Genomic DNA, 72,089 nt, shown 5'->3' with positions numbered 1-72,089 from the left:
AATACTTTGAAGCAAAAATATTTTTTTTTTTTGAAAAAATCATTATTATATTTGTATTTGATTAAAACTGTTTGTATCAATTTGGTTAAACAGCATTACACAATGAATCCAGAACATTTTAACAAAACACATAATTTGTATCAGACTTTGTGCAGTTCATTTACTGGTCATTTTCGGTGTAATTTCATCAAAAATCTGATGCTTTTTATTTGTTGATTATAGTATCGATTAAGTATCAATACCTAGGTACCAGGGCTGGTATCGTACCGAAGCCTAAATTTTGGTATTGGAGCAGCCCTATTGTGGAGTGATCATTTACAATAACACATTTTAGTGGTTGAGGAAGGATTAGAATCCAGCAAGGGCATTCAATTAAAGTTCCAAGAGGTCCGGTCTCTAAATTTCCTTCATAGCAACGGTCCGGACAATAACATACATGGTGTGAGTAGTCAGTATAGCTATGAAAGTAAGGAGTGCTAATTTTTTTAAATAATAGGCCTTTTTGTAAATTTCCAAGTTGGCAGTAATAGTACTTTGTAAATGATAGGGCTGTCCCCTGATAGTTGACCAAAGGTTAGTCAATGAGAAAAGTCTTGGTCGACTAAGTTTTGATTGGTCGGTTGGTCACAAAAAAAAATTCTCTGTGGAAATAAAGTGAACTGAATGATACTTTTAACATTCTTTATCCAATATCATAAACATGTGACTAGTTGACCTAATTGGCTTAAACTAATGCCTTCTTGGGGCAGCCCTAGTAAAAGATGAAAAAAAAACCCATCAAAGTCAAAAGAGTCACTTTAAAACTGGGCAAGGATTAACACATCGGGGATCCAGAGACAAAGCCAAAATATTGGGGTTTAGAGGTTCAGGGGTATCCCCTGAGAATTTTTATTTTTTATTTTTAAGTCTAAATGGACCATTTTTATATTTTCCTTTAAATTAAAATCTACCAACACAAACCATGCACAGCACAATAGTGAAGCTTAAAAATACTGTTAGCTAAGTTAAGTAGGCATATAAAAGGTCATAGTATCAAATAATGAAAATGCTCTCATGAGAACTCCACTATGCTACTAGTAAAATCACATTTTGGTTGTTTTTCCTTGCCATTTATGAGAGCGATTATCTTTGATTTTCACACAAATAATCTGTTTGGGAAAGGCTCGAATCATGCCGATAATTTTAGAAGGGAAAATAAATGCTACAGTTTAAAGGTACGAAAATTTATACGTGAAGCATGTTCTGTAAAAGAGAGAAGTATTTGAGTTTACAGCGCTAAAAGACCTGTGCTATCTTCGCCGAGCGCTTGCGTTGCACACAGCTCCGATGTTTTGTGGTGCTGATCACTTGAAGTATAGAAACAGTGAGATGTGGCAGCAAATGTCTCACGGTTCGGATGGAAACAAGCCGAGGTCTGGATGTGGATCGCAGTCTGCTATTTGGTTACCACTGGTATACAGTATGCTTAAAAACTCTCTCTAACTTACTAGTCTCTGAATGGAGTCAATCAGGTTCTGTAGATCAATGTCTTCCCTGTAAGCCTTCACATTGGCTAAGAAGAAATCATTTATCCATCCCCTAACTTGCCCCTGGAACACAAATGCCAGCACTGCAGCAGTCAGCTCGAGGAAGAAGATTAACCCTATGACTCCAGAGAACTGCAAGACAAACAAGGAGATAGATAAAATAACTGCATTTGACATTGTTAACATAAATTGTTAATTTTGTAAGTAGATCTGGGTACTAATTTCACAATCACTTTTTCATTGTGGAGAAGGCAGGGACAGATAAAGCTTGTCCTAAATTAGAGTCTGTTTAAGTGACATTATTGTAATTCAAAATCTGCTACAAATGTTTGAAAACACTGTCCACCATTTAGCGATGTGACAGTTTCTTGGCAAGTTGGTTTCTTGGCGAGTTAGTCGTGTTGTTCAGATTATGCCATATTGTTCTCATCCCAAAATCTTGTGGCACTCTAGCCGATTTTTCCAGTGATTTAAGGTGTGAGCTACATTAACATAATTGCCGGCCAGGTGTAGGGAGATGAAGCGTGCATTAGCATCTGTCAGAGTGAGGTCGTTAATCCCTTGAACACCAGGACTTGCTGATGACTAAATGGCTTCAAAAACTGAAAACACACATCCGGTTTGCTTGAAAAGATCATTCAATTGCCAAGGCAGGTTCTTCTCTTCAAGAGACCAATGAGCTTCTTTTACTGAAGAACTGACAAGACAAAAAAAAATAAAAAAATTCTGCACAACAGAGCTTCAAAATATTAATGAAAAAAAAATTCTGATTACCTATGGCACAAGGCTGTTATGGTTGAATCACAACATGCTGATAAAACAATTGCATTTGTGATATTGCTTACAGATAATAAAAATAATATTAAAACATATTATATCATTGTTAATAGGAGTATTATTGCTACTTTTTGAATATAAAATTTTTATACAGTAGTTATATTTTTCTGTCTTCAATTTCAATTATCCAGTTGAAGAGCTTTCATGTTAGTGGGACTTTTATTTTGACAGACCTTTGAGTTCTTCCTGTTTTTGACAGGCAAGTTATATCAAGCTTACCATTAATGCTGGGATAATCCTGTTATGACTCTCGAGCTGAAATCTCTGAGCTGCACCGGAGGAGTTCATTTAAGTGTTAACAGCCATTTATACTCTAAACATACTGCATGAAAATTAAGCACCAGTAGTTTGTGTTGCATTTGTGTGAGTGTGTGAGCATGAAGACGACAGAGCAGAGTGGAACCTCTTGTACATTCTGTAGCGTTCAGCGTATGTGACAGTATAATATTTAATTCAATTACATCCTTCTGCTGTTAAAAACACACCTGTTTTTTTTATTTTGTTTACAAATTGTCATTGATTTCATCTCAAAATTGTCACATCTCATATTATTCTGCTAAAGACAACGTACTGTAAGACGGTACTGAAATTAGCAACAAGATGATAACGTACCGTTTAAATTGTTTGCTATCGCGATACTTGGTTAGTAACGGTAAACCACAGAACCCTAGTGTGTGCAAGTATGCTGGCGAGAGGGAGAGTGAGCTCCGTGACCATGAAAACGTACTTTTCAATGCAGAAATAATTGCGAAAGCAACTAATGACACAACGGAAATGTAACAGTTTTGGTTCATTTTAAAATATAACCTTGTGAAAGCCAACCGAACCATGAAGAAAATGCAAGTTTGTAACTATTTTAGCTCCAGTTTCAGAAACTTGGACAAAAAGCATGTCATCAAAGCACAGCGACCATAATCTGAATAAACTTCCACATACTGTTGCAATGAGGAATAACGGTGTTTTGTATAACTTAGTATAAAAGAAAACAATAAGATGGCCTCTCAGTATCACAGAGGAAGGATGGGTACTCACAAACTTCAGCAGGCAGATGTTTTCCCTGAGTGCTCCAACACATCCTGCAAAGCCTAAAATAAATGTGACAGTGCCCACCACAAGCACGCCCCAAACAGGGTCAAAACCATGTAGACGTGTTACTTGTGTCAGATCTGATAGTACACCCTGTGGAAAAATCAAAGCACCCATTAGCACTAGTTGTTATTCTCAAAGCCCCTCAAACACCTTTGCACTCACCAATATAAAATCACAAAGGTTTTTAGAAAGCCTGCTTGGTATGTGAATAGTGCCTACTAAAAATAACTAGGTAGAAAATGTGTATATGAGAGATGATTATAGGAACATTTGCAAGGTAAAAAAATACAAATAATATTTCTACTAATACAGGTCTAGTCCGCTCTCTCTTTCCCATGTGTTTTAGTAAATGCCTTTACACAGATTTCTACTCACCTTTTCACTCCAGGCCCAGAAGCCAATTGCGATGAATGCTGTTCCGGCCAGCTGAGGTGCACAAAAGGTTAATGAGGCATATTACTGAAAGTAATGTTGCATCATATTATTCATGTTTAGAACAAAACTTCAACTAGTGAGTGGGCTGTTATAACAGAGCATTATATATGACTACATAAGTCTAAGATGTGACTAAATCTATGACACACAGAGGTGTTTCTTATTTCAAACATGTTCAAAAAAAAAGATTGACATAGAGCATTTCTTATTGGCTAAAAAAAAAGTGTAGGACCCTGACTCTTTTTGCCCTATACAGAGCCTAATAGAGCTGTCAGAGACAGGTATGATTTGTCAGGACGCCCGTTTCAGCAGTAGGATTTTGTGTGCGGCATTACAAAAAAACATGCTCACAGGCCTCATAAAAAAATGGAACAGTTCCCCATTCAATTCATATCTAAACCATGACATTAAATATTAAGAACCACACACTATACAGTATTAGAAACATCCATTTCTCATGTTAAAATATTGAAAACAGGAAAACAGGGGTTAAGAGCAGTCAACTCAGAACCCTCAAACTCCTCCCATGTTTCCCCACTGAGGTCACGCTATGCAGACATATTCCTTATTACACAAATACTGGCATATTTCCTGTTGACGTAAATCTGGAAACCTGACATCCCTAGTGGTCTGACTTTATCTTGATGAAGGTTAATCTGTGGGTGCTAACTCACTGTGCAACTAAGTTTGAAACAGATAAACATGAAAGTAATCATGAATGTGGGACAGGCCTGAAAATGATGTTATCGGAGCAGGAGTGACAGAAAACCTAGAAGGGTGGTCAGTTAATCATGATTAACAGAAGACAAAAGAGGCCAGTTTGTGAGCACTTATGTGTGCCGATGAGCAAAATATCAACTTACCCAGAAGATAATGTTGTAGCTGAACATGAGGTATTTGTAGCAACAGCTGACCTCTGCATTTTCATATCTGTAATAGTGCATCTTCGACTGTGACATTGGGAGGAGAAAATGCTTAGCTCATAACTAAAAAAAAACCTGGAGATATCAGTTATATTGTTTTTGTTTAAAAAATAATAATGCTAAAATCAACATAATTGCAACACATTCTAAACAATGGACAATTACACAATTCATTGCACAATTTACTTATCTTAATGAAAGGGGATGTTTCAGTTCATATATGGACAACAACACATGTGGCTGCAACTTGGGAATTTACAGTAAGAACTCAGTGTTCATTCTATGTAACAGTGATTACACAGACAAGATGGCTCACACGCGTTTTCACTACCAATTCTTACTTTAACGAGTTAGCTAAGTGGCTAGTGGTTAGCAAGTTGCCAGCTCACTTCTTAAAAGCAGTTGCTAATGCAACAAATCAAACTATAGTCACGAATGTGAACATTAAAATGTTAATGCAGGGAATATCTGCGAATTTTCCAGACAACTGCATATAATATATTATCAAATATTTCTATGAGGTAAACGCAACAGCAAAGCTAGCAGCTAGATAACTCGGTATACCTTCCTAGCCAACTATTTATTTTTCGCTTCACGACTTGTTTAAACATAATCTCTATTTATAAAACCTTCAAAAAATCATTTTTATTAAATGTTTCCACTCCGCAATGAACTAGTTGAAAATAAACCCGCTGTTTAAGTTATTTACGTGCTGAGAGGAGAGTGCGCGAGCGCACGGAATCTGTTCGCGTTCGGAACGCGACGAAAACACTTACAAGTGCGTTCCATTAACGATTCTGTCAACCTTCGGTTTTGTCCGTCTTATGAAATGTGAATCGTTACGCAGTAATACACTATATAAACAATTCAATGCTCACCTCTTTCTTTATGTCACACAACTCCTGCTGCTTTTAGTTTGAGAAACCTCCACTCTTCCGCCCAGCACACACACATGAATGAATGCAGGACATTGTGTGAGACTGTGAGTGATAAAGACACGCCCGGAACTCTCTCCATTCATCATATGCAAGAAATGAATACTTACTAAACATGAAATCTGCTTTTGGAAAGTTCACTTTAAAGTGAACGGTTCTGATTTCTGGTTAACTTATTAGACATTTAAATATTTCATTTGGAACTAAAGCCAGGCAGAAATAGATAACGAAATAATTTGATATGTCAAAATACATATTTAGGCAGTTTTTTTCTGCAGGCTACCTCCACCCCTCATTATATGATGGGTTGTTGAATCTTTTATGTGATACAAACGAGTAGTCTCAGAGAGTGATTCGTTCCTTTTTAGTTGGCCGAGCATGCACATTGCGCAACTTCGGTGCGTTTGTTACGTGAAAACCGCACAGCGCGTACAGGAAACAGAAATTGTTAGTTCACATTTGAACTATATAGGTCGTTCGTTCTTATGTTCATGTGACAGCTGTACGCATGCATTGCTCACACAGGAAACATAAATTATTAGTTCACCTCTCGAGTCATCAGGAGCCACGGAAGTTAAAACTTAGCCTAGCTGTGGCGTAAATGTGCACTATGTCACAATTACACACTATTAAATATTTGAGAATTGCAACGTTAAACTTTCATAGAACGTTGCCCTACGTATAAACTAAATATTTACGGAAGCCTCCGATCAGTCGTAACGGATGGGATAAAAAAGCAGATTGACGTTATCATTGAGCTCATGTTGTGCGTGACAGGCATCACTCATTTCAACATACATTATGATGTTGACATTTACGTATGATTTGACATTACCGTCTCTTCAGCATGAAACCGATCTAACGGTTGCAGTTTTCAGGATGCGTCGCCTGGTGTCAAGTGTCAACACATAAAAAAATATATATAGGTTATTAAAATGAATATGTCTATTTTTCCTGCCTGTTGTATTAGTATTTATTTATCACCCCTCATTTATTTTAGATACAGTTCCTATATATTGTTATCTACACAGGACAAATGTAGGCTACTATTTATCAAATCTACTTTTATTTCGTATCGTGTTTTAATGGTAATCTAATTTATTACAGCTGACATTTACATGACCAAACAAGATTTTTACATAAACTGTTACAAGATCAAATTGAAGTTCAAAGCTTTTTAACAATTCTGTGTGTATATAAATATGAAGACTGCTTATTGGATAATAGGGTTCAACAGTGTTGCTATGAATGCACTTAGCATAACATAAGTATATATAAATACATACAAATTTCCAAAACTCTTTTGAATGTCTATGTAGCCTACAAAAATAAAATATTGGATGCCATGAGTGTACCTTCATTTACTATTACTTTGAATGATCATGGAAAATTAAGCAATGTAACAATTTTACATGGTCGCAAGAAGTAGTCAGTTAATTTACCTGATGAACTTTCACCTTTTGCTGACCCTTTATGCTTTGCAGAGCTAATGTGTGCTTCTAAATCACTTGCACCTTTATTAGCAACTGACACATAAGTGCCAGCATTACATGTCAAACATTCTGCTTCCCACGGATCTCCACCTGAACGAAAGCATGGGAATTTTTTGTGCAAATCTTCTGTAAATTTTCTGCAACTCTTTCCATGATGTTCAACTCTCTCTCTATCTCTCTCTCTCTCTCTCTCTCTCTCTCTCTCTCTCTCTCTCTCTCTCTCTCTCTCTCAATCTCAATTCAATTCAATTCAATGGGCTTTATTGACATGAAAGTTTCAAAAACAATGTTGCCAAAGCATCATATAGAATAAATAAAATAGAATAAAAGCAAAATACATTTTGTCCAATAACTTGGACAGTATATAATTATTAGTAATATATAAATAACAGCAATATATAAATTATTATTATTATTTATTTGACCACATCACATTGTGTGATTGTCTAGATCTTTCACTGTCCCTCAGGTTGTGGCATGCTGATACATATTGGGCAGCAAGATGCGCCCTGTCTCCTTCTCCTAGGAGTATTTGTAATTTTGAGAGGTCATTTAGGTCTTTAAATTCTGAAGTTTCAGAGTTAAACTTGTTTAGGTAAACATTCCTTATTTCTCTGAATGTTTCACATTTTAGGAGGAAGTGCATTTCTGTCTCGACCTCACCTGTCCAACAGTGACCACATATTCTGTTTTCTTTTGGTTGCCATGATTTTTTGTGTCTCCCTGTTTCAATTTCTAATGTGTGGTCACTGAGCCTGTACTTGGTTAGGGTCTGTCTCTGTTTTCTATCTCTGACAGTTAAGAGATATTTAGCCAACTCATACTCTCTGTTTAGGGCCAGATAACATTCTAATCTACTTTGGCTTTTAGTTTCTTCTTTCCAATGTTCCAAATAGGTTTCTTTGCATTGCGATATAATTTGGTTTACTCTGATTGGTGTTTGGAAAACAGTGTTGATGTGAGACTGGTCAAAATGTGTTTGAGGGGGGACGATTAGTCTCAGCACCAACTGATGTAGAGGACTCTTTTCTGGGCTCAGCTCTTGGATTTGGAGGGCTTTGGATTGAAGGGTGTCTCAGGGGCTGGATTTAAGGTGAATGAAGAATGTAAGTGCTCTCTTTTGAATACTAATTATCAGTGGGTATCTGCCTAATTCTGCTCTACATGCATTTGTTAGTGTATTTCTGTGTACATGTAAGATGTATCTGCAGAATTCTGCATGTAAAGATTCTGTTGTGTGTTTGTCCCAGCATGTATAGCCGTGATGACTGAGTGGACCCCACACTTCACTACCATACAGCGCAATAGGCTGGATGACACTATCAAATATTTTCAGCCAGATTTCAATTGGAATTTGGAGATTATAAAATGTTCTCTTAATTGCGTTTAGGGCTCTTCTAGCTTTTTCTTTGAGTGCATTCACTGCCATGTTGAAACTCCCTGATGCTGTTATTGTAATACCAAGGTAGGTATAACTGATGCTGTGTTCAATTAGATGATTATTTATAGTAAACTGGTATTTGTTTTCTTGACACTTGGGCCGTTTCTGAAAAATCATGACATAAGTTTTCTTCATGTTTACTGCTAGGGCCCATTCTTGACAGTATTTGTCTACTATGTCCAGCTGCAGCTGTAGTCCTTGTTCAGTAGGAGACAGTAAAACAAGGTCATCAGCATAAAGCAGATACTTCACCTCTTCATCTAGGAGGGGGAGAGGATGAGAAGCACATTGATCCAACTGAACAGCAAGTTCGTTTATATATGCATTAAATAAAGTTGGACTTAAATTGCAACCCTGACAGACACCTCTTCTCTGGGTGAAGAATTCAGTTTGTTTGTCTCCAATTTTAACAGCACACCTGTATTTTGAATATATTGATTTAATCAGATCATATATTTTGCCACCTATACCACAATGCAGAAGTCTAAAGGTCTCTCTCTCTCTCTCTCTCTCTCTCTCTCTCTCTCTCTCTCTCTCTCTCTCTCTCTCTCTCTCCAGTCTTTATCTCTTTCTATACAGCTCTTAACTAAAATAACAGTCTGTACTTGGCAACAGACCTTTTCCTCCTTGTTGTTGGTTGTTTTGAATGTATACAATGTTGTCTGAATTCATATGTTCAGGAAAAGCCAGACATCCTCAAAATCACACATCCTGAAAAGTAGTAAAAAAAGAGACCCCAGAACACTCAATGACCATCGAATATCATTTGAATTGTTTCAAACGGCACTTTAGGATTTTGTGTATGCCATATGCAGTGAACGATACATCTATGCTGCCTTCACAAATTGTCCAGGTGGAGGTATCTCAGTAGAGGGGCATCACACAAACATTGGAGTCAGATTCAAGCCTTGTTGCTTTACTGCCTGAGAAGTATGGGACTACATTGCATTTATGATATTAATGTTTATATGTTGAATATTAATGTCTTAAGCTATTAAAATTACATTTTAGAATGCAAGACGTTTGTCTATGATTCTGCTGATGTGTGTGTGTCTTGGCAAGTCACAAAGGAACTTGAAAAATAATTTCTCAAAAATGGTTATACGTGTGAGTAGGATCACACGATTAGCAAAAATTATTCAGAACATTCGACAAAGAAAGTAATAAAATCCCATGAAATCAATTACTTCTCTAATCAATTTGTATTTCTCTAAATGTTTGCAATTACTCACTAGTCTCACAGATGTATAGAGGCTCTATCACAACCAATTTCTTGCTCCCTCAGGGCCTCCTTCAAAATTATTGCATCTTTAAGAAAACCTCTTCCACTCCTACATCCCCTTCTTGCATTGATTGTTCACAGAGAACAAAACACAAACTTTGCTCCCATTTAAGCAGAGCTTTAAATCTCATAGCCTCTACAGCTTTGGGACAGCAAAGTGAACTCTCTGTTAAATCTCCTGATAACACAGTATTCTGGGGACTTAACACCTTCCAAATCTATATATTACATTCACATGCCACAGTTGTCAATTTTGCTTTACAGGTAAATGCTACATTTATCACATTGCTGGTACAAAAAATGATGGGTTTTGCTTCAGATCTCACATGCAGGATGTCACATACTGTAATGATCACACCCTATAAAAAATTAATAGTCTTTCTCACTCCGCTTCCTTGCATACTGCTGTTAACTTCTGAACAATCTTGTGATTCTTGTTCAGTGTTACCGCCTCATTTAATACCCTCATAAATAGCATACAATTTCCCTCATCACAGTCTCCTTGCTAAAGCACATTTGTCATCTTCTCATACCGTGGTCTTGTATTTTCTCTTCTTACTCTTCTCTGTCTTCCCTGATCTTCCCCTTCTTGTACATGTAATTTCTTTGCATAACATTCAAACATCAACATTATTTCAATCACATATATAACAGAGATCACACAAATACATATGACTGGAACCTTGAAAACTTTCCTTCTCAACAGACTTTCCAGGGTCCAGGTATTCCCAGCCATGGGTGATCATTCCCATGTTTTGATTTCCAAAACTTTCCTTCTCCACAGCCTTTCCAGGGTCCAGATATTCCCAGCCATTTTTGATCGTTCCCATGTGTTGATTTCCATTGCCCTTTATTTCTTTGCTGGGTGGTCTATTTACGAGCTATTACAGCAACAACGCAGGTAAACCAGGAAGCGTTACACTTCACTGAAGTTAACACTTCACTTGGAACACTCAATCATGTTGGTTATTCCTTGTCACCTTTTTGCAATGTGACTTTGTATCCACGTTTCTCTCTCTGCCACTTGTACTGCAGTTGAATTAGTAACACTTGCCACTGTCCCATCCAAACTGGTTAGAGCCAAGCCTTTCTCCTCAGGTCCTTGACAGGGATCCAATTGCCTGTGTTCAGCTCGTGGATCATTCCCTTTCCTGGTTCCAGGAGGGCAGCTTTCACCTGTAAATGCAGATTTCTCAAAAGATTTTTCACCTTTTTGTCAACCATCACTTCATCTAGGGCTCCACATTCAGACAGCAGTTGTCTCTTCCCTGTAACTGCAAAGATATTTATTGGTATTCTTGTGAACACCTCATGTAGACTGAGACTTGTCAGTCTGTTCACCTTATGTACATCAATACCAGAAGTAAAGCTTGCACACATGCAAGTTCTATTTCACTTTCATCAATTTTGTTTAATTGTCTGATTAGCTCTCTCCACTGCACCACCACTGTGTGAATGACAAGCAAGGTGTGTTTTTAGGTTACATTCAGGCATTCAGAGATACATTTAATTAAATTTTTTTTACAAAAATATTGTCCAATTGTCACTTGAAAACCCATTTAGTATATGAAATGAAATTTACCATTAGATGATTCAATTGGCTGGGTTTGAGCTGACATTTAGGTGTTTTCTAAAGTGTGTGTTTGGTAGATTTTGTTTTTCGGGACTTCTCCACTCAAGCCTCTTGCACTTGTGTATGAGAACTTTACCAGGTACCGGAAAAAAAAAACGTTTTTCTCTTGGGAAAAGATACAAAGACTTTCTTTATTGGATCATTTTCTCGACAGAAGCCACCATTTTTCACATTTTGTGAACAACCAGAGATCTATATGGAGAGAGACATGTTGTTGGCAGGCAGGCATACTAGTAAATGTAAAAAGTCTGTGCAGTGTGGAGACATCACCAACAGATGGAGGAGACATATTTCACTTACCATAAGGGAACCATTAAAGCATATCAAAAATGTAGTTGTGTAACCAAAACCAGTATGTACCTTATTCCCTTACAATACATTTATTGGGTCCCTGTGGCTGTCGTCGTTTATAATTCCAGAGTTTGTATATTAATATATTAAAATAAATATGTTTTAATCTTGCAAACCTTTTTACCACATGGCCAAAGCTCATTAGTGATGGTTTCACCCTCTTTAAATCAAATTGCTTCTGGTGGTTGATCAAAGAGCTGCAAGCACTAAAAAGACAAAGACCTTCTGGTATTTTTATGCAAATCACTTACTGTATACATCAAACTTTCTAGAAGTAAACAAAAGACAGTTTATCCCCTGAAAACAAAAAGTAAACAGTTCACAATGCAAAAGCAGCTGGTGCAGGTAGATAACACCAAAACTCAGTTCTGACAAGAGCTGAATATTTAGGCCTACAGTAGTTTATTATGTACAACTTTTCGATTTTTTTCAATACTTTGCATTCTTCATGCGGTATAAGTAAAAGAGTAACTTTTAGCTATTCTAAGGCTCAATTAGGGCCTCTCTGTGTGGAGTTTGCATGTTCTCCCCGTGTTTGAGTGGGTGTCTTCCAGGTGCTCCAGTTTCCGGAGTTCCGGTTTCCATGTTAAGTGAATTGGAGACTCTAAATTGCCCGTGTGAGTGAGAGCCACTGGTGGTTGCGTCAGGAAGGGCATCTGGCATAAAACTTGTGCCAAATCAAATATATATATATATATATATATATATATATATATATGCAGACTATCACAAAGTGAACACTGCATGTATACGTTCAAGAATAAACTATCTTTTGAGGCATATAAATGATTATGGTCACATTCATACAAATTAAACAATACAGTATTTCAAATTGTAAGCTTAGTAATAGTGTTGGTTAAATAGAGATTTTTTGTTGTTGTTGTTAACTGCTTTCTCTAAAAGCCAGTCAGAGTGACTATTTCTGTTTTGTTTTGCTTTTGGACAGTTATGTATCAAATCTTTGGTTGTTGTATCGCCTCAAAACTAAAACCAATTCATCATAACATCAGAGTGGAGAAACGTTTTTGTGTTATTTATTATTTTTTGGCAGCCCCAATACACTTTCTGATTCATGACAGAAAATTTTATATTTCACAAATTTCATGGATGACAGTCCTATCACACCACCCATTAATCACACACACCCACTTGATAATGGCAGTCATTCTGTTGTTGTTTAAATCCCATCAAGTTTTTATGTCAATTATTGATTAAATTAAAAAAATGTTTTACTTTTCATTAACTTGCATTGTTTTGTATGCAATTACTTGGCAACAGCACTTTATGTGTTTGCAACTGAATCCATTATATCCAACTTTCCGCCAAGAATTCCCTTAAGTACAATTCTCTCCAGCATATCCTCATTCTGGATGGCACATTTACATATATGCATGATTATTTTTCTCTGCTCAGATGTAGAGCCTGCAGTCAAGCTGTTCTATAATTGGTTGTGTAGTTTTTTCTGTGATATAACAAGCTCCATGTACAATCATACAAATAAAAGTTCTTAATTCATCCACTAAGGGTTGCTGTTGTACTACCTTTATTTTTAACTGGAAGGTATATTTTTGAACAAGAGTGTACATTTCAGGATAAATCATCACAGAAACATGAATGGCTGTTATTCTAATTGTGACTAGAGATCAGATCACCTGTGTGCATACACATTTAAAAATAAAAAAGTGATAGAATTCCCCACAAACAAATATTTCACCACATGAATGACAGGAATTGTGCAATTACCCAAAAAGCTTTTTCATGATTATCAAGGTTTTGTGGCTTTGAGGTTAAACATTAAAGTAAAAATAGAATAAATAAACATAAGCAGAACAACTGTATAGATCCGGCATTTGAGAGAAAATGAGAAGAAGCATCTTTGTTACAATGCAAGTGCAGCAATTCAATAAAGTCAATAAAGATATTTGTAAATAATCTACACAAAGCCGAGTGATTACATTTTACACACCATTGAATAAATATCAAAAATGAAAATAAATATGATTCTTTGGCTTAACAACTGAACCACTTGAATAAGTCAGAAAGTCAGAAAACATTTGAAATCTCATTTTTTGATAAGCCAATGAATATATTATATAGGCAAGTCTTCTGTAAATAAACACATTGAATAAATAGTTTTAAATACAGTATATGGTACATGGCAGAATTTAGCTCAGCAATAGACATGGGGATCATCAAATTTAGTGGCTGTTTAGTCCTTCTCCTTGCCACCAGTCTCCTTGCAATTCTCCCAGGATCTCCTGCAGAGACAAGGCCGGCAGCTCAGGCAAAGGAGCATGGTGAATGCCCCTTTCCTCTTGACCCTCTATCCCATGCATTTCTGGGTTCTCCAAACAAAAAGAGCTGGAGGCTAGGGGATTGCCCTCCAAACCACCCTCCCAGCAGCCTGGGTCTGGGGTAACAGGGTTTAGGGGCTGGAGGCTGTTAGACATGTGATGTTTCTCAGATGGAGTGTAGTAAAAGCCCTGACTGGAGCTCTTATTGCAGCCATAAGCATCGAAATGAAAAGAGGGCATCATGGAGCTCCTCTCATACCTTGCAGCCCAGTTAGGGGGTATCTGATGCTCTGGGCTTAGAAAAGAAGGACTGCCAGTATTCATAGGTCTGCCCTTATGATGTCCATATGACGGGGTGCAATAACCTGAATCATCGCCAACAGACACGGAGGACGGAATGTCACACCCATAAAGTCCATCCCTCTTTATCTCCTGTTTAATATGATTGGGGTATGCTGGTGGTGGAGTGCATGAGGGCACAGTGACCATACCAGACTCACTGCCCTCCCCACCAGTACAGCGTAGCTGTATCTGTGAATTCTGCATGGCACTGTAAGCTGGCAAAGGGGCATCGGATTGCCAGATTGGATTATTGCCATCCTTGCATTTCAATGTGCGAGCCCTCCTATTCTGGAACCATACCTATTGTGAGCAGAGACATCAAGATAAAGTGGGGTCAGCTTCATAAGAATACAGTTGAGAGATTAGAGCCAACCATCCAGCGCACACAGATAAGAGGTTCCCTGTGAAAAGATTCAGGTTAATCATTGTTAAATGACATCTGCCATGGTGGAATATAGTCAGAATGGTTATCTATGCTTGGTATGTCCTTTGTTTACAGGCTGTACAGTCTCCTAAACTTAATGTCAGATAAACACAGAGAGATGCTTACGTCATCTCAGTTTTGAAGCGGATAACAATGTTGATACTGGTATCAACAACAGCAAACATTAGATTTTCACATAAGGCCTTATTAACATAACACCTGACCAGCTTTTTTGTGTGTGTGATTTTGTACATGTTTAATAAAGACAAAGCAAGAGATAATTTCCCAGCTGAAAAGACCAGCTTAGACCAGTATGAATTTCAATTGTGGTCATTTTCTAGTTAGTGCTGGTTTGGTTATCTTTTAGCTGGTGGACTAGCTGTTATGCTGGTGAGGCTAGTTCTGGTTCCAAGGAAGTCTTGCTGGTGAATCTGTTTAAAAAGTATACAGCACTCCAAGGACCAGCATCCAAAACATTTGCTGGTCTTTTCAGCATGGATAGTGAATGCAGTGTGTGAGTGCGCATATTCAATAATATGTCATAAAGGGCCATCATGACCCACCTGTATGCGAGACTCTGGCAGTCCTGTAGTTTGGGAGAGACTCTCTCTGAGGCTGATTCCTGGGTAAGGGTCTGTCTCAAATGTGGCACGCAGGAGCTCTACATGTTCCTTTGAGAAACTTGTCCTTTTCCTGCGACTGGCACTCCTTGATACAGCGCCACTTCCAGATGTCTTTGCAGATACATCTAAAGAATAAAATCAAAATCAGTGTCATGCCAAACATGGTGTTATCAATTGTCAAGACTGTCATTTTTAATTTAGTTCCAACTAAACTGCAGACATAATATATATATATATATATATATATATACAGTATATACAGTAAATATATAAAATGTCAATGTACCATGGAATACTTGTGCAAAAGTGTAATGAACAGATACTTCTCTACAATAATGTATGCAACATAAAATCAATATAGAAGCTAGTGAAAATGTTAACAGGATGTGAAGAGCTTAAATGTGAAAATCCCATTTGATGTTATGCTTACCAGTAATGTTGTCTTTCCACATGTTCTGTCTTCACTGGTTGTATTCCAGTGAGATTACAGGATTCTCAAGACTGAGAGTGAAGGTCTGTCTTGTCTGATGCTCCTTGGGTATTTGATTTCTGACCCCTACAGTAGTTTTTTTTATACCTGTGTCCTCCTGTACCTATCCCATGACCCCCATTCACCCCTCCTCCCACATTAGAAGAGCTTATTATGTATAAAATAGGAAAGAAATGGGGGACACTCTTTAAAGACGAGGGTGAGAGAATAATTCTTCTCTTTGCAGTGTCCATTAACAGCTTTTCTATTTAGATGGATGTTAGATGTTACTCAATATGAATATTATCTTTAAAGAGGACTATATAGCATTAAAAGCTGTATTTTAAAATGATTTTCAAAAACTGCAAAAAATAAAGTTAAGTGAAGGATCAGTGAAGTCATGACATTAGTAGCTTTTCTAAGATTTTAAGATTTTATATGTTAGTCAGGACTTGTTTGGTTTTTCTGCATGTAGTTTACACTATTTTGTGTAATCAATGATTTATTTCCAATCTGATGTTTACTGAGTAATGGTAGAATTGTTCACTGTTTCATCACCAGGAAAAACCGGTATGGAGGTTAGCAGATTTGCAGTAATAGTCTCATACTGACAATTAAAAAACTCTATTATGAACTTGTTCACCTAAAACAGTTAATATACTTAAACACAGATTATTATTTTTTTTAGATAAATACTGTGTGTACTGTAGAGTTACTAGAGGGAGAGTTACTTTTGAAATGTATTTCTCTGCTGATTACAGAATACATGCTGTAAAATGTAATTTGTAACTTATTCCATTAGATTACTAAAGGTCAGTAACATATTCTAATTACTTTGGATTACTTCTTCGCCACTGGTAGATTTTTTCACGTTTTGATTATAAAAACTCTGCCAGTACAGTAAGACAAAATTATCAAGAATTATCTTGTGCAGTGTTGTTTCTAAAACAAAAAGTGTCATGATAAAAATAAAAATTTAGATTTTTAGATATTTTTAAAGGAAAACAATACAACATTTATTATCAAGAATAAGATTTTTGCAAAGGTCTAGTATAAAAGGTCTTACTAGAAATTGTTTTATTATGATCCAACGTGAATTTTCTTGATAAAAAATATGATCATGTCTGCTAACACGTGCATGTAAAATGTCTAGAAATTGCATTTTAGCTTAGTGTAAAGCTGACAATTTACACAAGGTTTATTTCAATTTCTTCTATTCTAAACTTACTTCAAACGTACTTCTCTGTCTGCTTGTATGAATGTAACACATCATAAGAAAGTGTTTCACCGCTGTTCAAATGCACTTTGGATCTCATCATTTATATGTATAAATGTTTTCCATCTGAAAGGACTGAATATTAAATTATACAAAAGACAGTAAAATGCAAAGTAATCTCTTCAGTAATCAAAATACTTTTTGAATGTAACTGTATTCTAATTACCAATTATTTAAATTGTAACTTTAGTGGAATACAGTTACTTATATTTTGTATTTTAAATGCGTAATTCGGTTACATGTATTTAGTAACTCCCCAGCCACGTAAATATATACATACATACATACATACAGTGGTGTAAAGTAAATGAGTAAAAATACTTATGTATTATAATTAAGTATTATTTTTGGGGATTTGTACTTTACTTGAGTGCAATTTAATTTACTTAAAAAAAATAGTACTTTTTACTTCATTTTATTTAAACTTGAATGTACTCATTACATTTTTGCAATCATTTTCTGCATCTAACAAATGACAAAAGACAGACCAGAGATCAGTCATTTCAAGTGGCGCACGGCTGCTGTGTGAGTTCTGACCATCTGCAGAGGTGGAATTTAGATTTTTGATCTGATTTGAGCTTCGGATACGTTGAAATATTTGTACCAGAGATGGGTACTCAAGTCACATTTTTATGGATTTCAGACTCTACCTCAAAAGAATTCAGGCTTGCCTCGAGGAAAATGACTCGTAAACATGACGAGTCTTTCATATACAGACAATATTCAGATCATAAAAGAATATTTCTTTTTAACTTGGAACACAACGATTAAAACGGTTGATGCATTTATTCAATCAGATGATTATGATGACGATTTTATTCTGTTTGCAGAGCTGATTATACTGTAAATGAATGGGTCCATGCAGCTCTCGCTCTCTCTCTCTCTCTCTCTCTCTCTCACACACACACACACACACACACACACACACACACACACACACACACACACACCCCATCGGAGTTAAGAAGTGATGGTGAAAGACCCTCTTTAAAGATGATATATTTTTAAATCAAACCGAGACACAACGGTTGACAAAAGTAAAGAGATGTGCATTCTAGGGGGCCTGGGTGGCTCAGCGAGTATTGACACTGTCTACCACCCCTGGAGTCGTGAGTTCGAATCCAGGCTGTGCTGAGTGACTGCGGCCAGGTCTCCTAAGCAATCAAATTGACCCAGTTGCTAGGGAGGGTAGAGTCACACGGGGTATTCTCCTCGTGGTTGCGATTAGTGGTTCTCCCTCTCAGTGGGGTGCGTGGTAAGTTGTGCCTGGATCGCGGAAGTTAGCATTGCGTTCAGTAGTCGCATTTCTAGTGCGATTTTGGTGCTGATCAGGTGCGAGTCGAGAACAGCCAAGAATCATCAATCACTGATTGTAATGACAACGAGCTGTGAGGCCCAGGATTTTTTGGTTAAATAAATAAATACCATTTTAAAAGATCTAGGCTAATGAAAGATGTCATTTTTGGTGACTCGAGAATCGACTCTGACTTCAGATGAAAGACTCATGAACATCTCTGAATTGTGCGACTAGACTGGATGTGACCACTCGACTGAATGTGATGTATTCATTCAGAACTATGAGCACAAAGTGAGAAACACAATTTTTTTTATCTTAAACTTTATTCTGTGCAAACTTTTAACACCTGCTACTTCTGCAGATTGGACAGTTATGAAGTCAAACATGATTATTCACGTTGCAAATATATATATATAAAACAAAAGGCTTTTGTAAATAAATGTCAACATATAATTTAATTCGACACTTGCCTTAATATTTAAACCATATCTATGAATTTCTACTCCCTATTTGCTGAATTATTATTGCTGTTGTTGTTTAGCAAGTATTAATGATAATAATAACTTTAAAACCAGCAATGATAATGATGATATTAATGATAATAAAAATAATGGAATCTGATTAAATATTAATTATACATTTTAATTCATCCATCTGCTCAACAGCAAGGTTTTGTAGCACACTTCAAAAAACAATTCACAAAACCAACAACATTACTAACTTTATTCAAGGATTATTTTTTATCTTTCTCTATGTCTCAAGGGGCTTGGTGTTCTGACGTCACAATTTGTGAGTGCCTTCTCCCATGCAACGAACATTGTGTGACTGTGGCAACATTTTTGCAAAATAAAATGATATGGTTCATTACACGTCTCTGGGCAGTTCCGAGGTGAAATGTACACTGTGTGGCTCTAAGAGAGAGTGAAATGTTCTCCCGAAGAGTTGAGGTTTTTAAAGTAAATTTTTCTATTGAGATTTAAATCAACAAAACCGCCCTCCCTACCTTAAGCCTAAACCTAACCGATAGTGTCAGAAAAAGCAAATGCGAGATGAAAAACACAATTGCATCATTTTGTGGTGCTTCTATGACACTTTGGGCTTACGTATTGACATAAATGTTTTATATGGTATAGTAAAAGTGTTTATATGTCATAAGATAGCATTGTGTGTGGAAGAGTTAAAAGTGTTTATGCAGAAGGCTTATTTAGGCACATTAATCAAATTAAAAATTGTATAGAATTACACTTACTGGCAAAGTGTTAATGGTGTGTTTTCCTCTAATTACTCTCCATTCATGCATTGCAATCAATACAACAATGGACTCAAGAAAATATTAACTAACAATGACTTGAGCAACATGCTTAACATGGGTTTAAGCAAAGGGCCATGAAAACATATCTCTTTGTGTCCTCTGATCTCTTTTCAAATGGAACATAAAAGAATCATGTTGGAAGCAAAGTATAAACAAGGAGAGCCAATTGTGGAATGATTAATTGGAACGTATACATGTGTGATTATTGTCACTCCCTCTCTCTACTGCAGAGGATCCAGAGGGGGATAACACAGTCATTACATAGTCAAGGTGCCTGTCAAGCTTGTCAATGCAGATGAGCTGTTGAGTTAATTTAAGTCAATGTTCTTCAGATATTTTGATAAGTTGATATGAAGTTATATTCCAATGAAACTTCTGTGCAGGGCCAGTCACATGTTTTTGTATTTGTTTGGTAAGTTTGCATTTAATTTATAAGGTTGTTTTCATCCTTTATCAGAAAATCTCAAAAGTAAAGCGTTACACCATCCCCCTTCCCCCCATTAATCAAACACACCACTCTTGGTGCTCAGCTGTGGTTTAAATCCCATCAATGTATTTATTTAAGATAAATGTGCAAATCTGAGTTTTCATATATTTGTTTCGTGTAAGTACCTGGCAACAGCACTTTTGAATAAATATAAAAGCAAATATATCCCATTCAGAGTAAGTTTCTTGAAGGCATATCCTATTTCTGGACTGCATTATGTCCATATATAAGATGTGATTTTTTTTTGTTGCCCTGAAACCTCATCAAGATGTACTATAAGCAGTACAGTAGGTACAACATCGACCTTTAGCAGCATTAAGATTGTGGCATGATTTTTTTATTATTTTCATTGTGATGAACAGCTCTACCGAAAATCATACATTCAAGCAAAGTGTGATTCATGTACATGTTGCAAATCCTGTTAAAAGTAGGTATTCAAATTTAAAGCTGTTCAGTTTCTCATTTTATCCTCTAATGGGGCTTTTCCACTCCACAGTACAGCTCAGCTCAGCTCAGCTTTTGGGGGGGGTTTCCAATGTGGAAAGTACCAGGTCCTTTTTTTAGTCCTGTTTTCCAAATCCCTGCAGATCACTGATTGGTCAGAGAGAATAGTCACTACCAGCATCACTGGATTTGTGACACGGGACATCAACACACTAGTTATAAAGTTATAAACAGCGATAGCAGTATCATGTGTTCACGCGCCTTTGGAATTGGCAAAAAGAAATAGCTATGCGCAAAACCATGCCGTGGTCAATAAACGAGGTGCAACGTTCCTCTCGTTAGCGACGAATGAAACAAAAAAGTATTTCAGGAAGTGTCTCAGCTGTTGGCCACACATTGATACCACAGGACCTACCAACAGTGTAGGGATAACTTAAACAAAACGTAGAAGTGACTACAGAAACATCAAGGACCTCGACAACCAGAGTGGTCCAAACAGAGCTGGTTAGACCAAATGGACGCTATGGCAATAGCCCTGGACTCGGCCACGGCATTGTTGGAGTCCACGATGGAGGATGGTACATTTTGTTACGTTAACTCTATATTCTGCTTGAAAGCTTCACTTTATTTAGGTGACCAGCTACTGGAAAGCTTGCTTCTAAAACAACCAGGCCAATTTAACAGTAACACTTGTGTAAAATCACCATGCAACAACTGTTTTCTGTAGAACAACGAGCTAGTAGCTAACAGCCAGGCCCGGACTGGCAATCGGGAGCACCGGGACAATTCCCGCTGGCCTGGCGACTAAGTTGGCCTGCTGCCAGCCAGTGTTTTTTTTTATTTTTAATTTTTTTTTATTATTATTATTTTATATTACTACCTTTACCAGTGATCATTTTTGAATTCGTCATTCAATAAAATTATTATTAATATTAATAACAATAAAAAAAATTAAATCATGAATCTGTTAGTCTTGACTGGCAAAGCTACAATTCGACTTTACGCCTCAGACAAAGGTTAAACAGAAAATGCGAGCAGCACTCGATGATGGAGAGAAAACGGCCAGGTGGAGCAGAGAGGGAAAGGACAAAAAAAGCAAGCACTCCAAGAAGCAGCAGAAAAATGTTGCAAAATTACTGACCTGTTCAGGGCTTCAAGTTCAGGTCAGTTTCATCTGTAAATACTGTACTTTTTTCTTTGTTAACTTAGTATTGAACTGCTAGCAAATGTAAGCGGTAGCGCCCGTCTAACGTTACATTTGTGGAGAAATCAAAACAAATGAGTGCACACAGAAAACTCACAGAAGAAATGTACTGAGGTAAAAATTCTAATTGTTGTTTTTTTTTTATTTATAACATATGATATAGTTTAACATAACACAACTAAGGGAGTTGTTTTGCTGAATATTATCACGATTGAAAATGTTACATTGAATTTATTGTTCAATAAACAAGTAGCGTAGTTAATATTTATTAAGTTACTTACATTTTAGACACAAACCATATTAACTGTTTTTGTTCTATTTCACCGACTAAAATAGTTCCAAAGGAAAGCTACAGCAGTGTTTTGTTACTGAATGATTCAGCGTTTTGAACGAATCTTTTGTATGAATGACTCACTAATTAAGACGGTCACTTGCCGCCACCTATTGGCGGTTTAGTTGAATGTTTAAGTATTGCATTTTTTTTATATTCAAACATCAATCTCATAACATTATTTATTGCAGTTGTAATTGCAGTACACAGGACGTTATGTGCAGACCCATTTGATATTAGGACTGCTTTACTTCTAGGTTGGTTGTTTATGTTTTTATGTTATGGTCATTCTGTGAAATAAATGTAATTTAGGGGGAAAAAAAACAAGGTTGTCCGTGTTTCTAAATTTTATTTGGGTGCATAGGATGGCCTGGATGGGTGTAGGATTTCCTGGCCTGAAATTGTGTCCCAGTCCGGCCCTGCTAACAGCTAGCAGTTGTGTTATTGTTTATGGTCAGTAATGTTTGTGTCGCCTTTTTAAATGATGTCACGGCAGTAGAGGCGGTGCAACTATGACGATCAGTTTATAATCCCACCCACGTTGAGACGGCACTAAACAGCAGTGGAAAAGCACAGCTGTAGACAAATAGTAACGTGTAGTGGAAAAGTGCCATAAGAGAAGCTAAACCACTTAATACATTTGTTTAGCAATGCAAGGAGGCTGTTGAGTCTCTCCATAAATGTAAAAAAATAAAATAACTAGCTGTAGTGTAAATTTTGCTTAGAGGCCTCCCTCTCCTGAATGGCTGACATTTTGTAAGTATTTCAGTGATATTTGACAAAGAATGTAAACTTGGATGAATGAGCACATTCAATGTTACGAATGATCCTTCTGTCCATGTATCAATATGACGGGGGATGGAATTGCATACAGCACTGCCCTTAGCATTGCGTTTAGAGAGCAGATCTTCTGTGTGAATATTTGTTGGTTTACTTCTAAGAACTGGGTCGTGGTAGAGGCATAATAAAAGACCTGTCCTGAACTACAACAAAAAGGAGAAACGTACCAGACACTGAATTCTAAAATTACTTCAAGTTTCATTGCAAGCCAATCAGATGCCTTAAGTTAGAACCACCTTGGTTCAAGCACTCTTAGTGACCAGACAGATTTAAAATCAACTCACTCATTTTCTTTATATACAATTGTAGACATTTTAAACAACTTTTTTTCTATTTTTCCATGACCCCCCCAACCCACATCCTTGGAGATCACAGTTGAAAAACCTCTGAACTAGATACCAGCTGGCCATTTATGAAAAATATAGGCTCAACTCAATGTTTAGTGTTACACCATTTTATTAAGTTTATTGGGAACAAGTGAACAAGCTTTTCCAAAGAATATTGACCGAGTATGTCCCATTACAGGTGTCAAATATCCAAACCGGAGACTAAATGTGAAAAACAAATTCCACTGGATATGGCTTTGGAAGGATTCAAACAACAGCACGTCTGGCCCAGAATGGAGAACCAGAAAAATCCCTTTGGAACAGAGATGAGCCAAGATCTGGCTCCAGTTTAATACCAATACACTACATACTTACAAAACTCAAGAGCACTTGCCCATATTTTCTCTTTACCATGCCCAATTTAAATACATCAAACAACCCAGAGTACTGTAAATGACACCAACTGGGATCTACACCTGTCAGAGCTGGAAAAATTTATGTCCTGTTTTAGCTTGTGTAAATGTATAAAATGTCAGCTCAGTTGGGAGCCTCTTAGCTGACACTATTAGTCAAATGGAAAGTTCAACCACTTGTATAAAGAGAAAAATAATCTTTTATTTTTTTACAATAATAAAAACTTTAAAATAATGATTAATCATGATGACACACTTCACAGCCCTTTGTATTGGCGAAAACTTGCAAACCTTATCGGCTAGAAAAAAAAAAATTATATATAAGAAATATTTTACCCAAAAAAAAAAAAAAGATAGAATGGAGCTGTAAAGTTTGTTGGTGGGGACTAGACTAGTCACCAAGTGCTACTCATCTTCATAAATGCTCACATGCAGTTACACAAACATGCATTCTATTTCGAACATGATGTGAACAAATCATTCTATGGCTGCCAAACATCTATTCACATATTGAGAAGTAAAAAAAAAAAAAGATTTAGTCATAAAACATCTTTAAAATGGTCAAAATGTCTTTGAAACAACAGCAAAAACAAAAAAGACAAACTCAGACTTAAAATAAAATCTAAGAAACAGACAGGGAAAACTAAGAATAAAAACAATGTTCAAATCTTGCGGGGGGTAGCAGCAACATTTCAAATGATACCGGGTTAGGTTGATCAGACATTAGAGTCTAGTACAGAATATATATAAAAAAAAAAAAAAATTATAATTATATATATATATATTTTAGTATAACTCAATGTAATTTGTGACACAACTCCTTAACCATTTAGGTGATGAAGAAACAAATGTTTCAACTAATATCTACTTCCCAAATGTGATCAGTTAAATAGACAAATACAACTGTACAGTTTACTAATGCAAGAAACAACATCATACATATGGCTAAATTATAACTGCCCCATCAAGCACAAATTCTGATACAGTCACAGTAGTAGTCACAAAACCTGTAAACCTCAGAACTAAGGAACATTTCATACAGACTATGCCCATGTGTTATTCCAGGGCAAGAGAGAGCCAATTATCAGTTATTCCTAAAACAGGAATTACAGTAACTTTGAGCTGCAGTGACCTCAGGACAGAAGCATGCACAGAACGAGGAGGAACGTTCTGGAGTATCTAGAGAATTCCATTTTAAACCCAGTCCACCAACTTAAATTTATGGGAACCTGTCCAACCAGTCAGCACAGATACTTCAAGTTTCTAAAACATCATAAGGTTGAAGCGCAAATTATATGCAAGCACTAATCCTACACGCCCCACAGGGACAGAAGAACATCTACTGAATGGATACCATTTTTCTTTTTACATTGTGTGGCCCAATGAAAGGTGCTCAAGTACACAGATACAAACAAACATTAGGGATGTTGGCACATAATCCAAAAAAACACCACATGAGTCAGATTAGTTCAGGCCCAGGGCATGATGCAAGTCTGCTACAAGAGTAAACAAACATGGAGTTTTGAAGATTAGGCATCTTGGCCTGTAAGAGCAGTCAGAGGATTAAAAAATAATTTGCTGTTCAGAACCACAAAATGAAGAGTTACACTTGATGTTCATTGGTCAACCAATACAATAATAAAAAAGTCCCTGAAACAGCTTAATATAACCAGACTCTAATAGCATACATGTTAAACAATTAATATAATATTCAAATCATCCAGTCTATATCTCAGTCAGTTTTGATGCCCGTGGGCTTTGAACCTTTCACGTAAGACTGATAAAAGAAAGATGAAAAAAGGAGCAGATAGCTGAGATACATAAGTGAAGCCCACATGATGTTATCTACATAAGAAGGGCAATCCCCATCCTGCATCCACCGGTACACCAGCGCACTTACTGCCAGCCCCATGGCCATCTGGGCTATTTGGGAGGAAGTGATGATGATGGCACATGGAGTCGGCACATGGAGTCGTGCAGCTCTAGCAGCGTAGTAGCTGTACATGAGTGCGTGCACCATGTAATTCATGGTCATGAACCAGCCACCACCAGCAACCTGGTCTTTGTAGGAATACCAGGAATAGACCAGCACAGTGATGTGATGATACCAGTGCAGGAAGATGAGTCGCTGTTTGCGCAGGACGATGAATATGGTGTCCCCTGACAAGATGGGTAAAAATACCATTAGAAATCTATGAATGGCCTTGAGGTATGATATTTTCTAGATTCAATTTTAAAAAGTATCAAATTTGGCAAAAGTAGATACTATTAAATCATTTTGGGGTCTTAAACTTGCAAGACTTTCTGGAGATATTTTAATGACTATCACAACATTTTTTTGTTTAAGACAAAGGCAGCGGACTCACGAGCGGATGTCAAGATTGCTGTAAAAATGTCTTGTGCCATTTATCACCAAAATCAAATAATATGCCTTTTGAAACACTGCCCCCAATGGCCAAAGCAATTAGTGTTGTTGGGTATATGGGCACATGTGAGCACCATTTCCCAGGTGTAACATCTACTGAGGGGCGCCTAAAGAGAGTAGTGAAGCTAGATTTCAGCTTTACAGGCTGTAATACAGTGTAGTAGAGGAACGCATATTTTATAAACTACCCCCAATCTAAACGAACCATCATAACAGTGGAATAAAAACATAAATGTTAGAGTGAAAAATGCAACCTCTGAATCCCGATAACTTCCTGGTTTCAAGGCGGTATCCGAACCTGGGTCTCCCACGCTGCTGATGCAATGCACCCCAGGGGGAGGTAAATGCAATGGAGCCATTGCAAAAACGTCTGATAGGAGATGGTGCTTGTCAGGGAGTCTGCATGATGTGGCTGATCCTAGGGTACTGGAACTCTAGGAAAAAACATGCTGACTTCCAGTGCGATCATGCTGGAGCTGCATGGACTATACTTTTGATACTTCTGGGTCCATTGTTAAATTTTAAAATTATCTACTATCTGCTGTATTTCACCTTTTGTATTAAAAAGACCAGCTGTAATATTCATTAAAACATCTCCTTTTGAATTCTGCAGAAGTCAGTCATACATGTTTGGAATGATATTAGGGTGAGAAAATAACAAATGATCATTTTTGGGTGAACTGTTCCTTTAAGAATAGGTAAAACAAGACAGGACTCACCTAGCTCTGGGGCCTTGCTCATCACAAAGGCACAAGCCCAGAACTTGCTAACTGGTCCACTATAGAAGCTCTGATCACAAACAGACTGTTTAAAACCACTGGTGCTGAGAATGTATAACATGTAGCACCCAGTCCTCACAGCTCCAATGATACTGAAATAGAACAACTAAAAGAATGAACATGCATAATAGCAACCCTCTCCGGTCACAAATATACAGTATCATGGTAACTCCTCTTCATCCATGGGGATGGGGGAAGTCAAACAGAAACATTGAGATGGTAGCTAAATACTAATCTCAGGTACAGCTACTAAAAGGCCTTGAGTGGTGAAAGTGTATGTGACCATAGCCCTCCAATAAACAATATTTCTTTGTTCCTTTCATAAGCATTCAGACAGCAACCATGCCCCTTGGTGGACAATTACTGACAGTTACTTTGTATTGCCCATCAACCTGTAATTTCTTTCCTCTTTTGAGATGGGAGTAAAACAACTCCCCCAAGTGAAGCGAAACCCAACCTAAAAAGCAGCTGATGAAACACACACACACACACACACACACACACACACACACACACACGTTTCAAATATACTGTAATTTAACTCCCTCTTCAAACAATTCACGGTCATGAATTTAAATTATATTAAAAAAAAACAAAAACAGTAAAACTGGTTGATATGGAATGCAATACTCAATGTGAAACTAGAAGTGTAAAAACCTACAGTCTCTGTCCATTGCACATGGTAAGATACGCAAAAAAAAAAAAATATTAAATAAAAAAAGTGGCCCAAGAATCAGCCTTCTGTTTATTGTTCAAATTACAATTACATGGATGGCCATTATTTAAAATAAAGAGTTTGAACAAAATTAGAGGCTCATGAACTTCCCACACTTTATGCCCAATGACTTTGCATGACATTTACAAGTCATAAGTGACAACTAGATAAGGTTTTTTTAGTAATTTTACTTTGTCTGAATCCAACAGCAATATCTTGCAGATGAGATGTTTTAGGGTAGAGCATAACTGGAAAAACACACAATCACTATATAAACATTACAATGACTTACGATACAATGCATTATCTATTAAGCCAGTGTTTTATATCTGTATGGAGTATAATATCTTCATTATGTATTACAATGTCTGAAAAAAAAAAATAAAAAAAATAAACACCCTTAAATCGCTAATAAAAGAATCTAGAGGGGAGTTTGTGCTCTGCCAGTATGGTGCTACACATAAATGGAACACTAGCTTTTACTCACCTAAAGACGGCCAAACTGAGAGACCACAGCAGCAATAGTTTCCTCAGATCAAGTCTTTGTCTTTCTCTCATAAAGTGCTGCCCACCAAACACAAGCACAACATACACACCACCAAACAAAAATGACTTTTTCCTAAAATAAACAAACACACACACACACACACACACACACACACACAATTAGAAAAAGGTGGACCATGCATTGCTGAACACAAATGCAAATTTAAATCAAGTCACTTCCACAATACCAAACTATTTTGCCCCAAACCAAGTTGACAAATGGTGTCAGTGAAGATCATGACGATGAAATAAGACGAGATGTTTGAAGAAAGCGAAGTCAAGGTAAATACCACTTGAGTATTTTCATTGTGCATCATTTCCAATCAAGCTGTAACTTAATTTTGTCCAAAAGAATGAACATATTTAATTGTGTTTAGAATATATGAAATGTTGAATTTCACCTTAGCAAGAAATGGGTTGGCCATTTTATGTCAAAAATATTAAAAATACATATATAATTTCCATCACAATCATTTCCATCATTCAATTCTATTAAAATCTATACAGAATTTGAGATGGTGGAAATTACATTTCAGTGGAAATATTCATGACTATCAAAAAAAAAAAAAAAAAAAAGGCAAATTACATTAATCTTCTGTGATGTATGAACAAACTGTTGGGCATTGTTAGTAAAACAATTAAAATACAGAAGTGGGAGTTAAAACTTTCTAATAGTATTCTAAAAGTGACAGAAATTAAAAAAAAAAAAACACCCAATAACATCTCGAAATGAAACAGCAAACAAAATGTTTTCTTACCAGTTGTCTTGCATCCATTCAATGGCAACCCTCTCATCAAAGTGTCGCTCGAAATCATACTCGGTTAGAGGAAGCTGGAATTCAGATACATTCATTTTGAGTGATGTGAACAACGTGCACCAATTATTTTCGGTTCACCTGTGGAAAAATCTGGAATTAAAGCGTAAAAACTATTCGGTAAGTGAGTTTTGTCGACTCTGGTTAGGCTACTGTCCTCACTGCAGAGCGGCCGTAAATTAACTACACAGCCTCAAACGCACACCTGTGTACACACCTGTCACATTTAAATACAGGGTGGAGTTCAAAGTGGATACAGGATGACTCCTGGCTCTTTGCCAAAGGCTGTAATCAGAGTTGCATTTCCTTAAATGAAATACCAGTACACGCAATGCAGCAATAGAACAGTGTTAAAAATAAAGATTAAAGTTGGTTAAATAATAATTTGAAAGCACAAATACAAGAGGGAGGGGGAGGGAGAGGGGAGAGGGGAGAGAGACTGATTGAGTGATTTCCCAATTCCGGTTCACTTTGAATTAATAGTCGCTAGAAGTCGCCAAGGGCGCTGGTAGTCGCTGTTCTGTATGCAAATATACTAACACTGTCAGAGCAGAAGGAAGCAAGATTTCTTCCAGGATAACCTTGTACGTGGCTTGATTCATGCGTCCTTCACAAAGACGAATCTGCCAGATTTCAGCCTTGTTGAAGCACCCCCAGATTTTTTCAGAGCTATACTAAACATGCCGTCCTGTAATTCTTCTTCCAATCCAGGAGGTGGCGGTGTATAGTAATATCACAGAAGAAGTATGGCCTCAGTAGTAGAAGTGTGATGTGTTTTTTTTTTGTTCCTTAAAGTTAGTTTATTTTTTTATTATTATTATTATTGCAATTATACATCACGAAACAGGGAGCATTCAACAACGTAAGACACAGAACAAACTTAAAGGAACAAGGACAAGGAGCAAGATTCAAGACAGAATAGGATATAGATTCATACATACACATACATACATACACACACACACATATATATATATATATATATATATATATATATATATATATATATATATATATATATATATATATGTATACATACACATACATACATACACACACACATATACATACATATATAGAACAGAAAACACAAGGATCCACCTCGAAATTAAATATTTTCTGTAAAAAAAATCACCTACAGGGTAAATCCTAAATAGGATTTTGTAATGAGTTTCCTTAACCTTTGGAGCAACAGGGTATGCAAGATAAAAGGTGAAAGATTGATGTCTTACTGAAACTTTAACATCTCCTAGAAAATAACACTGAAAATCCCCAGTGATAATATGTTTAAACACTTTATATATAGTATTTATATATATATATATATGTGTAGTTTGTTACTACACTTATTATCAACTAGCTCCAAATTACAAATTTTGAAGGAAGGCAGAGAAACAACAGGCCTTGATACAGGATCAGATAAACTACTTTGAATTATTCTTAACAAACCAGTGGGTATAGCTTTACATACTTTATAATAACTTTTAATTGTAGTTCTAACACTATATTTATTAATAAATTCATTATAAGATCAAATAATATTAGATCCCTGCTGCATCTAATAAATCTTGAATAAAAATAATGCCTTTGATATGCCAATCACTTTTATAAAGAGACTTCCTATTGATAACTACAAAGTGATGTGTTCAACACTTTTTCAAATCTGGTAGGAGTCTTCATATGTAAGATCTTGTTTGCAAGCAGCGGTCTTGACCTTGCAAATAGAGTCTTTAGCCAAAACAGGCCGAGCAGCTACAATGAGGATTTATCATCCTTTACTCAGTGCTTCCAAGTTTAGGACAGTGTTTGACTGGTGAGCTAGAGGTTGCGCATTGGTTCCCTGGACATATGGCTAACGGTGCGTATCACATGATAAAATTATTAAATAAAGAGCGATTTACAGTTGTTAGGAAAGTAGAAGTTGCAGTTTTGTACTTTATCTGAGGCAGGGGCCAAGAAAAATAACTTTTATATATGTCAAGGCATGTCAAGATGCAGAAATAATTGTATAATATTTAGTAAAATTTTTAGTCAATCACAAGTACTGTAAATGTCTAAATAGTTTCTAGCTAATATGTCATGTTGTTTCATCTTGTCCTCCATAGAATTACTCACCAGTATGCCTTTCTCTTGATAGGATTCAAGCAAGTATACGGAAGGTTGACTGCATCATAGAGATCCATGATGCGAAAAGATCCTTTTTATTGCAGAGAATGTGCCTTCTGAATGTTTGAACCCCACTTTTTTCTCTTAAAACTTACTTAACTGGCATACCAACATACCATTATCTGGAAGAAATCCATTATTTCAAGAGAGGCTAGATGGCCGGCCACATTTACTTGTTCTGAATAAGATGGATATGGTAGACGCATCAAAAAAGGTTTCATGATCTCTTCCATTTTGTTACTGCTTTGAATTTAAATTAAAGCAAGATGATTTTAAAATACTTAAGTTGTATGCAGAAAAAACGGAATATAACCAGCTGTTTTTATGACACCAGAGTATTCTAAAACAACTTGAGAGGGAAGGTTTGAGGAATATTTTGTGTACAGACTGTTTCAGACAAAGAGATGAGAATGCAAAAAAGGTGAGAGACATTACTTCAGAAGTTGTTTATAAAAGCTGATTGGAGACATTTTCACATCTTCTAATTTCTATCAAACCCTTGTGTCTAATCAATGTTCTGTGATCTTTCCAGATTGTTCCTCTTGTAACAGGGTTGATGGAAATATGGTCACGTTTTCACAGAGAAGAGGTGAGTTTAGAAAATTGTTACAATTATTTATTTGGCAGCTTGCAATTTGTTATAAAGTTATTCGACTTTTTCATTCGTGTGCAGAAGAGAAGTTACTGCCTGATGTTCATTGGTGTGCCAAATGTGGGGAATCATCACTGATTAATGCTGTAAGAAGAACTTATTTGAAAAAAGTAATTTAATTAATACATGAGTGAAGATGAGATTTTAACAAATAAACCATAAACACTGGAAATATGTATTGCTTTTAGGCAAAGTTTCCAAAGTTGGAGGTGAACCAGGAATTACAAAAGCTGTCTTGACCAGAATCCAGGCTACTGTAGTAATTATAATTTAATTAGTGAATTCAGTTGGATTGATATGTGCTACTCTAGTATTAAATTGAACCTGTGCTATACTAGGTCTGTGAGTGACCCATAATTCATTTGCTTGACACCCGGGAGTTCTGCCACCTAGAATAGAGAACATAGAGACAGGAATGAAACTTGCTTTATGTGGTAAGTCTACACTGTTCCAAAACAACAATTATTTTTTTTACTTTATTGCTGTAATATAGTAATTGTAAGATTATGAATGTGTCTACTTTTGAAACAGGTACTATTCTGGAGCATTTAGTTGGTGAGGATATCACTGCAAATTATCTGCTGTTTTCTCTCAACAGACTGGAAAGATTTGGTAGGTGCAGTGATACTTCTAAAAAACTATTTTATAATCTGCATACAATTATTTCTTGTGTGCTTTATAAAGCTGCAAGTAATCACTAATGCTTGTGACAATTGCATCTGTAGTTACGTCGAGAAGTATGATATTAAAGATCCTTGTGATTTCAGCATGTGTTATTGTGTATAGCTGTGAAGACAAAGCGTGTGAAAGCCATCACTGGGGTTGCTGAGTTCATTTAGTCAAGCCACTCAAGATTTAATGATAGTAAATTCAAACAATTATGTAATCAACCTCAAAGGTTTCCACTTAACAGTTCACTTTTAGAACTGAAATCTTGTTTGATGCCAGAGTATGATGTGTTTTATCATTTTGAAACTCCTTGAACCATAATTTCTGTGATGTATTTAATAATCTCATCAAATCTTTAGGTAATATTACAGTCCAAGTGCCATACTACACCGCAGCAGCATATGATTAATCAGAGCATTCCGGAAAAGAGAGCTTGAAAAAGTGATGCTTGACTAAAACACATGGAAGTTTTTTGTCATTGCTGTTGGGTGGACTATTCCAATGGCAGCTTAACCTCATTGTGTGTATGTTCAAGGCTGGACACTGAGCACATAAGATAAACACTTATTACTTTTAATGTTTTAATTGAAAGAGGGTGCACAAGGGATTTTGGACACATGTTTGTTTTTATTGTGTACAATTATCAGAAAAGGAGAATTGAGTGTCTTTTTTCCTGACTGGATTTGAAGCTGCAATATATTATTCGGTTTCATATAGCCTGGTTTAATTTTAACAGCATTGTTGCCTTGCATGTGTAAGTTTATATAAAAAGCATGTATTAAAATGAAACAATCAAACACAAAATGACTTATAACGATTTGATTTCCAGTTCTACATTTGCTGATAATATACTTTTGCAGACTAGTGCATCTGTTTAATGAAATATTTGCCACACAATTGCTTTAATTTCTACAATTATTTTAATTGATATCTAATGGTTGGCAAATAGAACTTGTGTAGTGACTTTATATATAAAAACACTTTAATTTCTTGATTTGCACCTCTAATAGAGACTGCATTCACATTGCTTTGTGGATTATCAAAATGCTTCAAATATTTCATAGCATGACAAAAACATTTGTTTTCACACAACAGAAGTACAGTTACAGATAAATAGAGTTTTCAAATTGTAAATGTGTTACAGCATCCTTAAAACTACACAGTTATTACAGTTAAATGTGAACATAGACGTTGGTAAACAGGCAAAAGTTCATACAAAAGGTTTACAAATATGTAAATCTCAGACGCTCAAGGACAGTGGTGCTTCTCCACAGCAGCACATTAACACAGTATTTGTGCCATCTGGTGCATGTTTTAAGTAATAACCAGCATAATTTAAGTAGTCTGTAATTGTATAGTTACTAATGCTTCAATTGAAGCAAACTATGCACTCCAACCTTTCAGATCCTATTACTAAAATGCTTAGTTGCTAACTAAATATACAGTGGTTTTGAAATGTTTCTTTATCTGCTTATCGTTGTGCAACAAAATACACATTATTAAACATTGGTGTAATAAACTTGTTGCACAGTAACATACAGTACATAGCCTAGCTTATTAAGCTGTGTCAGATCTGTCTTAAACTACCTCAAGGTGCATAGTACATCACAAAGTTTATTGGCAGGATCAGAGCATAAAGTCTAGTGGTAATTGAATCATGCACTGTTGCACTTGATGTCATGGCTAGGTATAGCTCCCAGTCTGTTCTGTTGCTATAGTAATCATCTCCACGCTCTGAGCTAGCGTCCGGTCGAAGCTGGGCTGATGCATACCATCCTCCAGCTCCCAGTGCCACTGCAGCACCAGCCGCTGCTGCAGCTGCCACCCGTACAGCAGGGGAGCCTCGAGAGCGGGATGAACGGCCTCCTCGGGCGCTGCCTCGTGCTGATCCCCTGGCACCTCCTCTGCCACCTTTGGACATCACCTGGTCACACATGTATGCTGAAAGCAGGAGAAATATCCAGCAGGTGGCTACAGTCCTGTTCATTCTGGAAGACCCTAGGAATGAATGAAAAGCATGGTGTTTTAACAAACATATGTCCCTAATAAATCTTCATTATTTTCTTCATCATAGCCCTCATCAGGAAAGTGTCCATTAATAGCATGAGATTGTACTGTTTATAAGCTTTGAAAAACTAAAAGACTATGTGGAAGAACACTGATGTGGTCTATGACTCGAGATTAGAATGAATCTGCAAATGGTACATAGGACAGGGAGAGGGAAGGATGGATGCATTATTTAATTTCTATATAAGATTATTATCACAAGATATCCATTTCTTTGTTCATTACAAGACAAATGTGAACTATTACATGGAAATTACTACTATTTCACGTTGATTTTCTGCGTGACAATTGTGATAAATCAATATTCCATATGTGTGTATATGTACATATTAAACAAGCTGTTTCTTACTCAAGCTGGTGCTGATGTTTCAGTAATTGATTTGATTTACATTTACATTTTACAAAGAAGCAATGTGGAAGTAAACTATAGCAAGTGTAACACATGAACAGTATGATTTGGCTATCGTCATCTGGGTATACTACTGAAGTTATGTAAGTTTTGTGTCTGTTTAGACTCAAAACGTGCCAGAGAATATACATCTGTGTAGCTTATGTCTAGCTTATATGTTATATGTAGCATAATTTTGTAGATCCATCCAAATCTTGTAATAGATTTACAGTACATGACGGTTTGCTAAAGACCCAATGTATATATTAATGTTTGATGAAACCCCAACATTGCATTGGAAACCAAAAAAGATGTGTGTGTGTGTGTGTGTGTGTATATATATATATATAAATTGGCTATATACTTTATTTTTTGGAACAATATTATGGTAAGTTTCATTTTTGGATTTTTGGCTATCCCTTTAAAAGTCCAAATACTTTGGGGGACTTCATATGCCTGTTTAGGTTAACTTAGTCTGACTGGTTTTTAATGTCTTCTGTATCCCAAAAGCCTTTTGATATGATTCCAACAGTTAATTTCTAATATCTCATTACTTCATGAATAGCCTATTAAAACTGTCCGTATTAATACTCACCATATAATCTCGATAGCTACTGTCTTTTGTTTTATGAAGCAGTTAAATATCACATCTAAACGTTTTTCATAGCCCATGTTTATGGAACATTAAATAATGAATAGAAATCCTACTGGCTTTGCTCAACTAGGTCAGCAGACATGTTCACAATATCTGCTTGTGAGGCCAGACGATACATTTTCCTAACCTTTAGTAATCATAGTATTGCGATGTAGCAGACGCTTAATGCAATTTACGATTAGAAAATGCGATTTGTACACATCATTTGCATGGTCACAAATTCAAAATGGTAACGATATCAATAATTTATATAGTTTTTTAAACCACGATTCTATTATATGTACCACATTTACATTTTCTATCCGTATCTGACAGACACCGTTATGTGTAAAAATGTTTTTTTTTAAAAATACATTAAATAAATAAATAAATATTATATATATAAATATGAGTCGGTCGACTGATGCCTTGTTTCAAAAGCAAGGCGTTTCAGTGCAATGTCGCGACGATGGACATCTAGTTGTGGCTCAAATTTTACACCTCTGCAGCAACCCGTCATGCATGTCAATTAAATCCTTTTTATCTTTAGCCTTAATGGGGTACTTACCTCCGGTTATGCCCGTATCCACAGAATATCTCACGATATGAGATCAAAAACGCATCTGTTATGTAAGGCACCACTGCGCTTGCTGGAGATGAATTAGCTATTATTAAAACCATGCTAGGTGTACTAGTGATGAGGTCTGTACTCATGTCGTAAATGAAGGCTGTGCAGTTTAGAGGAGCTCCAATTGTGTGCATTTTGAAGCATATATATATATATATATTTATATGCACAATTATATGATTTGATTGATGCGTAAGTAGTCTTTTTATAACACTGACTGCTAAAAGAAGCACAAGATTTTGGACATTTAGAAATGACTTATTATGAATATTTTTATGTTATGAATGTATTGTCAACATTATGAAATGTGACAATAATTTGAATGTTTACTCATTTATAGTTATGCCAATGTGCCCAGTATTTATTTATTCATTGCAGTTTTACTTGGCAGTAGCCTAATGATTTGTAATTAGAGTATGAATATTTTGTATACAAATCCATCTTCCCCAGAAATCTCTGATATGATACTTTGGGTGTAACCCCATTAGTCTAATCCTATGGCCTAATGCATCCCAAAATAAAATACAAACATATAGCCTAAACAACGTGATCAGTTCATTTTAAGTTATACCATGACACTTGTAATTGTAAATCTGGTTCAGCACCAGACCAAAACTGATCATGAAATGATAAGATGATGAGAGCGAAATAAGGGATAAATTATACAGATATTCTTGTTTCATAAATGTTTCAAAATTGTACTCAAACACTGTAATCTTCCAGTAGTGGTAGACAGTACTCAAAGCTATACAAGAAAAGTCATGTTATAGTTAATATAAAGCAATATAGGCCTACAGCAAGTTTTCAAGCATAGTGGTTACTTGATATATTGTAGTCACAAAAAACATTTAATATGTTTAGGATTACATAGAGACTACTGAGTGTTTGTATCACATATGATATGGATTATTGCTTTTATTGTTATAGAATACATGGACCAAAAAAAAAAAAAAAAGGGGCTGCTGGTGGCACATTTGATTTGCTTTGACAAATAATGTGTACATTATTCTATTACACAATTCTACATCCAAGTGTTAAAGCTTGTTACTTAGAATACTGTATAAATCATCTTTGTTATTTTCCAGAAGCCCAAGGGTTTTCACAATGCATGACAAACAATTGATCACTTTGAAAATTACCCAGAAACACCCAGAAGAGCAGGGCTGTATACAATTGAGTAGAAAGAACTCTGTACAGAAGCATTGTTGGTTTTGGTTCAGATCTGCATTTGGATATGTTTGTTTACTCCCAATTAAGCTTTTCACCGGCCCGTAAAATACAGGATCCTCCCATTTTTAAAGATGAAAAGTCGTGTCCCGTATTGAGTCAATACCGTACACGATTTGTCCCATATTTTAAGCTAGTCAGATGTTGTTGCAGCGAAATCGTTCGAAATCATGAGCGGAGATATTTTTCTATTTTTCTTCAAATGTGTTCTGCTGAAGAAAGAAAGTCATACACTCCTGGGATGGGATGAGGGTGAGTAAATGAGAGAATTTAAAATTTTGGGTAAACTATCCATTTAATCAAATGCTTATATTTCATTAAAAGTGAAATAATTTAGTTTGTATATGTTATTATTCACAGTACATTTTAGATCACATTTTGTGCTCACGAGCTTAAGTCTTTTTAATAATTAACTCTTCTACTTCCTCTAATATTGTAATATTTAATTGTAAATTGGAGTAGGCAATTTTAAAACATTGTCACTCACATACACAAATGATGATTTCATTAACTTCAGTGTTACTGTAATGATTTGATCAGCAGGTGGAGCCACCATTCATGTATTTTCAAACCTCTATCACAGGGCTTTCAGAAAATTAAGTAAAAAACATTTTGGTTTAATGGACACAAACCCACATAGACTGATGAAAGACAGAAACTTCAGAGTCATATTTTTTGGATGATGGAAAACACATACCAAGGATAGCAGATCTCTATTATAAAATAACCCACAATTTCTCTAAATTATTCAACATTAGCATTAGCAAAAACTACTTCTACTATTAAGTGAGGTTTTAGAAATCAAAGGAAGACATAGGCACATGATTGTTCCAAATACTTATTACACAGTTTGGTTATTCAAGGACAAATACTGAGTACTGTTGCTACAAATTACCTATTTTTGTTCCTTTTTACTTGCCTGTCTAAACCCAGACAGTTTTGTTTTATTGTAATTTGACCAAGTTCTGTTCTTCACTTGGCTTTCAAAGCTCTATCCAAGAGCATTATAAATGTCTGCTTGAGGTCTCAGTCAAGTATGGCAGGCCCTTTAGTCCACGGCACCGGTGGTGCGAGAACAACAGCCAGGACGGCGAATCAATTCCAATAACCCCTTTTTTCTCCTATGCTTTGATCCTGAGCTGTGCTGAGATGTTGTTGTGTTCTGACGCGAAAGCTTTGCCGCAATTCCCATAGTCTCTTTAATCTGCATCTCCAGATGTCGCTGAATTGCATGTCCTAGTTCTTCAGGGTCAACCGAGGCCCCATACACCTCCCAAGTCATGCCCTCTGCATCCCATTTCACCTCCCTTACTGGGGACTTGTGACTCTTTGACACCATTTTACCACTCAAATTCGTCTTCTCCTCAACCAGGCACACCTCTGGGAACATGTGCTGGGGAAGTTCCTCAAAGTCCTGACCCACTTGCACCCCTATATCCTTCAGTTCTCTTTGTGAGGTCATGGTCGCCACTTCCCTTGTGGTCTTTCCATCCATATGAGTCCCACTTGGACGTAATGGACCTGGCCAAGAACAATCCAGATTGCAACAGCGGAGCAGTCGCTTTCCATCCAATCCTGTCTCGCTGACAGAGGAGATGAGCCGAGGGAGAGTTAGCAAGCTGCCTGCAGCTACCTGGCCCCTGTGGGTCTCCTCCATCCCAACTAAGTGTGGCAGCAGCTGAGCCGGGGCAGGAATGGGCTGGGGGTGACAGTATGCAGCAAATGTGTCCTCTATAGCTCCATGGTGGAAGTGTGAGTTGCAGCAAACAGCCTCTTCACATTTGGGACAGGTGGACTCTAGAATGATCTCATTAGGCACTTGTATTTGGCCAGATGGGCAGATCTGAATGTAGCCTTGTTTCACTGGCTGAGTCGGGCTGCCTGATCCACTACTTCTTGCTCTGGTGGACGTGGTAACCGTATTGCATTGCTGAAGAGGCATGGCCTGTTTACACACTAAAGAGGGAAAAGACTGTGCACAAGCTTCCTGGTCTTTTCCTTGGCAAAACAATGCACCAGTTTCACAGCAGTTTGGAGGAGGAGCACTTTCTTTGAAAATCTGCAAACTGTCAGAGTGGCTTCTCTGTATTGATAACAGGCTGTTTTCTTTCAGGTCCTTGTGAGGAAATAAGACATGTTCTCTGTGCACTGTCAGTGATGCTCTACATGCCTGTTTATTCTGATAGCTTGTTATGTTTCTTGGCTGTGAACCCACTCCATCAGACATGTGGGTCTCAGGAATACAGTGGTGACTTGAATCATGTTGGCCAGTCATACAGTCAGAGATGGTATTGCAAGATTGTGCAGCATTCTGGCTACTATCTTTTAGGTCTTTTGATGAGCATGATGATTCAGTTGAGCTCATTAGTAGTTCTTCAGGCTGTAGGAAGACCTTGACATCTTTTGAAGTCTTCGAGAGAGAGAGAATGCACTCAGCTGCGACAACAGGTTCTGGCGGGATTGTGCCCCAAGATTGGAACTGTTCCGAAACAGGGCGCCCAGTCTCCGCCATTGAATATCTGCTGAAGGTGAAGGAAGAATGTTTTTAATGTGAAGGGCCTTGAAAGTTTTCAATGAGTAAAACATGGGTTGAATTTATTTAGTTACTTTATACAGCCTGCTAGTCTGTTGCTTTATGGCCAAAAGTATGAACACCCACTTCTAAATAACGAGTTTGGTTACTTAACTACCAGTTAAGACAAATAGATTTTCACTACCAATCATTTTGCTACTCTGTACAATGGCATTCTATATGGCATTGTGTGCTTCCAGCTTTGTGGCTGGTTTGGGGAGCGCCCTTTTCTATACCAGAATGGCAATGCACCTGTGGACAAAGTGAGGTCCATAAAGTAATGGTTTACTCTGTCTGGTTTGGAAGAACTTGACTGGCTTGCACAAAGCCCAGACCTGAACCTCACGGAACACCTTTGGGGTAAATTGGAGCACCAACTGTGAGCCACATTGCCCAATATCACTGGCTGTCAATGATGCTCCTGTGTCTGAATAGTAGCAAATCCTTGCAGCCATGTTACTACATACAGTATGGTGGAAAGCCTTCCTATAAGAACAGAAGCTATGGGGGGAATCGATGCCTATGGTTTTAAAAATTAAATGTTTATAATATTGTGTCCACAAACTTTTGGCCATATAGTGTATGTTGACAAAATATAATTTTTATTTGTAGCTTTGAAATTATTATTATAAATTTTTATTTTTATATTCAATTTAGATGTTTGGAATCATCTTATTGCATTTGGAAAACCTTGGTAAACTGGTTCATTTTATCTTATTGGTAGTAGAAAAAAGTCTAGGTAACACTTTACTTTAGTGTCCGTGTTGCACATATTACATGTTCCAATTATTAAACACTATATTTACAAAAATAATAATATTTAGTGCAAGCAGCTGCACAAACTCTTTACACAGTAATTACATGTAGTTCATTAATATTACTCATAGGAACATGAACACTGTAAAATAAAGTGTGATTAAGATCTATTATAGGTATTTAGAACTAAGATTGAGTCACCATAGGTATAGAATTGACAACAGGATTTAATGCTGAATTTGAATTTTGTGAAGTGTTTAATTTTTTCAATTTTAAAATTCTGTGTTGCTCTTTGTAAGTCAGCTTACCCCCAGCTTGCTGAAGTCTCTGCATATCAAAACATTATTTGATTGGTCTGATATGTCAACCTCTTAACCAATGGCATGTGGAGTGGTACTACCTGTTTGTCCTAACAATTGAAGGTGAGGCAGGAAGGCAGGAAGGACAAATACGATTTGGAAACAATCACTATTTTTACAATTCCGTTTGGCCCTGTCCATGGCAATGAATTCACATACTTCACTTTTAAGGAAACAAACTATACTATAGAGTCCACAAAGATTGGTAAGTCAAGGATACCTTTGCATGCTGTACAGATCATTGATAATTTATACAGTATAATGTCAAGAAAGAGCATTTTTGTGTGTGTTTTAGCCTAGGATTTATGGGAAATATTTTTGCTCATTAGAGGTAGAATATTCAACACCTTTCACCTACAAGGTTCTGAATTCCTCTGGGATTGCTCTCTCACACTACAATCTCTTGAATACATTACAATTTGTATGGTGTTGTTGTTCAGAGAGATAACAATGTAGATATTTATATTGTAGGGCCAACAACCAAATCAACACTTTTTGGTACTCTGACTACAGGGGAGGAAGTGAATTATAATCTGTTTTATTCACTGTGCCAGACTTTCAGCGATATTTAACATATGTAACCAACAGATGGGAAAATTACATTTAGTATATCAAAAATGATGTCCAATATCCTGTATTAGGCATAAGACACAGTATAACATGCTCATTGTCTCTTCAATTCTTAGAGGCATTAAGAAAAAGCTATAATATAACCCTTTTTAGATAGAAAATGTAATTTGTCAGTGTACACTTTGTCACTTCAAATATATAGGTTTAATGTATGATCCTTAAAGTACTCTTTTATAAAATTGTATTAAAGTTCTATGTCATCCATGAAAAGAATGTACTACTTTATGAAATAGACAAGGCACTGCCTTTTATTGCATTATTCATTCATTCAAGGCCTGCACACATGTTTTGTTTTGTTTTTTCATTAATAAAATTTAAAAATACTTGGCAAGGTGAAATTTCCCCCCTGTGCATCTGCACACACAACCAGGACAAATGGTGCCACACAGTGTTGCCAAAAGCAAAAGAAATGCGTACCTTGTGTCCCAGTCACAGATGCAGCTGGAAATCCCTTTTGATCTTTGTCCTCTCTGTCTCCTCTGCCTCGTCTCTACCTGCCCGCTCTCTCTAGATAATGGTCTGTGCGGTCATCTCAGACTCCCAAGAGTGTGGCGTCAGTTCAGGTTCTTTTAAAGGGAGAATCAGTCTGCAGTCTCTTATTTTCACAATCTCTCCATCACACGTCACTCATCCTAGCCCTTGTTCTCTCCTTCAACATCCCCACTCCAGCAGTGAGCAAACGATGGCTTCTGGATTATACTCGTCTTTCATCTGGTTACAAACCAGCCTCAGTCACATCTTTATATCTCCAGGCTGGAGGGTGTGTATGTGTATAAGAGAGAGAGTGAGAGAGAGAAATGAAGAAGGAATGTGTGTGAATGTGTTTGTGGGTGGATGTTGTGGGGAAAGACTGTATGTGTGATGTGGTGGAGGGCTGGAGAGAAGAGCTGAAGGGATTGGATATTGAGGGGAGGAGGAGAATATGGTGAAGAGGAGGTGCAGTGATGGTTAAGCTACAAGCATTTTTGCCTCTTTATTAATCTGAACGAAAATAGAAGGGAAGCACATGAATGAAGGTAAAGGAAATCAATGGTTGTACAGTTGTATTGTTAAATCATCTCTCTGTTTCTCCGTCTATTCTTCAAATGCTTTTGACTTTCTCTTATGTATACACACAAACACACAGTGGGGAGTTTATTTCTCTCTTTCACCCCTCTCTTTACAAAGAATTGCTGCTCCCTCCGCAGGTCTCTCCGCCTAACCATCATTCTCCCATTGTTGCTATGGAAACAAGATTTCTCAATGGGGCTGAGATGAATATTTTTTTCTCTTTTTTTGTGTCTGTGATAATACGTATCTCTATGAATGTACACACTAAAATGGGATCATCAAAGTAAAGCCTGAATAATGAACACGTGAAAACCTGAGACACATTTGTGGACTAAAACAAACATGTTATTTCTGAATCAGTCAACCATTCAGTCAATAACTATTTGATTTCTGGGTGTTCCAGTTAACAGGAGGAATATAATCTAGTAACCCCTTTGAAGTATTTAGAGCTTTATATGCCATAGTTTTTATAGGGCAAGCATACTCTTTAGGGGTTGTTCTAGTTTTATACAAAATCCCTTAAGAAAATAGTAAAACCCTTTGAAAATGTATTCCCTAAATGGCACAGTGTAAGGGGCAAGTGCATAGTGTGTCATTTGGGACACATCTAATGACTTCCTTAATTTGTCTCTTTATTTGTATACTTTTTCTTTTCTTTTTTTTACAAAACTTTTTATATTTACTTATTTTGTATGGCTTTATTATATTTATAGGTTAATTAATAACATTTATAAACTATTACTAGCTTGATTACTAAAAAATGAATCACTTCAATGGGAAACTAGTGTTTCCACAGTACAAATCATTAACACGATCTGACAATTAGCCTCTGTCTGTCTGTCTGTCTGTCTGTCTGTCTGTGCAGAGGGGGAGAAACACCAACTCAGCCATAACGTCTGGAGAGAAGCATGGTCAGATGTACACAGATTACTGTAAATACAGAAAACAGAAACCGACCAACAGTTTGAGGCAGAGAAACTACAGACATAATGCAGCCAGCACCAATTACCAGTCTTTTATGGAAATTAAAGCTACCTTTTGTTAGTGTGTTTACTGTAAATTGAATGTGGCCTCTATTGATGCCCATTTTTCAAACGAATAAGGGGATTTTACATGTGCTGCAGACATAATTAGGAAGGTTTACTCAAAATTCACATTAAAGAATATAATCACAATACTATATGCTTCTGTAAGATTGGACAAATTTAGTGGTCTAACCTTATTTACAGCTATTTCAATTTCGGCTCAGTAAGCCACTACATGCTTAGAGACTGCATTCTCAGCTGTATCGTTGATAAGAAAACACAGTTGGCCTGACAATAAAGGGCAGCAGATATAAACAAGGTTAAGCAATATGTGTAATAAATAAACAGCTAACACCCATTCAGCTTGACAAATTGAAAGTCAGAGAGGAATAGAAAGAGAGAATTAGAGAGATTCTCAAATTTAGTCTCAAATTTAGGAGTTACAAGTACACCTCCTATCAGCTGTATTTTTAAGCAAGTACATGTATTGTATTTTACAGGTTGATTGTGTGGAAACAAAAATCTAGCAGGACCACAAGTTTTGTTGAAAATGAATGGGGATTGAGGTAACACTATAACACTTGGCACAATATCACTATAAAATTACCTCACCCTTCATATTTAAAGGTGAACTTTGTTTTAAAGTGTAGCCTACCTTTTTGCCCCACATCAGTTATGTTTACATTAGCAACAAACAAAAAAAGAAAAGTGGTGTCACTTACAAACATTTTGATATTTTGGTAACTTTACAATGGTTTTATTCAATGTCATTCGTTAATGCAATAGTTAAAATGAACTAAAAATGAACAATACTTTTATGACATTTATTAATCTTTGTTAATGTTAGTTTCTACATATAGGACTTAATTTTACATTAAAAGTTATATATGTTATCAGTAGCTAATGTATTATGAACATGAACACACTGTAATTAACAGTGTTTGGATAAATGAACATTAACAAAGTCTGATAAATAGGCTACTGTAAAATCATTGTTAATTGTTAGCTAATGTTTCCTAATGCTTAATCTAATGTTAACAAATAAAGCCTTATTGTAAAGTACTGTACATGATCTTCACATCAGACCGAAAGTATCAACACAAGCAGAAAAACTTAAACACTAATTCACATTTAGATTTAAACTACTGCATTTAGACTGCACTGTTCAAGACATTTTATTTACAAAAGCAGGCCCAGTGGCAAAGCATAGTTACACATTATACAGATTGTCAGTTAAGTTTTCCTTTTGTGAATTATCATTTAAGCTCAATGTAATCATTTTCTATTTACCTTGCATGGTGAATTCAGTGCGTTGGTGGTCTTATGCAAGTCTTTTGTGTCTATCACAGGTGTCCTTTAAAGTGACTTTGAACTTTCTCTTATTAAAGATAGTCCTTCAAGCTTGATTCATGACTGTTCCAAAGGGCACTATTGTTTCTCCACGCTCTCGTCCCTTGGAGCAGAGGATTGTTCCTGTTCAATGTGAACTCCAGCCACACCCACACTGCCCTGTTAACATTCTCAATAAAACAATAACTACTTCTGTATTTTTACTGAAGAAAGACATTTTTGTGTAAACTGTTTCCTGAAAAGAAATATGCTTCTAAATTGTGTTACATGTAACTAGCTTTAGTTAATTTGAGTTCATTTTCAGCTGTAAAGTGATTCTCATTTCACCCACCATTTTGAATGACAGTATGTTTTCCCTAACTGCAGAGTGTGTTCAATCAGCTTCTCATTAAAAGCAGAAGGGAATTACAGTAGTTGTACTGCAGCATATTTAGAAGACAGATAAATCACTGCCACTATGTTGGAGATTATGGGAGTCCAAATCTGTAATTATTTGTAAACCTGTGGGGATTAGATGTCTAGATCCAGTGGATATGCAACACTTTTCATCACTTTTGGTTGACTTCCTTGTGAAAGTTGATAACTCAAAGGATCAATGGTTTAACCTCTCTCTGATCTGTCATTGGTGGAAGTAACATTTTGACACTCCACAAGCACTGATTAAGTTGAAGATGAAAGAGATAGGATGACTCTTGCTGAAAGATAAAGACATTAAAAATCTTTGTTCTTGCTGCATGGATCAACAATCTTTGTATCTGCTGTTTAAACTCCTTGAAAATAGCAATGCCGTTTTCTTTTAAACCTGTTTGGTCTGATTTTGGGGTGTTTCTGCTTAAAGGCATGGCCATGCTAGATTATAACTGTGACAGTGTTACAGCTGCAAATTCTTAAATTAATTGTGACACAAGTTGAAGAGGAAAACCAGCCCAGCTGGTTAAAAGTGTGTGAATGTCATTGCATTAGATAATAAAATATCTAATCAAGTTGCATTTATTTCACATAGAGCACAAGCAGACCTTTAAAGCTAAACATTTCACAAAAAAAGGTTTAATTATAATATATATGATGAATATATATACTGTATATACACTCACCGGACACTTTATTAGGTACACCTGTACATCTACTTATTCATGCGATTATCTAATCGGCCAATCGTGTGGCAGCAGATTAATATGTAAAATCATGCATATACGGGTCAGGAGCTTCAGTTAATGTTCGCAAAAACCAACAGAAATGTGATCTCAGTGATTTAGACCGTGGCACAATTGTTGGTGCCAGACGGGCAGGTTTGAATATTTCTGTAACTGCTCAAATTAAGAAGATATTTGGACAATATCTGGTTGTCCGACATTAGCTGAACATGTCCATATTTATTGAGATGATCTACACTTGTGGTTACAGTGTTAGGACACCTGTGTGAATTTGAGGGGAACTTTCTTCATATATCCACTAAAAATCACTTTGCTGCCATTCATTTATAAGTAAAAGAAAAAGAGGTTTTGAAAAGTAAAGTTAGCTCTCAGAAAAGGTTGAGCATCATTTATTTGCAGATGCCACTTGGTTTGATATTTTCTTATCTAATGCAATTGTCAAAATAGGATTTTAAATGTTCGCTTAGTAAATAGTAAATACATCTGTGATTTTTACCCTGGTGAATGAGATTATTTGGTGAGCTGTGAAGTTTATGGTACTGATGGACTGCTGAGAAACAGCAGAGAGGGGAAGATACTGTAGTATGTTGTAGCAACACACTGATGACATGGAGAGATAAGAATGGATGAGCTCTGGGCATGTGGCCTGCTGTACCAATCTCCTGTGGAGACTGCCCATATGTTTCACCCACCACAGTTTCTGTTAAACATGTCCACCTCTTGTTTAATGTAAATATGTACACAAAACCTCAGAGACAGGGGTTCCTGTAGCTGCATCTTTGTAATTTGTCACATGAATGTTTGTTTACACTGTCTTTGCATAAGGCAAAAATCATCTAACAGGCAAACATATATGTGTTGTTACACAGACCCTGATTATAGTATAGCCTGTATTTTTGAAAATCTTCGAGGGCCCTTCTTTACAGCGTAAAATAGACTTATGTTTTTCTCTGAAATATTTTGTCAGTCAATTGGCATTTAGCCTATGGCTTTTTAACTAGAAAAAAGTTTGAGTGTCCAGGAAGCAAATACAATATAGTAACACACCTATCCTTCATGCGCCATTTGAACAATGTAATTGAAATAAACAGGAACAACAACGGATAGTGCTCTCCAGGTATATTAGACCTCTTTGGTCTCCAATGTGTTTCAGGCATCCTTTAAAGAACCCTGCACCTTTCTGGATGTCAACTTAACTGAGTGCCTAAAAATCTCATTGGTTGAACTGTTGAAGTTTCTAGAAAGACTAACAAGAATTTAAAGGTGCACTCAGTAATTTTTTCCATATTAAGAAATTAATTGTAATTTTGTAACATATGTATAAAATCATGAGCTCTCAAATGAAATGAGGACTCTAGTCATATCTGTAAACTTATTAAAGCTGTTTTAATCTACATGGGGCAGAAGCACCCTCATGGGGCTGCCATTTAAGAATCACATGACCATCTGAATACTACTCGCTTAATCTCAGTAACCATCTTGTTATTGGACACTTTCATGATTGGGTTAAATTAATCATGGCTGATTGTGAAAAGTGAATTTCTTCAATGGCACCTGTATTTGAAAACTATTTATTATGAAGTCAAAGAAGACACAAAAACAAATGACAGAATGCACCTTTAAGACTTGATTACACAAGTTCATTAAACTACTGTGTTAACATGAATGAGAAGTAATCAAATTTGATAAATAAATGGACATAAATTTAGATTTCCATACATTTGAAATACATTTAGTTAATTACAATAATTACACTGATTTTTCTTTATTAAGACAAAGTCTATTGAAAGAGCTGTTTTTGCAAACAAGGATTATTATAATTAATATATAACTAATTCACTCTGCCTTTTGAAACGAGATAGGGTCATAGGAGCCTCTTTTTTGGTCAAAGTATTGTCTCCATCTAATGGTGACAAAGGAGAATGATATTTGAATACTTTTTTGTAGCTTTGTTATCAAATCACATTTCATCTAATAACTATATAGTATTAATAAATTGCATCAGTGGTTAACTAACACGAAAGTGCCAAGAAGTACTGTAGTACTACCATGATTTTTGCATGAATGATAGTAGTACCATGGTGTACTTTGAAGTACCTTGGAATAAAGTGAAATTACCTTGATATATGAATATGGTAATCATTCAATATATGGTACACTGGGTATTACCATCCATTTTATACCATTACAGGCAATAAAAATTATCATTAACCAGCACACAAAGACATTCTCTGTTATAGTTCCACTTTATTGCCAGAAACAAGCAGTTCTGGTAAATCATCCACTTATGGTCTATATTTATTTAAAAATGTAATGAACACCTAATAGCTTAGCAGCTATAAAGGAATAATGGAGATTGTGCCATTGATTCAGCTGTGAAATGCCTTTCTAAATCATTGTGGTGAACTGCGGAGCTACATGAAGCCTTTTATTTGGCCATGGCCAAGCTCCGTCAGAATGGGAGCACACATTTAGCTTGTTAAAAGGTAAAAGTTGATCCTTGGTCTTGGGCTATTTCTCTTTGGGAAATATAGAGGCCACATACTCTGACATGGTTGAAGCAAAGCATTACTTCCCCCCTACACAATAGCCATTAAATTGAACGGTTTTGTCCATTTTGTGAGATATGGACTTGACAGAAACTGAACAAACATGTGAAGGTTAAGACATACTGTAGATACAAGATGCAAACACAACAACAGCATTTACACAACACTTGCTAGAAGCATTAATGACAATTGAATTTTAAAATGCATGCAAAGCTCAAGAACTGTTCTTGATACGTTTCTTGCTATTGCTTTCACTATATGGAGATTGAGAAGTGTTTAGTGCTCATGGCTAGCTAGAAAATAATGATCAACATGATCAAAGAATCTGCATCAGAAAGCCCTACACTAGAAAACTAAAGTAGTAAGGCCAGCTATATGATATGAAAATAGACATCACGACCCGAGACATGTTTTATCGTTTCTAAACATTATTTTTTACATTAAACAATACATAACTGAAAAATTAAATATTGGTTCTGCAGTATTAATCTGATAAAAGAAACCACAAGACAAATACAACAACACACAATTTGAAAGTGATAGTTCACCCAAAAATAGAAAATTCTGTCATCACGCTCATGTTTTTCCAAACCTGTGTGACTTTCTTCCATGGAACACAAGAAGAAATTCTCAAGAATGTTCACGCTACTCCTTTATCCTATACAAAATATGTGAACAGGGACTGAGGCTGTACATTGCCAAGTAAAGTAACTGATGACCAATTGAACATTTTGGGGTGAACTATCCCTTTAACACTGCTTGATTAGTGTGGTACATTGTTGTAAAAGCAGAATGTTTTAGAGGGAATCAGGTTCATTACTGCTCTTTGATGGATGACAATAGCAAACTACAATGTTCTTCCAAGTGTTCCTGTTCCTGGGACAGCTTACTACAAATGGCATATTCTATCATGTGCATACTGATTTATTCTTTATTTAAAATGATAAAATAATATCACCTTCCTCCAAAGCAGACATGATAAATTTATATTGCTTTGGTCTGATTTATGTCTAGCTGGATGGAGTAGCTGTGTGTGTGAGTGTGTGTGTGTGTCCTCTCCCCATTTGTCATGGTGCTTTGTGGCCACCACAGCAGCCAAATGGGGGCTCTGGACAGGTGCGAGGGGCTGGTAAACCCTCCACCCTCAAATGATTACCACTAAATCATGAATTAAAACTTTAATTAAGCTAGTGTCGGAGGCCCTGGGGGGACAGGAGTCTATGACGTCTCCTGGCCAAACTCCATCTGGTAGAGCCAGGAGACTGAATCCTTACCCTCGGGGCTCCTCCAGAAACAATAAAAAGCCACTACGGATGGCCACGTGGAATGTTCGTATGCTCACAGCAGAGGAGAGTCTGCCACTTCTCTGTCGGGAGCTGTACCGGTACAGCTCCCGATGGATCTCTTTGGTGTTCAGGAGGTCCGGTGGACTGGCTCTGGCTCCTACCACTATGAGGGGTGGACTGACCTCTACTCGGGGCAGGAGACTGCCAAACAACAGGGAGTGGCTCTTCTTCTGAACAAAAGAATGAAGGGAGCATGGGAACATGGACTTGCTCATCGACTTGTAAGATGAGCCTACCATTCTTCCACTCCGGTGGTGGGTGCAAACCCAGGACCCCTTTCAATCCCATAGTGGCCTGGTCTACGCTAGCTGAGTAAAGTTGCAAGCGAGAATTTCAGCATCGCTTGCAGCTGGGATTGGCATCGTCCCCCACTCCTCCGGATATTGAGGGGAAGTGGGCGAGGTTTAGGACTGTGGCTCATGTAACTGCAATGGAAGTTTTGGGCACACAGTCCAGACCTCCTCAGAGACCCGGCTGACGGAGGTGTTGTTCAGGCTGGCTGAGAAAAAGCAACAGGCCCACTCTCATCATCTACAGCATCCCACGCCAGAGAATGAGGAGGCTTACCGTAGCCTTCGCTCGGAGGTTCAGAGAGCCGTGAGGCACTGCAAGGATGGTTGGTGGTCGCGGGTTGCTGAGGAGAGCGAGTCTGCCTCAATGGCCCGCGATCACAAATCGCTCTTAATTCTATCAAAAAAAGTTACTTGTAGCGCCACACCTAATTCAATACTTTATTGCCATGCAACTCGGTACAAGTTGTTAGGGATTTGCTTCAGTGTGCTCATAACAACAAGATGCAACCAAAGACATAGAACAATTATATACACAACGATATCCCCCACGGGATGACACTTGACACAGACAGATAAAAGTAGAAGGAACACACCGCTCACCACGTACTTGGATGACAGTCCAGTATGCTATAGTGGCTGATGTCAGATAGGAGTGACAATTACATACGAATACAGAGCGCAATCCACAACTCTACAATAGATAGATAAAATCAATAAAAAACACTGATGGTTGTCATAAAATATATAAAAAAGTATAATAAAACACTATAAAAAAAATTAGTGCCAATAACGCAAAAAAATATGCAAATACTGCAGACTCGTTAAGAGAGCCTTTTTTCCATAAGTGACTGGTTCATGGGTTGAGGGCTGTTAAGAGATTTTATAGCTCTGCAATATGTACTATTGAGGAAGTGGGAGGTTTTTGTCTTAATAGTTCTTAACCTTCTTCCTGATGGAAGTATGGAGAAAAGGTAGTTGGCAGGGTGAGTATCATCTTGTAGGATTCTAAGGCCTTTGCGACGAATACGGGCCTCGTAGATCTCACAGATTGGGGAGAGTTTGCAGCCAATGATTTTTGAGGCTGTATTCACTATCCTGTCTAGCTGAGACCTCTGCTGGACAGTAGAGTTGCCATACGAGACAGTAATAGAAAAAGTAAGGACACTCTCGATGGCAGCTTGGTAGAACTGCAACATACCCTTGCAAGCAACTCCAAATTTCCTCAACTGTCGAAGGAAAAAAAGCCTCTGATGGGCTTTTTTAGTAATGGTAGTTATGTTATCATCCCATTTTAAAGATGATGATATCGTAGTACCTAAAAATCTAAAACTGTCCACCCGCTCCACCACCTCCCCATTAATGTACAGGAGCTGGGACAACTTCCCCCTTCTATGGAAGTCAACCACTAGCTCCTTAGTTTTGGAGACATTTAACTCTAAATTGTGGTTGGAACACCATTCAATCAATGCGAGGACCTCTTTCCTATAGGCAACATCGTCGTCCCCAGAAATGAGCCCCACTATTGTTGTATCATCTGCAAATTTAAACATTTTAACAGATTCAGTGTGTGATGTGCAATCATCTGTGTATATTGAATATAAAAGAGGTGACAAAACACACCCTGAGGGGCTCCAGTGTTAATATGCTTAACATTAGAGATGTTATTGCCTATTTTTACCACTTGTGTTCTCTGCACCAGAAAATCCCAGATCCAGTAACATAAAGAATTATGGACCCCGATTTGTTGGAGTTTCAGAAAAAGTTTGCTGGGTAAAATTGTGTTAAAAGCAGAGCTATAATCTATAAAAAGGATCTTTGCATGATTGCCTCGGACCTCCAGGTGCTGTAGAATGGAATGGAGACATAGGGATACAGCGTCCTCAACAGACCTGTTTGCCCTATAGGCAAATTGAAAGGGGTCGAGCCTGACCACACTGGACAGATGATTACATACTATTCTCTCAAAGATTTTCATTATAACAGATGTCAGTGCTACAGGTCGGTAGTCGTTCAGGCAGCTTATATTGGGTTTTTTGGGCACAGGAATTATGACAGCGGACTTAAAACATTGGGGAACAGTGCATTCCCTCAAGGACCAGTTAAATATGTCTCTAAGAACTGGTGCTAATTCATCTCCACAATGTTTGATAGTGGCAGGGGATACGAGGTCAGGACCTGCAGCTTTCCTGCAGTTCTGCTTTCGTAATAAAAGCCTAACCTCATCCACCTCTATTACAAAAGGAGGGCTGGGGGTTTTGATGTTCATCGATTGTGTGATGTCGTCAACATAATTTCTGTCAAAGCAACAGTAAAACTCATTAAGACTGTCAGGCAGCTTAGGATCATCACTGACCACTGGAGCTTTACTAGTATAGTTAGTAATCTGCCTCAGACCCTCCCATACCCCTCTATTGTCATTAACCTGTAGTTTGCTTTCCAGCTTGTGCCTATAGTCAGCCTTGGCCTTATGAACAGCTGCCTCAAAGTCATATTTAGCCGCCTTATATAGATCCCTATCCCCACTCTTATAGGCATTATGTTTATTTTTCCATAGATGTTTTATCTCTCTGCTAAACCACGGCTTATTATTACTGTACACAGTCACTGACTTTGTAGGCACACATACATTTTCAACAAAGTTAATATAGGCATTAACCACCTCAGTAAATTCATTAAGATCACAACATGACTCTTTAAAAACAGACCAGTCTGTATTATCAAAGCAGTCCTTGAGTGCACCGATTCCTTGAGAAGACCATTGTTTTACTACCTTAGTTTTTGTTTTTACAGATTTTAATTTCTGACGATAAACAGGGATCAGAAGGACAGTGTTATGGTCTGACTGTCCCAAGGAAGCCCATGCTACTGCATGAAAGCATGACCTATTACCATAATTAAGGGAAAGAATGGTGATCCAATCTCCAACCCCCAGGAACAGGTTTGCAGTTTTCTGAGCATTTCTGTGAGGTCCAGGGAGAGGAATTCTCTCAGCCTGGAAAAAATTGTGGGACAAAGTGGGGATGACCCTGCTGGGGCTGCGTTGCCTCAAATATTGGAGGAAGAAGTCACTCCCTGTGGATGGCTGGCTGAGGTGCCATCTTTGGAGAAAGTACTGAAGGAGATCCGGAGCCTGAGACCAGGAAAGGCACAGGGCAGAGATGATCTCCCAAACAATATGCTGAGGGAGGGTGGCGTTTGTGCACAGACTGTCCCACATGACATCATAACAACAGTCTGTACCACTGGGCGGGTTCTGCAGGATTGGAAGGATGCCCTGGTGGTCCCTCTCTTTAAAAAGGTGGACCGCACAGATTGTAACAACTATAGGGGCATCTAGCTTCTCAGTGTGCCGGGAAAGGTCCTGGCAAGGATTATTCAACATCGCCTTGCAAGGCACGCAGAGGAGAATCTTGCGGAGCCCCAGTGTGGTATCAGGAAAGGGTGGTCTTGCACAGATGCCATATTTTCTGTCTGTCTGCTACAGCAGAGGTGTACAGAATTCCAACAAGACCTACATCTCTGTTTATTGACCTGGCCAAGGCCTATGGTACCATCAGTAGTCTTGGGCTCTGGGTTGCTTTCGTAGTCCCAGACCCGCTGCTCGCGATCATTAGGACCTTCATGATGGCGAGCGGGCCTGGGTAAAACTACGTGGCCAGGAGTCAGAGCCATTCCCTGTTCACCTTGGAGTGCGACAGGGATGTCCTCTGGCTCCCACTTTATTTCATATATATTTCGACCACGTAGTTCGTGAAGCCTTCGATGGCTGTACCGGAGGAATTTCCATCTGGCACAGATATAATGGGAGGTTGATTGATGCCCGGGTGCGGTCAAGGGATGGCTCCCTATTGGTCAACCACATTATGTATGCTGATGATCTGGTGATTGCTGCTCACTCAGAGGAGTTGGAGGCACTGCTGATGAACCTGGAGCTTGCCACTAAGAGATGGGGCCTTGCCATGGTGGTGTAGTGGTCTAAGCACATAACTGGTAATCAGAAGGTTGCTGGTTCGAGCCCCACAGCCACCACCATTGTGTCCTTGAGCAAGGCACTTAACTCCAGGTTGCTCCAGGGTGATTGTCCCTGTAATAAGGGCTCTGTAAGTCGCTTTGGATAAAAGCGTCTGCCAAATGCATAAATGTAAATGTAAATAAACGTTACCATCAGCACAACCAAAACAAGCACCTGCCTGGGTATTATGTACCATCGGACACACCACCCCCAAAGCTCCCAATTGGTGATGGGGCAGTTGTGGAGAGAGTGGAGTGTTTTCCATACCAGGGCAGTGTGCTTATGACCGGCTCAGGTTTGACAGCAGAGGTCTCACTCAGAATCAGTCGATCAGCATTATCTTTTCATTGGTTGCATAACTCTATGTGGAAGCTACCCGGTTTGTCACTCCGCACGAAGCTTCAGGTATTCTCAGCCACGGTCATTCCTTCTCTATGCTTGCAAAACGTGGACCCCCCCTAATGGAACATCTTCGCCGGTTAGAAACATGTAGGCTGGCCTGCCTAAGATCCATCCTGGGTTTAACCAGGTTGGATTGTGTGAGGAGCTCACAAATCTTTGAAAGATTTGGACAAAGTCCCATCAGTGAGCTCCTCCGGCAGGCAAGGTTGCGTTGGCTGGGTCATGTAGCCCACATGCCCTGCCACCGCATGCCTAAACAGCTTTTGTTCGGCTGGATACAGGGGGCTAAGCGGGTGCAGCACGGGCTGGAGAAGAGATGGGTGATGTGGTACAGGGGAATGTGGAGCTGAGTGGACTTGCCGATGACTGGTACCAGCGGTGTCAAGATCGACCTCTTTGGAGGAGGCTCATGAAGGACACTCCAACAACAATGGAGGGCAGAGGAGCGATGCTCACACTAATGAGCAGAGTGCCGGGTGGCTAAAGCACAGCAAGTTGGCACAGTAGGGGCACAGGTCATGCATCAGCCAGTCATCTCAGTCAGTCGACCCGTGTCACCTGTTGGATCTGTCTCATGACCTCCTGCCAGCGGGTGATCAACGCTTCACGTGGCCTTAAAGTGCACATAGCCTGGCACAAGCATCGTGGGACGTCACCGCCACTTAGTGGCGAATGCCGGTTGTTATTTTTGTTGTGTGTGTGTGTATGTGTGTTGGGTGGGGTGGTTTGGGTGGTTTTTGAGGAAATTTTTTAGGTTACAAACTGGTTACAAACAAGGGTATTATGCTATCAATATGGTTTATGAGGAAATTTCTAGTGACCCCAAATTCAAATCGCTTAAAAAAACCTACTAAAAGATGTTTTGTTTTTAAATGTAAAAAATGCAGAAAGTTTTTTGTGAGGGTTAGTTTTGGTGGTAGGGTTGGGGGATCCAATCTATGTGTAGCATAAGGTTATCCGCACCAGCCGCGCATGTGTGTGTGTGTGTGTGTATGAGTATCACTTTTCCTTGTAGGATGTAATGTCAGAAATTAACCCAGAAATGACACGTGTGCATGTGTGTCAGAAGGATGACTGTGCTATTGTTATGATTAGTAATAATTTGTAACAACTAGTGAAGTCTAGCTAGTTTCAGAAAGAACAGCCATCACAGTGTCCGCCTGCTTAGCCAGCTTTGTGCTGGTGTGAGTGGACAGTTTGGACAGGGTGTCCTTTAGGTTTAGAGATGTTATCTGTTCCCTTAACATGCCTGTGGGGGAGAAAAGGATGGGGTAAGGAGAGAAGGGCAAAGAGGACAGAGAGGGAAAGAGGAGGATATAGTTTAGTTTAGAAAATAGGGGTTTCTGTTCACAGTAATTGCATTCTTCACAAAGTATTTGACTACTGGACTAATAACTCTTAATAAGCTATAATACAGGATGAAATTGACTTCTAACTTTGCCCCTTCCACAGTGTCTAGGTACTAACTGGAGTTGGCAAGGCTGCAGATGAGGCCTAAAGCGCTGAATTTGACCTCCACAGCTACAATTGGGTCATCTAGCATTTTCTGCAAGGTGGACAGGAGATCTGCATCTCGAAATGGTTCCTGGATTGCCTCTGCAGGGGAGAGAACATAATATGAAGTATGGGTAGTGTTAGAGATAGGAAATCATGTTTGGAGAGACATATAATACATGCTCATTGACTAACCTACATGCAAAAGATTTCTAATAAAGCACTCAAACAGTCTTGTATTTGTGAGGTAAAGCAGCTTTCAAACCTTTACTCTTTGATAGAGCCACAGTGTACAAAAGAGCAAGTGCTACTACTTTTATTGTACATAAATAAGGACTGTCGATTGATTAAAATATTTAACAGGATAAATCTCACAATTTTTTCATAATTAATACATTAATGTATTCAGTTACAGGAAAACAAAATAATTGGCTGAAGTGTAATGATTCGGTTAATTCATTGTTAAGTTAATATTCATAGTGAATGCAACAGTGCTCTTTATTCATCACACTTGCACAAAGACAACAGCTGCTATATTTCTTAAACTCCATCAAAACCGCACAGGAAATGTCCAAACCCAATGAAAATGTTCAATAATTAAATAAAACAACTTTTTCCACACTCAATCTTGTTTGTTTAAAGTGGTGTTTGCCACTGGCTTGCAGTCCTTTGCTGGTGTTCATGTTAACATTTCATGTTAAAACATTTCACAATTGTTAATATACTCTTACCAATGTCTATTGCAGAGGCAATGGCCAAAGCAACTAAAGCCTCATTCTGCATGATGACGTGCTCAGTGGTTGCCATTGAGATGAGATGTTGAACTCCATCTGCTTTAATGACAGTGTGGATGACTTCCTGTAAAGACAAGAGAGGAGAACATTTGAGGGAAACTAGGGCAATGACTACCATTATACCATATGTGTGTATATGTTTAAAACTCACAGGGTTTCGGCTGTGTCTTATGAGAGCTGCTAAAAGGCGGTTGGCCTCCCCCCGGACACCAGCATGATCTTTAGCGTCACACCATTCCATGACCCGAGCTAAAAGAACCTCATCCTTACCTAGTACTGAAGCCGCTTCCTCTAAGAGACAGAGAGAGACAGAAAAGAACCAAAATGAAAGGTATCATAGAAATGGGAAAAAGTAACTGTTACTACAATACAACATAGTGTGGCAGTGCTTTAGAGCTTGTTTAGCTCCTGTATTTAGTTACCGGTACTCGGATCACCTTCGTCAAGACAAATTCTCATTTGCGTGTAGCTAGCAATTTACTGTGACAAAGCTGTTGCAGGCCTTTTGTCTGTGCACTGAGGTGTCTAAGGGCTCTCGCTGAAATAACACACTTCATTGAAGGGCTGGAAATAATAGCCTCTACATACCCTACATTTCAACAACAGTGCAAAGTTCTAGAGGATGAATGTTAATTTATCTTGGTTAGTTGGCATGTAATTGTGTATCTTTGTCTAAAATTATAGCATAGCTGTTTCTATGTCCTCCTCTTCTTCAAATTATTGACATCATAACATACAAGACTAGTTGCACACTGCTCAAAACGTTGTGAACATGATTTAAGACAGAATTTGATTCCCTAAAAAGTTGAATTGTTCACATATCCATCCATGTTATAACCATAAACATTGTTGAATAAGCTTCAAACTAGTCTCATCAATCTGTGGCCCAACAGTACACACAAATTCTGTTTTTCTGTCTAATCACCTTGTCCATCCACCATCATACGCAAAGTGCCCAGCAGTTTGAACTGGACAGGTGGCATATCAGAGCGCAGAAGTGTCCTGATCCTTTCAGTGACCCCGTCTTCCAACATACGCACCTTATTGGAAGCTAAAATCAGGAAAACAGAGAGAACGACAAATCTAAGCACAAACTAAGGCTATAATATGTACAGTATTCCTCACATCATCATTTAACGATGTATGCAGTACTAGAGAGTATCGACCTTATTCACAGCAGTGCCATTTGATTTTTGGATGGTAATAATACTGAGAATAAAGGATAGATTTACAGTCTAGGCAAGCACTTTTGGCAGGGTAGGTTAAACCCTCCCTGGATTAGTGGCTCGTTGACATTGTCATGGCAACGACTAGTCACAGCCTTTGAGCAGTCACTACCTGCCTATTTAAGGGTTGCTACATGCCACCTGGATATGCATCACTGTTACTACCACCCCTTTTTGCATCACTTGGCTTCGCCTAAGGTATGTTTTGGTAGCATTTTGTCTAACTTGCTGCTAGTGTATATTCATTGGCTAATATTAGTTTACCTGTGCAGCCAGGTTGGTTTCGGATCCATTCTGTTTCTCCGCTGTGTGTTGGCAGCCAATTTGTCCTCCAGGTATGAGGATAAACTTGTCTAAAAGCTGTTTCTTTGAGAGGCTGTGCTGTGCTTCCGTTTACATTCCAGCTTGTTACGTACAATGCATGTATGCTACAGGCTGCTGTAATTATAACCTGAGAAACTTCATATATTGTATTATGGTTTTCAGTGACCACTCTTTGGTTTGTATGTTTAGAATGTTTATTCTCACTGAGTGCTGTGCTCATTTTAGTTTTAATAATTTGCTGTTTTGTTTCTGGTAGGTTGATTTGCATGCTTGAGGGTGTTTCTCTCCCTCTCTGTCAGAGTTGCCGGGATGGGTGAATATAGCCTATAGTCAGATGACACTACAGCTGTGACAGCACTGAGTTTTAGTAAACTCATAGAAAATAACCACAACAATCCTAGATGTTTATTCAGTACTGTGGCTAAATTGGTTAGGAATAAAGCCTCAACCGAACCAGATATTACGTCACAGCTCAAGAGTAATGACTTCATGAATTTCTTTACAGATAAAATTGAAATAATCAGAAATAAAATTGAAGTTATGCAATCATCTGTCATAGCACCTCAGAAAACAGTGTCGAATAATTTCCCTCATGTGCAACTTCAATCCTTCGCTATCATAGGTCATGAAGAGCTAACAAAACTTATCAAAACATCAAAAGCCACAACTTGTTTGTTAGATCCTATACCAACTAAGCTCTTAAAAGAGGTATCTCCTGTAATATCAGAACCTCTTCTTAATATCATTAACTCCCCGCTATGCTTAGGACATGTCCCAAGAAACTTTAAAATGGCAATTATCAAACCGCTAATTAAGAAGCCACAACTTGATCCTGGAGAACTTGCTAATTATAGACCGATTAAAATCTCCTGTTTATGTAAAAAATACTAGAAAAGGTAGTATCCTCCCAAATATGTTCATTTCTACAGAGAAATAGTATATATGAAGAATTTCAATCAGGATTTATGCCTCATCACAGTACAGAGACTGCACTTATCAGAGTTACAAATGACTTGCTCTTATCATCTGATCGCGGCTGCATTTCTCTTCTAGTGCTTTTAGATCTTAGTGCTGCATTTGACACGATAGATCACAACATTCTCTTGAATAGGCTGGAGAATTATGTTGGAATATGTTGTGGAGTGGCATTAGCATGGTTTAGGTCATATTTAGCAGACCGCTACTACTTTTCTATGTAAATGAGGAATTGTCAAACCAAACAAAATAAAATATGGAGTGCCACAGGGATCAGTTTTAGGGCCTCTGCTTTTCTCCATGTATATGCTTCCCCTGGGAGATATTATCAGGAATCATGGAATAAGTTTCCACTGCTATGCTGACGATACACAACTTTATATTTCTTCAAAACCAGATGAGATTTCACAAATCTCAAAATTAGCAGAGTGTATCAATGAAATAAAAGATTGGATGGCCAGAAATTTCCTTCTACTCAATTCTGACAAAACAGAGGTTCTAATTATTGGACCAAAAAACTCTAAAAATAAGCCACTAAAATATAATTTGACTCTAGATGGATGTACTGTTACATCATCTTCAACAGCGAAGAACTTAGGTGTTCTATTTGATACCAATCTGTCCTTTGAAAATCAAATTACAAATGTTTGTAGAACAGCATTCTTCCACCTAAGAAATATTGCTAAATTAAGGCATATGCTCTCGGTTGCTGATGCCGAAAAACTAATTCATGCGTTCATGACCTCAAGACTAGATTATTGTAATGCATTACTGGGAGGATGTCCAGCAAGATCAATAAATAAACTTCAATTGGTTCAAAATGCAGCAGCCAGAGTGCTGACGAGAACCAAGAAATATGATCATATTAGCCCCATTTTATCATCGTTACAATTCCGTATACCTACCTTTTAAATTCCGTATTGATTTTAAAATTCTGTTAACTACGTACAAAGCTTTGAATGGTCTAGCTCCGCAGTACTTAAGTGATCTTCTACCTGTAACGAACGCCAATCCCCAAGTTCACCCCGCCCCCTCTAGCTCTCACACTCGCTCCCAATCACTGGAATATTAGTTTCACCTGCACTGTTCTTTTCCCATATTTATACCCTGCCCTTTCTCCCCACAGTTGTTGGTTATTGTTATTTTACCCCTTCGCTTTGCCAGCTCTAGTGTTTCGCTAGCTTTCCCCTGTTTAAACAACTCTCTTGTTTGTTTGTTATATTCTGATCTCCCGGCTTCGACCTTACGCTTCCCTTTACTAAGCTTCTTTGGATTTGCCCCTTTGTTATATTCTGATCTCCCGGCTTCGACCTTACGCTTCCCTTTCCTATGCTTCTTTGGATTTGCCCCTTTGTACTTTTGCCATTCTGCCAATAAAGCAGTTTTTCCCGACATTGTGACTATCTCTTCTTGTGCGTGTTACACTACCACGCTATATTCCAACACGTTCATTAAGATCGCAAAATTCTGGCCTATTAATAGTTCCTAGAATATCAAAATCCACTAAAGGAGGAAGATCCTTTTCATATTTGGCTCCTAAACTATGGAATAGTCTCCCAAACACTGTTCGAGATGCAGACACACGCTCTCAGTTTAAGTCTAGACTAAAGACTCATCTATTTAGCCAGGCATACATCTAATTTATCCTCCAACCCACAATTAGGCTGCTTTAGTTGGGTCTGCCAGAACCAGAAACCAGAAATATTGAGCATGATCTCTAACTCTGCAATAAATTCAATGGCATCTACGCTTACATCTTTTTATTTGTTTCCCTGTCTCAACCTCGGGACTCCTATCCTGAGGTCACCAGAACCGGCTGGATCCAGCACCATGTTGGACTCCACTGCTACATGTCGCATAATGATGATGACTAAATGCAGCCGGTGCCAGCCAAACATCACTTCAATCTATTATGATGGACTTCAGAGGATGAAATGATGCCAACTCCAACCTGCATCACCTCGGTCTATTTATGGACTACAATCTTGAAATGAAATGCTTAGACTAACTATTGCCAACAAAAGCCTTCATCAGCCAATTAACAAGGACAATTGCATCTATGTGAACTTCTGCAATTAATCAAGATGGACTTCAAAGACTTTGGTCATTAATCTTACAGTTCAAACACAATCGATGTTTAATCACTGACCCTTAACACTTAGTTTAATAATTTTAAACCATGATTTTACCTATACATAATTAATATTTACGTTACATTCATAATGTTAGCCAGAGGGGAACTGGCCCCAACAGTGAGTTGATGGGGTTATTTTTCTCCATTAATCTTATGGAGTTTTGTGTTCCTTACCACAGTCGCCTACAGCTTGCTCACTGGGGTTATTAATACAATCATCATTTAATAATTTTTAAACACTATTAAAAATCGTATTTCATCTAAATTACACAATGATGATTAATCGACTTTAAAGACATTACAGTTTTATCGTCTGTTAATGCTGATATTCTGTAAAGCTGCTTTGAAACGATGTGTGTTGTGAAAGGCGCTATACAAATAAAATTGACTTGACTTGATATGTGCGTGTATACATGCATATAATTTTTTTTTTCCACCCAACGTCAGTGTTGGAAACAGAAGTGTTGCTTCACATGCTCTTTTTGGAGCATATTAGTTTACCTTCACGATGTTTTGTTGTGGTTTTTAATCTACTGGTTTCCTTTTGTTCCTTGGGCGTTTTGCCCAGGGCTTTCTTTTTGTTTCGGTTATGTATTTTGTTATCATGTATTTTGTTTTAAAGTAAATTAGTTGGTTATTAATTTTCCATTGTTTTGTGTATTGATTTTGGATATTCTAGCATAAGCTCAGTTTTTTCAGTTGAATATCTTTTTATATATATATTTGTTTTGTTTGTTTTTGTGTGGGTTTAAAGCCAATGTAGTGATGTGCTCCACTCTGTATTAGGCTTTATAACATTCTAAAGCTCTGTTCTGACAAAAATTTGTTTGGAATATTGTTTGATATCCATTGGTTAATGTTCTTTTCCTTTCAGGAGCAGGAGGCCCCCGGAGTAGGGAGGCTAGCTATCTCCATTTATGTTGTAGTGGTATTTCCATCACTGAGTGCTGTGTTTTGCTGTGTGCATCTTGCATCTCTCACTTGTGTGTATGGGTGTGAGTGACGTGATTCTAGGGGAATAAGCTCTCAGCTTGCCTACCCCACTGCTGGTAAGCCTCAGCCCTGCTAAGTTGCTAAATGGTTGCTAAAGGTGGATTACAGGCATCTCTTGTGCATCAGAGCATAATATTTGTTCAATCCAGCTGACAAATGTTTTACCTATTTATTATTTCTTGTGTAAATTGAAATAAAGACATCTATTTGTGTTAATGTACCCTTGTCTCTTGCCTTCTTTCTTGTAACAAACCAGTGTGCCCTTTTTGGGTTATATCTCTAGGTAGTTCCAAGGGTGACATAGTTGGTTGAATTTGGAGTGTATGTTAAACATGGCGCTGCTGTGAATTTTCGTAAAATGCCATTTTTAGTGAGACAACACCATTTCAATGTAGATGTATACGCGTAGACAAATCATTTTCATCCGAAAATCTATTAGTGTGAACGCGGCCTACGAATGAGTGTAATGGGAAAGATATACCTACTGAAAAGACTCTTAGAATAAAATCAGTTTCCATTCTGGTCTAGACTAGTTTATGCTTATTAGTGTTGGTCTAGCTTGTGGACCAGCAATGCAATGCTGCTCACCAGCAAAACTAACTTGGTGAAACCTTTTAACCAGCATGGTCTTACTACTAAAGCTGGTTGGCCAAGCAAGTATTGCTGGTTAAGCTTGTCAAGAAGCCTTGGGGGAACACTTGCATCTTAATGATGTACCGATGTTCAAAACCCAACACATGTTGGTGAACACCCTTGCTTGTCTTTTCAGGGAACTTGGACAATGTTTCTCAAATAATGTATGTATGTACAGAAGGCAGCTTTATCATATTTAATTACATTGAAAAGAACTGAAAAGAACCTGGAATGGCGAGATTTCTAAGTGCGCTGAGGCCAGCGTGCTGTACAGATACATCTCCCTCTGTTACATGCTTCTCCAACAGGTCCAGAATATGAGGGACGACCCCCAATTCTAACATCTTCACACAGTTTCTGTCTAAGAGCAAAAAAGAGAACTGTTTTGAGCAGTTTTCATCATACACATGAGCAAAAACTGAAAGTCAGACTAAACCTCCACACTCCACAAAAACTCCATAATAATCTCATCACCGTTTCTGGCAAAGTTAGCAATGGCCAGAGCTCCTGACAACTGCAGCTCGGTGTTTGATGACTGCAGCCAAGACAGAACATCCTGATACACGGTCCCTGTACCTTCCCCAAAACACTTCTGCATTGATTCATCTGTAAAAAATGTTTTATAAAAAGCAGATGATGGCAGAATTTTTTTTAGTTTTATCAATAATTCATCCACTTTAACTTTTAATATTTTACGATCTTAGAGGTGACATTGGGTCAGCCTATAACACACACAAGTGGTTATAGGCTGTACTACTATGTGAGTTTAGTAATATAAAAAAATAACCATGGCAAGTTATAGTGCTGAAGTAATCGAGAGACATACCTCCCAGAAGGAGGGACACTATAAGGTTTGAAGCCACTTTGATGCTGCAGAGGTCATGTGTGTCAGAGCCACCCTGAAGAGTTCGAATCATTTCAGAGAGAGCCTCAGGCACGGCCATCTCCACAAACTGCAGTTTTAGACCATCTAAGAGACATGTACATGTGGTTGCACAGGCATTTTCAAGGACACACACAAGGACCTTTTTATAGTAGTTCACTTCTAGACATCATCAAACAATGGTGCCTGAGGCCCAAGATAGATCCAAAGCATGCTTTAAGAATGATTGTTAGGTTAAATTCAGTTTCAGATATGGCCCTGTTTTGGACATTTTGCTCACCATTCTCTCCGAGTGACCCAAGAACCTCCAGAATGAGGTGTCGACGTTCTGCATCTGGTGCCCGTTTTAACTGATAGGTCAAAACCTCTGCCACACCTACTTCAGCCAGGGCCTCTCGTGCAGCATCTGAACACACATGACAAGATATAAAATTGGACATACATCAAAATCACTCACGATTTTAGGACAAACATTCTGAGCCCTCTTGCCAAATAATGTTTTTTTTAAATTGAATTATGACCCTGTTGTAACAGATGGGTTTGGCTCAAATATGCTCAAATTCGGAAAAATGGAGCATGAAAATTGCAATTACTACAAAATCAACACTAAAAACAAAAAATATTTAAACCCTTTTTGATATTTGTAACTGAGATATAATGAGAACAATATCTAAACTTTTCTGTAAATAAGATAATCAGGCTAGAAGGGATGAAGTGCAGTGCCATGGCTATAAAAATGCAATTGCTTCAGTGTGGTGATATCCAGACAGCTAGTGTTTTTATCATATATGATTTTAGAGCTCCCACTCTCATTTTACATTTGTCTTACCCACATCAGCGAGGTTGCAGAGTGCCAGCAGGCAGACGTTTACCAGCGGGTCATTCTCAGGATACTGCTGCATTATTGTCACCAGCCTAGGGATGACTCCATTCTCCACCAGCTGTGTCTGCTGAACAGCTGAGAGAGAGAGATCGATATGGGAAAGGTGGGTGAGTGGACACACAGGGACAGACCAGCAAGAGAGGGACAGATGTCAAGGGAGATGATGTAAATATACAAATGGGAAAAAGAGCAGTTGTTTTGCTGTTAATTTGGGCTCAGTAATGTATGATACTTTGGATTTTTGCTTGCTGTGATGTTGGCTTGGTGCTGTGAAGACATTCCTATCATTTAACATTGTACTCTTCCTGTGTGTGTGTGTGTGTGTGTGTGTGTGTGTGTGCGTGTGTGTGTGTGTGTGTGTGTGTGTGTGTGTGTGTGTGTGTGTGTGTGTGTGTGTGTGTGTGTGTGTGTGAGCGTGTATTTATCACTTTGTGGGGACCAAATGTCCCCATAAGGATAGTAAAACCCGAAATTTTTGACCTTGTGGGGACATTTTGTCGGTCCCCATGAGGAAAACAGCTTATAAATCATACTAAGTTATGTTTTTTGAAAATGTAAAAATGCAGAAAGGTTTCTGTGAGGGTTAGGTTTAGGGGTAGGGTTAGGTTTAGGGGATAGAATATAAAGTTTGTACAGTATAAAAACCATTATGTCTAAAAGTCCCCATAAAACATGGAAACCAAACTCTGTGTGTGTGTGTGTGTGTGTGTGTGTGTGTGTGTGTGTGTGTGTGTGTGTGTGTGTGTGTGTGTGTGTGTGTGTGTGTTTGTATGTTCTAGATTTTAAATAATTTGGTCTTCTATGTTGTTGTGCTCTTAATCCACTCTGCCCCTCCAGGTTAGAGCATGCAATAAATGTGACTGCTTATTAGCTTGTTAGAGCTTATTACAGATTCTGAGAGCAAACTAGCTTGTAATTCCTGGGTGAGGGAAGTGGAGGTAGAATAGTGAGTTGTTGTAGAGGCATTTAAGGGTTAGATGTTTGAGATGATTCAGTCCTTGCAACAAAAAGTAGGCTACAACAATTAAAGCTTTGCTGAGCTGGCTCCCTTACAAAGACTGACTGTAAATGTATCCTATTATCCTGGACTGTAGAATGCAAGAGGACTTTTCAGGCACCTAAATCCAAGCTGATTAGTGCACCCAATCTGATGTTACCTGATCCTAAAGAAATGTTTAATGAACTGCTGCAAGTAATAGAGATATTGGAGCTTTCCCAAAAGATTTAGTAAAATTACCAGGTTATTACTAGCTGAGTCTTGACAAAACAGGTCTGAAATTATGCAACCACACAAAAAAAGAATGTCTGTTTGTAGTGTATTTTACTTTAAATTGTATTTGTTTACTTCACCCTTGGAAAATGAGCAGTACTGACAGTTGCCATCCAGCCCCAGAGCATTTCAGCAGCTCTGGCCATCATCATCAAGGCCCTATGTACACTAGTATTCCTGGCTGATGCCATCCTGGTTTAACTTATCTGAATAGGCCTTGATGCTGCCATTCAGCTCCAACATACCCAAGCAGTCTTGGCCACCGCCATCCAGGTCCACTACACTCAAGCAGCCCCAAACTCTGCCACGAGGTCCAAAGCACCCAAATAGCCCCGGATGCAGCTATCAGATCCAACACACTTAAGCAGCCCCAACCTCTGCAACAGATGTCTAATGCACCAAAACAACCCCGGCCACAGCTATCAGGTCCAATGCACCATAGCAGACCCAACTTCTGCCACTGAGGTCTAATGCACCCAAACATCCCCATCCGCAGCTATCCAGGTCCAACGCACCCAAGTAGCGCCAACCTCTGCTACCGAGGTCTAATGCACCCAAACATCCCCAGCCGCAGCTATCCAGGTCCAACGCACCTAAGCAGCGCCAACCTCTGCTACTGAGGTCTATGCACATGAACATCCCCAGCCGCAGCTATCCGGGTCCAATGTACTTAAGCAGCGGCAACCTCTGCCACCAAGGTTTAATGTACATGAAAAGCCGGGCTGCAGCTATCAGGTCCAACGTACCTTAGCAGCCCCAACCTTTGCGATCAAGGTCTAATGCACTCGAACAGCCCCTGCCACAGCTATCCAGGCCCAACACACCTACACAGCCCCAACTTCTGCCACTGAGGTCTAATACACTCGAACAGCTATCATGTCCAATGCACCTAAGCAGCCCCAACCTCTGTCACCGAGGTCTAATGCACCCGAACAACCATGGCCACAGCTATCCAGGTCCAACGCACCTAAGCAGCCCCAACCTCTGCCACTGAGGTCTAATGCACACGAACAGCCCTGGCCACAGATATCCAGGTCCACTGCATACAAGTGGTCTTGGTCCCCGCCATCTAGGTCCAGTGCACTTGAGCAATGATAGCCACTGCAGTCCAAGTCTAATCCCGTACATTTGATTGCTTGCTTTTGTCTAACTTAAAACTGTACATTCAGTGATGGACATTGACAGTGTCACTCACCATTTTCAAAGCAGATACGTCCAATAGCTCGGCCGGTGTGCAGCAACTGGTCCTGGTTACAGCTCTTCAGTAAAGGCACTAACGCTGTCACCAGACCTGCTTCAATGCAGCGCTCCCTCACAGCAGCTAACACACATGAACACAAAATGTGTTCTTTAATTAAGCTACATGTAATTAGTAACAGATTAGTTATACAATTACACATATTATTCCTACTTATAGACTCCTTTTGGCATTATAACATTTTATATTATTCTGTAGTATTATAGTCCCATTTACTGAAATTGTACAGTCATGTTGGAAACATTTAGTCCCTCAGACCACATAAATACACATATCTATCAAATGGTCTGTAAAACATATTAAAGATGTATCTCTTTTTACCTTCCCTGGACACCTCTGCCACCAACAGGGTAACCTGAGAAGTGAGGGGACTCTTCTTCCTCAAGACTTGAGCCAGTATTGGCAGAACACCACTGGAAACTATTTTCTCTGCTGTTCCTTTCTCTGGGAACAGATAGAGCTTTTGCTTATTTTGGATTTATGTATGTAATGTGCATATCTAAAGTGGAATGTGCGTATACAGTAAAAAAGTGGGGTTCAAAAGTCCACTTATATTCTATTTATCTATTTTGCTTTTTTTCTAATTTAATACAGTTTTTATTTATTTTTTTCAAATTACATTATTAGCATAACATTTTGTGAAAATTGTTTAATTGAAAAATTAACATTTCTTAATATATGGAAGGTCCTTTTGCATTTGTTTTAATGACTGCATCCATTTATGGTGGAATGGATTCATGTTTCTGTAAAATCTATTGATCAATGTTATACACTATTGAATAAAACCAGCTGAATAAGTCTTCATAGCTTAGCATGAATTACATTTATTTCACCTATATCAAATCAGTTTCAAGCCACTTTTTTTCTAGTTGCTATAGTTTTTCTTTTATTTCCTCACTCAAGTATTGTACTGTACATGTATTGTCATAGTAATCCACAGATGGCTATCTGCTCTGGAGACAGCGACAGAGATCCTACACAGATGCTAGCAGTAAGAAATGTGCCATTAAAGCATGTTCTGCTCAAGAAAAGCATCCACAAATGCCAGGGTAGCAGGTCAAGTTGTCAAAGGAAGCCTAGCTACCATGGACTTTGTTTTCATTTGTGGGGGCGGCTCTTCAATTTTTAGATGCATCTTCAATCTGAAAGCACAATAAATCTGCCAAGGAGGAACAGCAGGTGCAAACTAATTTCTGCAAAAGAATGAGCAAAAGATTGGGAATGAAATGAAGAACGGGAGAGACAGATTAACGAGATTACCCCCCCTCCTCTTCTCCTTTTTCTCTCTCTCAAATGTCAATGCAGATTACTGGTCTTCTTCTTGTGCCCCAATAAACAGGAAGATAAACTGACTCCCTGCTGACCCCTACATTTGATATTTTTTCCACACACTAACACAAACAAACAAGGAGTCAGAGGCAAATAGCAGTTCACACCATGAGCACAGTACTAAATGATGCACCCTCTCAACAGAGCTTCTGACAAACAATAAACTCTCATATGAATCATGTCACCAGGACTGGATGCTGCAATGGAGATTAAAATTGGATGGATGGATGGATGGAGGTGGAGATATAGAAAATCTAGGGTCAGTTTATGGGTATGGGTGTAGATACTCACTTTTCTCCAATAGGAGGTTCAGCAGAACATCCAGATGGGGCTTCAACTCCTCCTCCATGAGCTCTGTGCTGACACTGATGGCCTTCAGGGCCTCGTTGAGAGATTCTGAAACAAAATCACACAGCATCATCACCACATCACAAACAACACTGCTTTATATTCAAAAGCAACAAGCAAACATAATTTTGTCTGCAAGTTATTTGTCATGGAGATTCAAAATGTTATATATGGTCACATGCATTCAGTGAATTCTGCATAATCATACATTAATATTATGAAATGGAACATTTTCACAGATTTTAATGACACCCTTTCACCTAATATAGTATCATAAATCAAGGGTTTTTAATTAGTTTTATTTTAATATAAATGTATACGATTTTTCTTTGTGTTATATTACCCTGGCATTAATTTAGACAGGGTTTCAAATACAGCTGCTGAAGCAGTGAATGTAAATTTGGCATTTCGTTTTTCTCTTCTGACCTGCCATACCCCATTCTTCCTGCTTCCAAAAGACTTTAAAAAAATAAGTGGAGTAAGATGAGTCTGTGGGTAAGTTGACCCACCCTCTGTATCTAGGCAACATTTTTTATCATGTAACCTTTTAAGCAGGAATTCTCCATAATTTGCAGGAAGTACTCATCTGGCTGTGAAAAGGAAAAGCACATGGGAAAAGATGTACTGTAAAAGTATGTTTTATGCCAAAAATATGTTTTTGCTGACCAAATTATTTTTTTTACTTTTGAGTTTACCTGACAATTGTGCCAAAGCAAATGTATTTTGGTACAAAATTACATATCACTCATATTGGTGTATATCCAGACTTACTGTCACAGCCTCAGTTGTATGTGTGACAAGGCAGGCAAAGAATGAGGATCTAAATGCAGCTTTATTAACAAAAGAATAAACACACTAACTCAGAATAAAATGCTAACAGAGCATAATACAATACATGCAAAGACTGACAAACTAACCAAAGGAAACAAGGGCTAAATAAACAAAGGAAAACAAGGAACACATGGGGAAACAATCAGGGAGAATCAATCATGAAATAAACTACAAAAGGACAACACAACTGACACAGGAAACAGGAACAGAGAACTAAACAAGAATTTCAACATAAAAGTCTAAACAAAGACAGGGAATATATGACAGTATGATATCGAGTGATAGCAGACAACTTGAAATAAAGGCAGAAAATTAATTTCAAATTTCTCTTATAGGGAAAACATATGTAAAAATCAGCTCAACATTTCAGCTCAACATCTCCCACTCTCCTATAATAGCGTAGTTGTTTCTTGGAGCAAATGGGAACGTAAACAAATACAATTTTCCTGTGGTCTCCCATTTATGCTATAGTTTATTTCCACGCTCCAACCCTGGAAATGTGAAAAGAGTCCATAATGTGAATATATGTGCTGGAGACTGAGGCATGTAAAGATTATCTGGATTCAACAACTCTTGCAATGCATAATATGCAGATCACAAAATGAATAACATTAACGCTAAAATTGTTCCATGCTTTTGAGATCAAATCAAAACTATTTACGTGTTTTCTGTGAGTAATTTAGCTTGTGGATAAACATGTCAAAGTGATTTTTTTGCAATCTACTGTGATATTCATCACTAAAACTCAATGAAGTGAATGAAAACCATCATAGATTCCACTTTCATCCATGGTATATCCAACACACAACATTAAAGGTCATGCCTACAGTCTTCCTCTGTGCACATTATGATGGACGCACCCATAAGAACCAAACAGAACCTGAAGGAGAGAGTGAGAGATTCTGTGGCTCTTCTGTATGTAATCACCCTGATAATCCCTAGTAAGCAGAGAGAAAATAGACAAGAGGGTTTCTATCAGATACACCCATGTCTCTTTATTCCCTACACTGTGTGATCCATTCACAGGCACAATGGACATCTCTTCTCTTGCGATATTATTCCTTCCTATTAATGGAGTAAAGGGTAGGGTAAAAAGCAGCAGTGCGTATGCGAGCTGGGCGGGGTTGAGGATACCCAGAGGCTCTCATTAACTCTGAGTGTCTGGCTCCCAGCATGTCCTTATATAAACACCTACACACTGAGGATACACCTCTCAAAGAATGGGGCTTTAACTCACCTAGAGGGCTAATCACAATTCCACTGCTCTTAACCAATGACCTTTAGAGTAAATCAGTAGGAAAAGATCTCTTAGACCATCTCTTCGAAGTTATACCTTGTGATTTTCTCCTCCTTAGGATTTAAAACTCGCAGCAGTATCCTGGAAGGACACATGCTGCTTGTAATTGTATGGCTGACTTGTTTGGCTCAACGCAAAAGCACAGAGAGGATTTACAGAGAAAAGATTTTAATCACTCACC

At 37.9% G+C, this 72,089-nt stretch overlaps 5 protein-coding genes and 1 pseudogene across 10 annotated transcripts in view; 1 reads left to right on the top strand and 5 right to left on the bottom strand.

Annotated features, from left to right (window-relative positions):
- LOC127617689 (tetraspanin-14-like) overlaps positions 1-5,898 on the bottom strand; it is an 11,544-nt gene extending 5,646 nt beyond the window's left edge. The window contains exons 1-5 of one of the 3 annotated variants that reach the window (XM_052089736.1): positions 5,689-5,893; positions 4,751-4,837; positions 3,828-3,878; positions 3,396-3,542; positions 1,488-1,658 (exon numbers count right to left, since the gene is read on the bottom strand). In XM_052089736.1, coding sequence (XP_051945696.1) covers positions 1,488-1,658; positions 3,396-3,542; positions 3,828-3,878; positions 4,751-4,831 — 450 coding nt within the window. In that variant the 5' untranslated portion in view covers positions 4,832-4,837; positions 5,689-5,893. Of the gene's footprint in view, positions 1-1,487; positions 1,659-3,395; positions 3,543-3,827; positions 3,879-4,750; positions 4,847-5,688 lie in introns of those variants that run through there. The other 2 variants (XM_052089737.1, XM_052089735.1) reach the window with 2 other exon arrangements.
- An 8,245-nt stretch (positions 5,899-14,143) lies between these two features.
- On the bottom strand, positions 14,144-16,080 carry LOC127617688 (homeobox protein aristaless-like 3). The gene is made up of 3 exons (XM_052089734.1): positions 16,059-16,080; positions 15,569-15,753; positions 14,144-14,881 (listed from the first exon to the last, which is right to left on the bottom strand). Exons 1-3 carry the CDS (start codon positions 16,078-16,080, stop codon positions 14,144-14,146), a joined length of 945 nt encoding a protein of 314 aa, XP_051945694.1.
- Positions 16,081-16,123: 43 nt separating this feature from the next.
- Positions 16,124-29,418, bottom strand: LOC127617691 (elongation of very long chain fatty acids protein 6-like). Of its 2 annotated transcripts, XM_052089740.1 has the most exons (5): positions 29,251-29,418; positions 28,434-28,565; positions 27,172-27,323; positions 25,792-26,187; positions 16,124-16,161 (listed from the first exon to the last, which is right to left on the bottom strand). In XM_052089740.1, the coding sequence occupies exons 1-5, from the start codon at positions 29,343-29,345 to the stop codon at positions 16,124-16,126; spliced, it is 813 nt and encodes a 270-aa protein (XP_051945700.1). In that variant the 5' UTR covers positions 29,346-29,418. The 2 variants fall into 2 exon arrangements, with proteins under 2 accessions (XP_051945700.1, XP_051945699.1); XM_052089739.1 differs by lacking the exon at positions 16,124-16,161 and having other exon boundaries at positions 25,349-26,187.
- Positions 29,419-31,064: 1,646 nt separating this feature from the next.
- LOC127617692 (mitochondrial ribosome-associated GTPase 1-like) lies at positions 31,065-33,250 on the top strand (annotated as a pseudogene).
- Positions 33,251-37,420: 4,170 nt separating this feature from the next.
- On the bottom strand, positions 37,421-45,554 carry LOC127617684 (uncharacterized). 3 transcript variants are annotated; one of them, XM_052089727.1, is made up of 3 exons: positions 45,421-45,554; positions 42,473-43,036; positions 37,421-40,260 (listed from the first exon to the last, which is right to left on the bottom strand). In XM_052089727.1, exon 3 carries the CDS (start codon positions 40,248-40,250, stop codon positions 38,787-38,789), a length of 1,464 nt encoding a protein of 487 aa, XP_051945687.1. In that variant the 5' UTR covers positions 40,251-40,260; positions 42,473-43,036; positions 45,421-45,554; the 3' UTR covers positions 37,421-38,786. The 3 variants fall into 3 exon arrangements, with proteins under 3 accessions (XP_051945687.1, XP_051945688.1, XP_051945690.1); XM_052089728.1 differs by having other exon boundaries at positions 37,421-40,257; XM_052089730.1 differs by having other exon boundaries at positions 42,473-42,808; positions 45,421-45,548.
- A 10,774-nt stretch (positions 45,555-56,328) lies between these two features.
- The window catches only part of LOC127617681 (rap1 GTPase-GDP dissociation stimulator 1-B-like), a 15,834-nt gene continuing 73 nt past the window's right edge, over positions 56,329-72,089 (bottom strand). The window contains exons 1-14 of the mRNA XM_052089725.1: position 72,089; positions 69,724-69,828; positions 68,425-68,547; positions 68,041-68,166; positions 65,522-65,650; positions 64,973-65,098; positions 64,636-64,779; positions 64,284-64,415; positions 64,036-64,170; positions 58,450-58,575; positions 57,676-57,815; positions 57,462-57,588; positions 56,704-56,832; positions 56,329-56,485 (exon numbers count right to left, since the gene is read on the bottom strand). The exon at position 72,089 is cut by the window's right edge and continues 73 nt beyond it. Coding sequence (XP_051945685.1) covers positions 56,358-56,485; positions 56,704-56,832; positions 57,462-57,588; positions 57,676-57,815; positions 58,450-58,575; positions 64,036-64,170; positions 64,284-64,415; positions 64,636-64,779; positions 64,973-65,098; positions 65,522-65,650; positions 68,041-68,166; positions 68,425-68,547; positions 69,724-69,828; position 72,089 — 1,671 coding nt within the window. The 3' untranslated portion in view covers positions 56,329-56,357. The remainder of the gene's footprint in view (positions 56,486-56,703; positions 56,833-57,461; positions 57,589-57,675; positions 57,816-58,449; positions 58,576-64,035; positions 64,171-64,283; positions 64,416-64,635; positions 64,780-64,972; positions 65,099-65,521; positions 65,651-68,040; positions 68,167-68,424; positions 68,548-69,723; positions 69,829-72,088) is intronic.

The sequence above is a fragment of the Xyrauchen texanus genome, chromosome 24, assembly GCF_025860055.1.
Source record: "Xyrauchen texanus isolate HMW12.3.18 chromosome 24, RBS_HiC_50CHRs, whole genome shotgun sequence".
In the NCBI taxonomy this organism is placed as follows: domain Eukaryota; kingdom Metazoa; phylum Chordata; class Actinopteri; order Cypriniformes; family Catostomidae; genus Xyrauchen; species Xyrauchen texanus.
This window is presented reverse-complemented; position numbering and strand designations above follow the sequence as displayed.

Coding starts and splice junctions, on each gene's coding strand:
- LOC127617684 (XM_052089727.1), bottom strand. CDS start 40,250: ATGGCGGAGACTGGGCGCCCTGTTTCGGAACAGTTCCAATCTTGGGGC.
- LOC127617688 (XM_052089734.1), bottom strand. CDS start 16,080: ATGTGGAAAGACAACATTACTG. Junction 15,754..16,058: donor GTGGAAAGACAACATTACTG/GTAAGCATAACA, acceptor TTTATTCTTTAG/ATGTATCTGCAAAGACATCT. Junction 14,882..15,568: donor TGCCAGAGTCTCGCATACAG/GTGGGTCATGAT, acceptor TGCTCACAATAG/GTATGGTTCCAGAATAGGAG.
- LOC127617691 (XM_052089740.1), bottom strand. CDS start 29,345: ATGAATGTATCTGAATTCCAGCTTCCTCTAACCGAGTATGATTTCGAG. Junction 27,324..28,433: donor CTCAGTTTGGCCGTCTTTAG/GTGAGTAAAAGC, acceptor GTTCTATTTCAG/TATCATTGGAGCTGTGAGGA. Junction 16,162..25,791: donor TTATCAGTCTTACGTGAAAG/GTTCAAAGCCCA, acceptor CAAATACCCAAG/GAGCATCAGACAAGACAGAC.